Source organism: Gorilla gorilla, chromosome 10, assembly GCF_029281585.2.
Source record: "Gorilla gorilla gorilla isolate KB3781 chromosome 10, NHGRI_mGorGor1-v2.1_pri, whole genome shotgun sequence".
Classification (NCBI taxonomy): Eukaryota; Metazoa; Chordata; class Mammalia; order Primates; family Hominidae; genus Gorilla; species Gorilla gorilla.
In genome coordinates, this window is record NC_073234.2 from 44909466 (window position 1) to 44979601 (window position 70136).

Sequence of the window (70136 nt, forward strand, 5' to 3'; positions counted from 1 at the left end):
GTAGGGAACCCGGGCTCAGAGAAAGCCAGACGCAGCAGAACTATTTTGTCCCAGAGCTGCAGGGTCCACAGATTCCAGCCCAAACTAGCCAATGGGAGAAAGGCTTCTAATCCCTGGGAACTAAAGAATTCTCTTTAGTTATCCAACTTCCCTGCTGAACCCCACTCCTTACCACCCCCCCCAACCCTTACCCCTGGCAGACTCAGAGGAGGCTGAGGCCCCCAGGAGCTCAGCCCCAAATGCCATGAAGTGAGCTCAGCTTGATGGACCTTCCAGAGAGAGCTGAAGAGTATTCTAATGTTGATGTCAATCAGGACAATGAACCCCAATTTTGACACACACAGAAGGGCAGACTCTTCCAGTCCTGCTGTTCTTCACCCCCACTTCTCGTAGTCTCTCTTGCTGTGACCCCAATCCCACCCTCACTGCCATGGCTCTCTCGGCTCATCTCCCAGTTGAGAAAGGTGGGAAAATCCAGCATCTTTACCATGTAGGGGAGGGGACTTAGCCCTCCACAGCTGTGAAGGGGTTAAGAGGCTGGGCCTGCTACCTCAGCCTGCCCCTCCCAGGGATTAAGAGTCCTCTATAAAGGGGACTGTCCACCCAGACAAGGCCATGGGGGTAGCAGGGACCCAGGCACTGTGACCATCCCCCCTGCCATGTGGGAACTGCGATCAGCCTCCTTTTGGAGGGCCATATTCGCTGAGTTCTTTGCCACCCTCTTCTATGTCTTCTTTGGGCTGGGGTCCTCACTGCGCTGGGCTCCTGGACCCCTGCATGTTCTGCAGGTGGCTATGGCATTTGGCTTGGCCCTGGCTACACTGGTGCAGTCTGTGGGCCACATCAGTGGAGCCCATGTCAATCCTGCAGTCACTTTTGCTTTCCTTGTGGGCTCCCAGATGTCCCTGCTCCGTGCCTTCTGCTATATGGCAGCCCAGCTCCTGGGAGCTGTGGCTGGGGCCGCTGTGCTGTATAGCGTTACCCCACCTGCCGTCCGAGGAAACCTAGCACTCAACACGGTAATGGTTGGCTGAGAGGGGATGGGGAACCTGGTGTCCTGACTCTCTGTTGCCCTGACTCCCTGACTGGTGCAGGTGAATCAGCTCCCCTGGGGTCTGGGACAATATGTGCATGTGTGAGCATGTGTGTGTTGAAGTGGTGAGGATTGACAGGTGGTTTAGAGCTTTAAGGAAGGCATAGGGCCCTGGACTGAAATTAAGAAAACTGAGTTTGAGTTTCAGCTTTCCTTCCAACTCCTTGCAGGTTCTTAAGGAAACTTATTTTACCTTTCAAGGCCTCAGTTTCCTCATACATGTAAGTGGCTGCAATCATTTCCATTATGAAGGAGCACTGTTAGGAGATGCTAAGATGCAAATACAATGATTATGAAGGGGGTTGTATTATCCTTCCTCTCCAGGGACCTGATGCTATAACGAGATCCTTGCCGGGGAAGTCTTGAGGAGGTAACACTGTGGCAGCCCTCATGAGCTGCCTCTCTTCTTCTTCCTTTGCACAGTTGCACCCTGCAGTGAGCGTGGGCCAGGCAACCACAGTGGAGATCTTCCTGACGCTCCAGTTCGTGCTCTGCATCTTTGCCACATACGACGAGAGGCGGAATGGCCAACTGGGCTCCGTGGCCCTGGCCGTTGGCTTCTCCCTTGCCCTGGGGCACCTCTTTGGGGTAAGCAGGAAGGAGAGCAACTTCTCATTCAAGGATTCCGGGGCCCCTAAACCTTTCCCAGCTTTTAAGGGTTCTTCCTGCCTACTTCACTGTCAAACATGAACATTGTCCATTGCACTCTGTACTGGCACAAAGGAATCAACTCTGCCCTATCCCTCTCTTGTGACTGCTATATCTAGTCCTTCTTGACCCCAAGGTAGAAATGAACGCATCATGGCTAGACATGGGCTTTGCCTATGGATCCATAGTCTGTTCCCAGACAGGGCATCAGTTGCCCTCACCCCATTGCAGGAACCCCTGGAGAGTCATGCAGGCTGTCCCTCTCCACTTGCTGCTGGCTGGAGAAAAGATGGCAGCTCTCAGGGGCAATGTGGGTTGTGGGGAGAGAAGCTGGGGTGCAGTAGGGGGGTGTCTCAGTTACAACTGTCTCTTTTGCAGATGTATTATACTGGTGCAGGCATGAATCCTGCCCGCTCCTTTGCTCCTGCCATTCTCACTGGGAACTTCACTAACCACTGGGTGAGTGAAGGGAGAGGGGCAAGATCCTGGAGCCCTTCTGGATGGTTGTGGACTGCAGGTTCCAGGCTGGATTCCTGCTTTCCTTCTGCGTGTGTTGGCTGCTCTACCAGCACTCAGCTAAGGGGGCTGTCAGAGAGTTTGGCATGCCTGTGTGAGCAGGATTCATGATTTTGCTAGAAGGAGAGGCTCTTGCTCATATTTTTCCTTCTCTGGTTAGTCAGGGAGTATGCACTGAGTATTCACTGGTTGCTGAACTAGGGGGTATGAAGAGAGACAACTAAATATGAGCAGAATAAATTCTGCTCTCAGAGATCAAGATGTGTTGTGAGCACAAATAGGCCTCAGCCCCATTCCAGTTCTAATACGTTATCGGCTTTGTGTGTGACCATGGGCAAATAATCACTCTGTGCTTCAGTTTGTTTTACTATAAAGTGGGACATTACGAGAAATGTGTGAAAGTTATATGTGAGAAACATTTAGCACAGAATCTGATATAAAGTAAGCACTCAATAAATATTGGTTATGTTGATGTTGTGCAAGCCAAACATATGGAAATAATTTAAAAATTTTTCAAAGCTGTACACCCATTTTCATAACAGCATTATTCACAATAGCCAAGAGGTAAAAGCAACCCAAGTGTTCCTCAGTGGATGAATGGATAAACAAAATGTGGTATATACATAAATGGAATATTATCTGTCAAAAGGAAGGAAATTGTGACACATACCACAACATGGATGAATCTTGAGGACATTATGCTAAGTGAATAAGCCAGTCACAAAAAGACAAATACTGTATGATTACATTTATATGGGGTATTTAGAGTACTCAAATTCACAGACGCAAAGTAGAAGGATAGTTACCAGGGGCTGATGGGGGTGGGGTGGAATAGGCAGTTGTTTAATGGGTATAGAGTTACAGCTTTGCAAGATGAAAAAGTTCTAGACATAGGTTGCACAACAATGTGAATATACTTAACACTACTAAACTGGACACTTAAAAACATATATATATTTTTTTGAGACGGAGTCTCCCTCTGTCACCCAGGCTGGAGTGCAGTGGAGCTTGATCTCAGGATCTCAGCTCACTGCAACCTCCGCCTCCTGGGTTCAAGCAATTCTCCTGCCTCAGCCTCCCGAGTAGCTGGGATTTCAGGCGCCTGCCACCACGCCCAGCTAATTTTTGTATTTTTAGTAGAGATGGGGTTTCTCCCTGCTGGTCAGGCTGTTCTCAAATGGCTGACCTTGTGATCCGCCCGTCTTGTGATCCGCCCGTCTCAGCCTCCCAAAGTGCTGGGATTACAGGCGTAAGCCACTGCACCTGTCCAAAAATATTTAATATGGTAAATTTTATATGTGTTTTACCACAATTTATAAAATTTTTTTGAAAGCAACATACAAACTAGTGCAAATTGATAACAAATAGAATATACACATGCTAAGGTGTGGGATAAAGGAGTAATTTGATGAATCAGAAAATAAATGGTGAGTTTATTGTAGATATCAAGTGTACAATATCTTGTTTTCCACTAAGGTGGCTGGAAAAAGAGCAGCGTTGCTGCTCTGTCCCCTCCCCAAGCCTGAGTATTTCTTTTCTCTTTCTACAGGTGTACTGGGTAGGCCCAATCATTGGAGGGGGTCTGGGCAGCCTCCTGTATGACTTTCTTCTCTTCCCCCGGCTCAAGAGTATTTCTGAGAGACTGTCTGTCCTCAAGGGTGCCAAACCCGATGTCTCCAATGGACAACCAGAGGTCACAGGGGAACCTGTTGAACTGAACACCCAGGCCCTGTAGAAGCTCCAGCTGAATAGAGGGAGTAGAAAGCTTCTGAGTTTACGTGGAGGGGTTTAGCCAGCCCCTAGATGAAGAAAGAGACTGTGGGGAGGGGCATGTACTTCTTTATTTTTTAACTTATGTATGTGGTTGTTTTTTTTTTTTTCCTTTTGCTGTGTGAAATCTTTCAAGTTGCATTCATGAGCTGGTTGGTGCAAACTTCCCTTCCTCCCCATCCCACCACCCTTCGCCATGTGTGCTGATTGTGCATATGAATGTGAGTGTGGCTGTGTCTGAGTTTTGGGGCATGAGAGCTAAGGAAGCAAAAAGAGGTGCCATCCTATACCCCCCTTCCTCGACCCAGTATGGTGAGTACTGGGTAACCGACACCTTAAGTTTCTGGCCTTTACCCTGCTGCCAGTCAAGTGTGTAGCTCTTGATTTCTGAGGGAACAGAGAAGCAGGGAGTTACTCCTCACACGAGGCAGATGGAGAGAAGTGGAGGAGACAAGGCTTCCAAGGGTTAGGAGAAGGGACTCAAGGGAGGTGGGTGGTGAAAATGGAGTATTAGCCCCAGATCAGGATGTAGGTGTACCGAAGAATTGGGGGGAAGTTAATGGGAATATATAGCCTACTTATCTTAGGGATGCTTGCCCCAGGGACTTGGGTGGGGAAGTAGCTCTGAGAAAAGTGAACACTAGGATTTAGCTGTTCTGTAAAGCCACGTAAACCTGTCTACATCCGCTGGCTGGTTGTGTTCATTCTGACATAATGGATCTCTTCAGAGGTCCTGGGCCAAGGAGCTTCCAACCTAAATAGAGCTTGGGCAAGCCTAGAATCTAGAAAAATTAAGCAGCTTAACTGGTCAGCCTGACATCCACTGTTGTGGCTGCCTGGCAGATGGTATTTAAGCCCCACAATTGTTCCCTAAGGCCAACACAGGAAATCTGATTCCTGGAGCAAATAAATGAACGGGTGGTAGTAGGGGGCATGAGGGGAGAGGCTTTGACTCTGTTCTAATTTATTTAGAGCAAATCAAAACACTCCTCAAATGGCATCTTTCTGCTTTTACCACTAGTTCCGTGTTTTTTTTCTTGTTTTGTGTCTGTGTATTTTCATTTCTCTGTCATCTGTCCTTTCATCTTGAAGCAAATCTCTTCTAACTCCCTCATACCCCGGAAATTGATTCCTTCTATTCAAATGCTTAATAATTCAGGAGATTATTATTTGTTTGAGCCCTATCTTCTTTTTTTTTTTTGAGAGGGGGTCTTACTATGTTGACCAGGTTGGAGTGCAATGGATATTCACAGGCACGATCATCACACACTACAGTCTAGAAATCCTGGGCTCAAGCGATCTTCCTGCTTCAGCCTCCCCAGTAGCTGGGATTACAGGGGGCCAGAGCACAGCCCTATTTTCTTTTCCTTTTGGCAAGATCATCTCAGCAGAGGCCAGAAGAGACCCTCAACTGTTCAATGAATATTTACGGTTGCTTTCTTCCTTTTATGGGCCTCTTGCATACTTTGAAAGCTTTAAATTTATACCTATAATACAACGGACATCCCCTATCCCAGAAGACCATTCCTCCCTGTACTTCAGCTCTTTACTTCCTCCCAAATAAAACCTAACTTTTCTAACTAACTATTTAAGACTTGGAATAGTCCGCTTGACTAGAAGAAGGGGAAGAATGTTTGTAAATTCACTTCTAATCGGACTTTGATTCTACTATAATTCAGCAGAAAATTCATAGCTCTGTGATTTTTAGATCGACCTCACATAAAACAGTCCCTGCACTCGCTTCCCTTTTCCTTCCTCCTTCACCAATCTCCGCCCCAGCTCGCTCGGAGTCACGTGGACCAGCCCGGCTCGCCCCGCCTCGCTCTCCGCGCAGGCGGGGACCTGCCCAGCTGAGCCTGGTGGCGGAAAGGCTGCGGCCCCGCGCCAGAGGGCCGGTGGCTCCTCCGGGCTTCTGAGGACCCGCAGGGAGCGGGTGAGTGAGTGTGTGGCGAGAGGGCGCTAAGCGGACACGGGGATCCTTTCGAAGCTATGGGGGCATTCTCGGGAAACGCTGAGTCCCTTTTCCCGCCACCCGGTTTAGAGCCAGGGGGCGGGGCTCGTGCTGCAGGCGCGCACGCGCAATTCTGTACTCTGCTCCTTAGTCTCCCGCGCCGCGTTCCCGGGTCTCACCGGACGCGGGCTTAGCCCTGCGCTGCTCCGCACAGCTTGGGTCTCCCGCGGGATGGGGTTGTGATGGAAAGGGGCTTGGAATTCCTGAATTAGAACAGAAAGTGCCTGGGGGAGTTCCACTTCGGAGCTTAGCATCTAGTTGAGACCTCCTGAAAAAAACCGGTGTGTGGCCTGGCGGTCAGCAGTGGTCGGAATTCACAGGCCGCTTTACTTATATCGTGGGTTTTATGGAATGGATTTCTCACTCCCTCCCTTCGTTGCCTTGTTTGGGTTTGTCACCTGGACCTCAGCCGCTAATGAAGCTTTTTTCCTTGAGCCTCTCAATTCTTTGCCATTCGTGCTTCGACTAGTACTTTAAATTTTTTATTTATTTTATTTTATTTTGAGACGGAGTCTCGTTCTGTCGCCCATGATGGAGTGCAGTGGCGCCATCTCGGCTCACTGCAACCTCCGCCTCCCGGGTTCAAGCGATTCTCTTGCCTCAGCTTCCTGAGTAGCTGGGATTACAGGCGCGCGCCACCATGCCCGGCTAATTTTTGTATTTTTTTTAGTAGAGATGGGGGTTTCACCTTATTGGTCAGGATGATCTCAAACTCCTGACCTCGTGATCCGCTCGCCTCGGCCTCCCAAAGTGCTGGGATTATAGGCGTGAGCCACCGCGCCTGGCCTGTTTGTTTTTTTTGGTTGTTTTGTTTTGTTTTTGAGATGGAGTCTGGCTCTGTCGCCCAGGCTGGAGTGCAGTGGTCCGATCTCGGCTCACTGCAACCTCCGCCTCCCCGGTTCAAGCGATTCTCCTGCCTCAGCCTCCCCAGGAGCTGGGATTACAGGTGCCCGCCACCACGCCCGGCTAATTTTTGTATTTTTAGTAGAGATGGGGTTTCACCATGTTGGCCAGGCCGGTCTCGAACTCCTGACCTCAAATGATCCGCCCGCCTCGGCCTCCCACAGTGCTGGGATTACAGGTGTGAGCCACCGCACCCGGCCCTACTAGTACTTTGTACAAAGTAAAGGTAGATCATCTGATGTTAAATTTAAAACTCCTCTTTGACCACCCACAGTTAGCCTTAAATCCGTAGGTGGGTGTCTGTGGCCCTTATTCTGGCCCTGACCCTCTCAATCTCATTTTGTAAATCTCTTACTCACCTGACTCCTGGCCACGTGGAAAGATTGTGGCTGCCCTCTTTCATAGCTCAGTACTTAGTTCCTGCTGTTCCTTCTGCTTGAAGTTCTTGACACTGCTCTGCCAAGCGAACTTCTCTTTGAAGACTGAGCTTAATTGTCCCTCTGAAAATCAATGTATCCAGCTTCCTGTGCCAAGTTAGTCACTTCTTCCTGTGTGTCCCTGAAGTTTTTTACCCCCCTCTATTACCAGGGGCACTGATACAGCTCAATAAAAGATCAATAAAAGGTTACTGAGCTCCTAACATGTACCATGCACTGTGCTTAGCGCCAGGCTTACAGAGATGAGTAGGACGGAGAGTTCCCGACCCTTAAGGAACTCAAGCCCTAAGGAAAACACATGTAATTGAGTCTTCTGTGGTTACAGTGAAAGGGTCATCAAGAAGTCCTTCCTGGCTTCCTTCCTCCTCTCACTGCACTCACACCATCTTACATCCTGATGCCTCCAAATCTTTAGCTCCAAACTCTTCTCCCTCATCTTCCAGACTTCTCTGTTTCAGTTCAATTTAGTAAAGCATTTATTGAGCACTTACATTGTGCTGCGTAATGATGATTCCTGATGTGAAAGAGTTTACGTTTTCGTGCAGTTAACATAGGATAGTTAGAATCACCTGAGGAACATTGTCAAAACACTTGCCTAAGCCCCATCTCTGGAAATTCTGATCCTGTAGCAAGGCTCTGAAAGTTCAAGGGTGAATAAGAATTCCTATCTCTACTAAAAAAAAAAAAAAATACAAAAATTAGCTGGGTATGGTGGCATGTTCCTGTAATCCCAGCTACTTGGGAGGCTGAGGCAGGAGAATCACTTGAACCTGGGGGGCAGAGGTTGCAGTGAGCCGAGATTGCACCATTGCATTCCAGCCTGAGTGACAGAGTGAGACTCGTCTCCAAAAAAAAAAAAAAAAAATTCCTGTCTTCAGGGAATCTAAGGCTAATGAAGGGAGATAGACTTTGATTTTAACTATTATATACAACATGAATTGTAAGTACCATGTTGGAAGTCTGAATATGGTACACAGTAGACATTAAGGAAAAGGAGGTCACTTCTGTATGGAGAAGTCAGGAGGAAGTCCCTTTTGGGCAGAGTCTTTTTTTTTTTTTTTGAGATGGAGTTTTGCTCTTATTGTCCAGGCTGGAGTGCAGTGGTGCGGTCTCCCAGGTTCAAGTGATTCTCCTGGCTCAGCCTCCCAGTAGCTGGAATTACAGGCACCCACCACCACACCTGGCTAATTTTTTTAATTTTTAGTAGAGACAGGGTTTCACCATGTTGGCCAGGCTGGTCTTGAAGTCCTGACCTCAGGCGATCCACCCGCCTCGGCCACCCAAAGTGCTGGGATTACAGACGTGAGCCACTGCGCCTGGCCTGCACAGAGTCTTCAGAGCTAAGTTGATATTTGGATGGGAGGCCATTCTAGATAGAATAGTGGCTTGAGAGAGAAGCGTGAGAGGTAAACAGGAGAGAGATTCATGAAAGACTTTGTATTGTAGGCACTGGAGGTCACTGAAACTTTAGTTTTGTATAGTAATGCATGCTAATAGTAAAGAATTCAAATAGTACCACAGGGAAAGACAAATATTTCTCCTATCCTAGATCCCCTAGTTCTCAGAGACCATCACTATGAAGTTTCTTATGTATCCATTGAAGTGTTTTAAGCAGGATTGTTATATGCCTAAATCAGGTAACCATATTGAGGCTAGATTGAACAAGACTGGAGGCAGCTGCATTCATGCCTGTAATCCCAGCACTTTGGGAGCCCAGGTGGGTGGATCGCTTGAGCCCAGGAGTTAAAGACCAGCCCGGGCAACATGGCAAAACCGTGTCTCTACAAAAAATACAAAAATTAGCAGGGTGTGATGATGTACCCTATAGTCCCAGCTATTTGGGAGGCTGAGGTGGGAAAGTCGCTTGAGCCTGGGAGGTTGAGGCTGCCGGGAGCTGTGATTGCACCACTGCACTCCAGTCTGGGTGACAAAGCGAGACCCTCTTTCAAAAAAGAAAAAAAGTCTGGAGGCAGAGAAAGAGGATAGGAAGAGGTTGAGTAACCTAAGCAAGAGCTACTCAGGAACTGAACTAAGGCAGTAGCAATTGGGATAGAAGGATAGACAGCAACTGATAGAAGAACTTAAGGAAGTTAATTGAGATGGAGCTAAGGTGACTCCTAGGTTTCTTTTTTTTTTTGAGACAGAGTTTCGCTCTTGTTGCCCAGGCTGGAGTGCAGTGGTGCGATCTCAGCTCACTGCAACCTCCGCCTCAAGCGATTCTCCTGCCTCAGCTTCCTGAGTAGCTGGGATTACAGGCATGCACCACTACACCCAGCTAATTTTGGATTTTTAGTAGAGACAGGGTTTCTCCATGTTGGTCAGGCTAGTCTTGAACTCCCGACCTCAGGTGATCCACCCGCCTCGGCCTCCCAAAGTGCTGGGATTACAGGCATGAGCCACCACATCCAGCCTCTTTTTTTTTTTTTTTTTTTTTTTGACGTGGAGTTTCACTCTTGTTTCCCAGGCTGGAGTGCAATGGTGCGATCTCGGCTCACCGCAACCTCCGCCTCCTGGGTTCAAACAATTCTGCCTCAGCCTCCCAAGTAGCTGGGATTACAGGCATGCACCACCACACCCAGCTAATTTTGTATTTTTAGTAGAGATGGGGTTTCTCCATGTTGGTCATGCTGGTCTCGAACTCCCAACCTCAGGTGATCCGCCCACCTCGGCCTCCCCAAGTGCTGGGATTACAGGCATGAGCCACTGCGCCTGGCCCTAGGTTTCTTTTAATAAGGTGAAACTCTTAGCTTTCTTCACTGAGGAGATAGTATCAGTCCTTGAGAGAGCCAAAGTGGAGACAGACTTGGGAAGATGAGTTCAGCTTTAGACCTATTGAGTGTAAGGTATCTTTGAGACATAAAGGTAGAGAATGCTATTCAGTTAGTCAGTTTAACATATGAGATTGTCAACTCAATAGCTCAGAGGGGCCAGAAATACAGATTTGCTGGCTTCTGGCTTGGATGGTAGTTGCAGTGCATGGGAGAGGGTGAGTTTGCCCAATCAGGCCGTGTACAGTGAGAAGGGAAGAAGGCTAAAGATGCAGGCCTAAGGAAAATCAGCACTTAAGTAGGAGGACGAACAGCCAATAAGAGGTCAAAGGGGAAAGTTTTATTTTATGTTGGATTTTTTCCCCCCTTAAGATGAGCTAGGACAGGTGTGGGGGCACATGCCTGTAATCCCAGCACTTTGGGAGGCTGCGGTCGGAGGATAGCTTGAGCCTGGGGGCTTGAGGCTGCAGTGAGCCGAGATCGCACCACTGCACATCACTACACTTTTGAGATACTGCCTCAAAAGAAAAAAACAGATGGAATAGCCTTGAGCAACTCATATGGGGATGGGGCTAGTATAAAGGGAAGGTTGGAAATAAGGAATAACCAACTAAGGGACAGGAAGTGATTAATGAGGATCACAGAGTACTTAGATTAGAAGCAAAGAACTAAGGGTGGGTGTTTGAAATATGTATGTTTTTAGGCTTGGGTGGAGAGAGTTGAGAGAGTTCATGTCTGATAACCTCAATTGTTCCTAACAGGAAGGAAGCAGATAAACCAGGTGGGAGGCAAGGAAGCAGTAGAGTGAAGGGGCTTGAGGATAATGATGAAAGTTAGGAATAGTGGTTCTTCGGGAAGAGACAACGAAGGGGACCAAGAATACAGAAATGAGGCTGGGCACGGTGGCTCATGCCTGTAATCCCAGCATTTTGGGAGGCTGAGGCAGGCGGATCACGAGGTCAGGTGTTCCAGACCAGCCTGGCCAACATGGTGAAACCATGTCTCTACTAAAAATACAAAAATTAGCCAAGCGTGGTGGCGGGCACCTGTAATCCCAGCTACTTGGGAGGCTGAGGCAAGAGAATCGCTTGAACCCAGGAGGCGGAGATGCAGTGAGCTGAGATCACGCCACTGCACTCCAGCCTGGATGACAGAGCAAGACTCTGTCTCAAAAAAAAAAAAAAGAAAGAATACCGAAATGATTTGCTGGACCAGGCTGAAGGCCCTGCTCAGGTTGCAGGCTATACATGTTAATGGGGGAACCAGCCCCCAATATTTCAATGTAGGTTCTTTTCTATTTTCCCTAAGTGTCAGCTGGTCTCATAAATAAAGAGAAAGACTACAAAGAGAAGAATTTTACAGCTGGGCCTCTGTGGGTGCCATCACATATTGGTAGGACCATGATGGGGACTTGAGCCACAAAACCAGCAAGTTTTTATTAGGGATTTTAGAAGGGGAGGGGGGTACCAATAGGGAGTGGATCACAGAGATCACATGCTTCAAAGGGCAATAGAAGATCACAAGGCAAAAGGGCAGAGCAGGATCACAAGGCAAGGGCAAAATTAGAATTACTGATGAGGGTCCATGTCCCGCTGGGCACACATTATCTTGATAAACATCTTAACAGGAAACAGGGTTTGAGAGCAGAAAACCAGTCTGACTAGAATTCACCAGGCTGGAATTTCCCAATCCTAGTAAGCCTGAGGGCACTGCAGGAGACCAGGGCATATTTCATCCCTTATCTCAACCGCATAAGACAGATACTCCCAGAGCAGTCGTCTATAGGCCTACCCCTGGGAATGCATTCCTTCCCCAGGGTTATCAATTATTAATATTCCTTGCTGGGAAAAGAATTCAGTGATATTTCTCCTACTCACATGTCTGTTTATAGGCTCCCTGCAAGAAGAAAACTATGGCTCTATTCTGCCTGACCCCCCAGGCAGTCAGACCTTATGGTATCTTTCCTTGTTCCCTGAAAATCGCTGTTGTTCTGTTCTTTTTCAGGGTGCCCTGATTTCATATTGTTCAAACACACATGTTTTACAAACAATTTGTACAGTTAATGCAGTGATCACAGGGTCCTGAGATGACATACATCGTCAGTTTATGAAGATGACGGGATTAAGAGATTAAAGACAGGCATAGGAAATTATAAGAGTATTGATTGGGGAAGTGATAAATGTCCATGAAATCTTCATAATTTATGTTCACAGATTGCAGTAAAGACAGGCGTAATGAATTATAAAAGTATTAATTTGGGGAACTAATAAATGTCCATGAAATCTTCACAATTTATGTTCTTCTGCTGTGGCTTCAGCCGGTCTCTCCATTCGGGGTCCCTGACTTCCCGCAACATCATCTATCTTATATCACTATACAGGGTCGTTTGGTTTTCTCCAGCACATCTGGGCCTAGATTTGAATTGAAGTCTAGGAAGCAGATGGTTGCATTGATCTGAGGTTACGTATGGTCTTTTGCAGGGTGAGAGCACTGAAAGGAAAAGAGATAGAGGCCACACGGGAAAATGGCCAAACTGATGTATATAGTGATACAGTAGTAGGATATGTGTGACCCTGGTTTGATCATTTTGTTTTCTAGCTCAGAAATCTTCAGTGGCTCCCTGGCTTAGGTTCTAAATCTTTGAACTGATGGACAAAGATGAGGTTTTTCCCATAAAGCTGGTTCCAGCTGCTTTTCCATTACTTTCCTGTTGGACTCATCTATTCATAATGGCTCCCTCTTTGGTTTTGCACTGGCAGTTCTCTGCTTAAATGCCCATCCTATTCCCAGCTGCCTTAATCCTATGCAGCTTTCAAAGGCCCAGTTCTAATCATGCTTCCTCAGACAAAACCTCCTTGACCACTTTAACCTGAAAAGAGTACTAGTTTTTTAGTTTTTTTCAGTATCACGTATTTAGAGCTTGTACTGCCTTATCTTTTACATTGTTTGTTCTATATTTGTGGATTTACTTCTGCAACTACATTTCTTTTTTTTTTTTTTTTTTTTTGAGACGGAGTCTCACTCTGTCGCCCAGGCTGGAGTGCAGTGGCACGATCTCAACTCACTGTAACCTCCACCTCCCTGGTTCAAGTAATTCTCCTGCCTCAGCCTCCCGAGGAGCTGGGATTACAGGCACCCGCCACCACACCTGACTAATTTTTTGTTAGTTTTAGTAGAGACGGGGTTTCATCATGTTGGCCAGACTAGTCATGAACTCCTGACTTTGTGATCCACCCGCCTTGGCCTCCCAAAGTGCTGGGATTACAGGCGTGAGCCACTGCGCCTGGCCTCTGCAACTATATTTCTTAAATTTCTTTAGCACTACCATTGCACCTGCACGCTATCTTTTGCCAGGAAGGTTCTCCCTAAGCATTTAGTAACTGACTATAGAGTCTGACAGATGGAGAGGAAATTAATATTTGGGGCGGGGGAGGGGTTCTGTTTGTTTTGTTTGTTTGTCTTTTGAGACAGGGTCTCACTCTGTTACCCAGGCTGGAGTGCAGTGGCACAATTTCAGCTCGTTGCAACTTCAACCTCCTGGGCTCAAGTGATCCTCCTGCCTTAGCCTCCTGGGTAGCTGGGACTAAAGGTGTACATCAGCATGCCCGGCTGATTTTTGTATTTTATTTTTTGTAGAGACTGGGCTTCGCTATGTTGCCCAGGCTGGTCTCAAACTCCTGGACTCAAGTGATCCTCCCACCTCAACCTCCCAAAGTATTAGTATTACAGGCGTGAGCCACCATGTCCAGCCAGGGATTCTTACTTTGTGCTCAGCACTGGGTAGAGTGCTTAATATCACTGCTTCTCAAACTGTCTTGGTAAAGGACCAGGTAGATTTTTCCCTCAAGCTGTTGCAGATCAGTAGTGTTCTAAAAGCACTTCTGTAAAATAAAATTACTAGAAAAATAACATTTAAAAAGACATAGAGAATACAGGCTTTTTATTATTATCATCATTAGATTCAACAAACATTGGCTGGGTGCAGTGGCTCATGCCTGTAATCCCAGCACTTTGGGAGGCCGAGGTGGGTGGATCACTTGAGGCCAGGAGTTCAGCAGCCTAGGCAACATGGCGAAACCCCATCTCAACTACAAAACACAAAAAAATTAGCCCGGCATGGTGGCACAGGCCTGTAATCCCAGCTATTTGGGAGGCTGAGGCACGATAATAGTTTGAACCCGGGAGGCAGAGGTTACAGTGAGCCAAGATCATGCCACTGCAGTCCAGCCTGGGTGACAGAGGGAGACCCTGTCTCAAAACAAAACTGTAAACTGCCTGTCAAATTGCCCTAAGATGTTCTAAGTGCTAATGCTTTCTTTCTGTACTTACCCTGATGCAGACTGCTAATAGTTTGTGGATTGGCAGTGGTCTGAAGACCAAGGTTTGAGTAGCATTGCTTTACATGATCTCATTTACACTTCCCTAATATCTTGTGAGGGTGGGTATTATTATTATTTCCTCAGTATACTGATAAGGAAAGAGATTTAGTTAAGCCACCTGCTCAAGTTCACCAGTTTAGTACCAGACAGAATTGGAATTCAAGTGCTAGATGCCATTTTGTTCATACTACTGGGTCTCAAAGAGAATCCTTGGAGCAGAGTTGGTTTGGGGCAGGTAGAGTGTTTTGTTTCGTCTTCAAAAAGTAAGTTTATTTGGTCGGGCGCAGTGGCTCATGCCTGTTATCCCAGCACTTTGGGAGGCCCAGGTGGGCAGATCATGAGGTCAGGAGTTTGAGACCAGCCTGGCCAATATGGTGAAACCCCATCTCTACTAAAAATACAAAAATTAGCTGGGCATGGTGGCACGCGCCTGTAGTCCCAGCTACTTGGGAGGCTGAGGCAGAAGAGTTGCTTGAATCCAGGAGGTGGCGGTTGCAGTGAGCTAAGATCGTGCCACTGCACTCCAGCCTGGGCGACAGAGCAAGACTCTGCTCAAAAAAAAAAAAGGTTAATTTGAATTGCAAATACATTTAATATTTTATCTGTTGTTTTCTTTTGGTTCTTGCATTTTAATGCCTCCAAGTATTGATTTCAGATGCATATTGCTTCATCTGAACTGCTTGATACTTAGTTGAGTAGGAAAAGTAACTAACATCCCTTTTAAATGTCCAGATCCACTGGCTCTGTGGTGTTTGACAAAGTTCTCACCTGGTCTATGATGAAATGTGAAAATAAAGTCAATGTAATGAATTTTTTCATGAAGTCATATTTATTAAATTTAAAGGACAGTATTTTATCCTGAGATTTTTGTCTATAGTTTTTTTGGTGTTAAAATGGTAGAAACAGAATGCGTATAGTAATTGTGTGGAGTGTTGTTTATAACGGCTGTTTGAGATATAATTCATATACTGTAAAATTCACCCTTTTAAAGTGTACAATTCAGGCTAGGTGTGGTGGTTCACACCTGTAATCTCAGCACTTTGGGAGGCCAAGGCAGGAGGATTGCTTGAGGCCAGTCAGGAGTTTGAGACCAGTGTGGGCAACATAGGGAGGTACCAGCTCTACACAAATTTAAAAAATTAGCCAGGTGTGGTATTGAATGCCTGTGGTCCCAGCTACTTGGGAGGCTGAGGTGGGAGGATTGCTTGGGCCAAGGAGTTGAGGCTATAGCGAGTCATGATTGATCTGTACTCCAGCCTGGGCTGGTCAACAGAGTGAGACCCTGTCTCAAAAGAAAAAAAAAAAAAAAGAAAACCCCTGTACAATTCTGTGATTTTTAGTATATTCAGAGAGTTGTACAACCATTTCTGCCCACCTCAGCCTCCTAAAGTGCTGGGATTACAGGCGTGAGCCACTGTGCCCATACCAGCCTATTGCATTTGCCTATTCTGGACATTTCATATAAATTCCATCATACAATATATGACCTTTTGTGTTTGGCCTCTTTTTTTTTTTTTTTTTTTTTTTTGAGATGGAATTTTCACTCTTGTTGCCCAAGCTGGAGTGCAGTGGCGCGATTTGGGCTCACTGCTACCTCCACCTCCAGGGCTCAAGCGATTCTCCTGCCTCAGCCTCCCGAGTAGCTGGGATTACAGGCGCCCGCCACCATGCCCAGCTAATTTTTTTGTATTTTTGGTAGAGACGGGGTTTCACCATGTTGGCCAGGCTGGTCTCAACTCCTGACCTCAGGGTGATCTGCCCACCTTGGCCTCCAAAAGTGCTGGGATTACAGGTGTGAGCCACTGCACCCGGCTGTGTTTGGCTTCTTTCACTGAACATGTTTTCAAGTTTCATCTACTTCATGGCATGTATCAGTCAGTATTCCATTCCTTTTTTTTTTTTTTTTTTGAGACAGAGCCTTGCTCTGTCATCTAGGCTGGAGTGCGGTGGCGCAATATCAGCCCATTGCAGCCTCCACCTCCCAGGCTCAAGTAATTCTCCCACCTCAGCTTCTCTAGTAGCTGGGACCACAAGCACACACCACCACACTCGGATAATTTTATTTTTTAAATTTTTTGTAGAGACGAGGTCTCACTATATTGCCCAAACTGGTCTTAAACTCCTGGGCTCAAGTGATCCTCCCGCCTTGGCCTCCCAAAGTACTGGGATTTCAGGCGTGAGCCACTGAGCCTGGCTGTGCCCTTTTTAAATATAGACTTTCAAATTTGAGTTAGCATAGTTAGAAGGCAGGAGGATTACTTGAAGTCAGGAGTTCCAGAGCAGCCTGGGCAACATGGTGAAACCCTGTCTCTACCAGAAATACCAAAAAATTAGCTGGGCAAGCCAGGCACGGTGGCTTACGCCTGTAATCCCTGCACTTTGTGAGGCCAAGATGGGCAGATCACCAGAGGTCGGGAGTTTGAGACCAGCCTGACCAACATGGAGAAACCTCGTTTCTACTAAAAATACAAAATTAGCTGGGTGTGGTGGTGCATGCCTGTAATCCCAGCTACTTGGGACGCTGAGGCAGGAGAATTGCTTGAACCCGGGAGGGAGGCAGAGGTTGCAGTGAGCCGAGATCGTGCCACTGCACCCCAGGCTGGGTGACAGAGCGAAACTCCGTCTCAGAAAAAAAAAAAATGTTTATCAAGCCCAGTATTAACACTCTCGGAGCGAGAGAGCAGACTGACCTCTGCAAAATGAGATCAGCGTTAGTTTGGTGTAGTTTGGGTCTTTTTATGTGTTTTTTTGGCTGCCTAATCTCTAGTCAGTGTCTGCCTTTTTGATTGATGGGTGTGTTGCTTAGTGCTTGCCTGCTGCCTCCATCCCATAATTTTAAGTACATGCATGATATGCAGTCCATATGCATGAGCGTTGATGAGTTGATTATCATACGGGGTCACGATAAGGACACTTTTTCTCTTTGATGCATATGACTTGCCCTGAAGAGCTGCCCCTTGCTGGTTTGGTCTTGATCCTGCGGGCCATGGGGTCCTTGCTTGCTTCTCTTAGCTTACTTTTTGTTTTGGCCTGCTTAACTTCTGCCTTTTATCTTGCTTCTTGCTCACCTACCCCTTCACCTTGCTTCTGCTCTCATGTTCTTACTCATTCTGCCCTTTATCCAACTTTAAATTCCCTTTACTATTATCCTGCCTCATTTTCCGTATTCTGCTTCCTCAGTTACAGTGAGCCGTGATTGTACCACTGCACTCCTGGGTGCCAGCCTGGGTGCCTGAGTGAGACCCTGTCTCAAAAAAAAAAAAGCTATAAAATCATTTTGCAAACTCGAGTGTACTAGGAAAAGGTATTACTATTTTTGGTTTTGTACAAATGATTTCCTTTCTTTTATGAATTATTTTCTTCGGTTATATTTTCTGAAATGAGTTTACTGTTTCAAAGGGTATGACCCAGGATAATCTGTTGATTCAAAATTCGGCAAATATTTATTGCATGCTCGGCTGGGCGCGGTGGCTCAAGCATGTAATCCCAGCACTTTGGGAGGCCGAGGTGTGTGGATCACCTGAGGTCAGGAGTTCAAGACCCATCTGGCCAATATGGTAAAACCCCGTCTCTACTAAAAATACAAAATTAGCCTGGTATGGTGGCGTGAGCCTGTAATTCTAGCTACTTGGGAGGCTGAGGCAAAGAATCACTTAAACCTGGGAGGCACAGGTTGCAGTGAGCCAAGATCACGCCACTACACTCCAGCATGGGCAACAGAGCGTGAGACTCTGTCTCAAAAAAAAAAAAATTGCATGCTCGCTATATGCCAAGCTCTATTCTAGGCACTGGAGAATGCAGCAATGAGCAAAACAAAATGAAGCCCTGCAGCATGGAGCTTTCCTTTTGTTGGACTGGTTTATGATTTTTACTATATAAATCAATGATTTCTAAATGCTAGAAGAACACTAATATATGATGACATTTCCATCTGTCTGAAGCGAAATGAGAAAAATAAGGATAATGTATTCTTACTGAATTCTGACCACTGTTCGGTGTTCTAAATTCCTTTCTGAGGAGCCTGGAGAGAGCCATGTCTGCAGCCCATCCATCTTGCTAAACAGGTCACTTGGACCCAGTATGTTATGGCTTGCTCTCATAACTTGACTCTGGCATAGCATCAATCACACGATGGTTAGCAGACTTCCTTAACTAACTTACACTAATATTAAACATTCCTTTCTACTGACTCCAACTTTTTATTTTTATTTATTTCTATTTATTTTTTGAGATGGAGTCTTGCTCTGTGGCCCAGGCTGGAGTGTGGTGGCGTGATCTCGGCCTACTGCAACCTCTGCCTCCCGGGTTAAAGCGATTCTCCTGCCTCAGCCTCCCAAGTAGCTGGGACTACAGGTGCACACCACCACACCTAGCTAATTTTTGTATTTTTAGTAGAGACAGTGTTTCACCATGTTGGTCAGGCTGGTCTTGAACTCCTGACCTAAGGTGATCCACACACCTCGGCCTCCCAAAGTGCTGAGATAACAGGCATGAGCTACTACACCCAGCCAAGACTTCTTAAATTAGTGTTTTCTTGGACTGCAGTTACTCATTGGCTAAGTCTCTTTAAATATTTGTCAGAGTTTGGCTTTTCCATAGACAGTATGGAGTTTTTCATAGTGATTATGGATTTTAAAGGACATAGCTGAGATTATATCATATACTGTATACTTTTTCGGAGTGTTAAACAAGCTGTTTCTTTTTTTTTTTTTTTTTTTTTTTTTAGACGGAGTCTCGCTCTGTTGCCCAGGCTGGAGTGCAGTGGCGCAATCTCTGCTCACTGCAAGCTCCACCTCTCGGGTTCACTCCATTCTCCTGCCTCAGCCTCCTGAGTAGCTGGGATTACAGGCGCCCGCCATCGCGCCTGGCTAATTTTTTGTATTTTTGGTAGAGAAGGGGTTTCACTGTGTTAGCCAGGATGGTCTCGATCTCCTGACCTCATGATCCGCCCGCCTCAGCCTCCCAAAGTGCTGGGATTACAGGCGTGAGCCACCGTGCCCGGCCAACGCCCAGCTAATGTTTGTATTTTTAGTAGAAGATGGGGTTTCACCACGTTGGCCAAGTTGGTCTCGAACTCCTGACCTTAGGCGATCTGCCTGCCTTGGCCTTCCAAAGTGCTGGGATGCCACCGCACCTGGCCTACAAAAATTTTTTAAAAGGCCAGGCATGATGGCACATGCCCAGAGTCACAGCTACTCAGGAGGCTGAGGCAGGAGGACTGCTTGAGCCCGGGAATTTGAGGTTACAATGAGCTGTGATCATGCCACTGTACTCCAGCCTGGGCAACAGAGTGAAACCCTGTTTCTCTTTTTTCTTTTTTTTAAAGGAAGATGATTCTTTGGGAGATAGTGATAGGGAATGTACCAGTTTCTATTCACTCCATTTCCTCACCTGTTCTGTTAGATGCTGATTTCTACTGAAATTACCAAGGTTTAAGAGTAACTTTGGAGAGGAGAGTGAAGGACCTTTCTCTACACATTCGCAGTGTCTCAGAAGCCTCAGGGCTCTTGAGATGTATTAGATCCTTGGTGGAATCACTGTATGGCCAGAGCTCGGTTTTTTAAATTCCTGTGGTACATCAGAGGTGTGTCTGCATGGAAGAGCCACAGAAAGTGGAGGGTGACAGGGTTGAGCAATTTATTTTTTCCAGAGACTCTGTAGACCAGGCTGGAGTGTAGTGGTGCAATCACAGCTCACTGCAACCTTGAACACCTAGGCGCAAGTAGTCCTCTCGTCTCAGCCAGCCTCCCGAGTAGGTAGGACTACAGGTGTGTGCCACAACGCTTGGCTTTTTATACAGATGGGGTCTCACAATGTTGCCCAGGCTAATCTTGAACACTGGGGCAAATGATCATCATGTCTTGGCCTCCTAAAATGCTGAGATGATAGGCATGAGCCACTGTGCCCAGCCAGGGTCTAACAATTTTATTTATTTATTTATTTTGAGACAGAGTCTCGCTCTGTTGCCCAGGCCAGAGTGCAGCGGCATGATCTTGGCTCACCACAACCTCTGCCTCCTGGGTTCAAGCCACTCTCCTGCCTCAGCCTTCCGAGTAGCTGGGATTATAGGCATGCGCCACCACGCCCGGCTAATTTTGTATTTTTAGTAGAGACAGGGTTTCTCCATATTGGTCAGGCTGGTCTCGAACTCCCAACCTCAGGTGATCTGCCCGCCTTGGCCTCCCAGAGTGCTGGGATTACAGACGTGAGCCACCGCGCCTGGCCAGGGCAGGTGCTTAATTCATAGGCTGGAGCCTCTTTGGTTTTGATCAGGTAGAAGCCATTATTTAAAACTTTCTCTGGGACTGAGAGCAGAACTTTTGGTTGTGACAAAAGTCAAACATTTGAGGATCTTGTTCAGAATATTCTGAGCATTAGGGCCTCGTCCTGTTCCTTTCTTCTTTTCATGGAGAGGAACTTACATTTTTTATCTTTCTCTATCTCTCCAGGCCTCATCATTTCTGTCTCCTGTTTCTCCACTTCCTTCTCTATTGGTTGGTCCACTGATATATGGACTTGCACATGATGAACTGTGAACTTCTAGCCACATGTAGTGCCCTTGGGTACTTGGAGGGAGACACTTACCATAAGGAACCAGATTGCTTAGGTGAGTACCTTTTTGATGAAACAGGAAAAAAATTTGCTTGAATTAAGGAGGTCTGTTGAATTTCTCAAACCATGGGTGTGAAAAGATGTGGGTCTGGATGGAGCTTCTTCCAAGGTTCCACATGCATGTTTTGTTCTGTCTCTGAAGAGAGCGTGAAGGATCTGATCCGCTATTTGAGGCATGAGGATGAGACACGAGATGTGCGGCAGCAGCTGGGGGCAGCCCAGATCCTACAGAGCGACCTTCTGCCCATCCTCACCCAGCACCACCAGGACAAGCCTCTCTTTGATGCTGTTATCAGGTTGCCTCCCTAGCTTTTAAACTTTTGCCACCTGCCAGGCTTTGGTGTTTGAGCTGATAGGTTTGGCGTTTGAGCTGGTAAGGAAACTTAACAACTTCTCCCTCCTTCATTGTCTCCCAGACTGATGGTGAACTTGACACAACCAGCCTTGCTCTGTTTTGGCAATCTGCCTAAGGAGCCCAGCTTTCGGCACCATTTTTTGCAGGTGCTAACTTATTTGCAGGCCTACAAAGAGGTGAGGCTTTCCTTTGGAGTCCCTGGGGCGGAATATGGGGCAGTGGTGAAGAAGTGGATGACTGCTACTTAAGATCAGGTTCCCTATTTCACAGGCCTTTGCCAGTGAGAAGGCTTTTGGAGTCCTCAGTGAAACCTTGTATGAGCTGCTGCAGCTGGTGAGTGAGTCTTCACCTTACAGGATACCATGGGACAGCATTTTGCACCTTCTCCGGGCAGAGGAGGAGATGCTGAGATATGGTCCCAGTCCTTGGGGATGTGGTAGTCCGATCCATAGTCTCTGGCTGCCTCAGTACTGTTTGAACTCTTTCTTTTTAATCCTGCTTCTCTTCTATGCCTGGGTCTTCCAGCCAGAGTACATACTGCCTGCCTTCCACAGGGAGTCTCTTCCTCTTACTCTCTTCTGGTTAGGGCTGGGAGGAGCGGCAGGAGGAAGACAACTTGCTGATTGAACGGATCCTACTGCTGGTCAGAAATATTCTCCATGTCCCAGCTGACCTTGATCAGGAGAAGGTGAGGGTCTTGGGTGTTCTGTGTTCTTGTGCATGGTTAGGTTGAGCTGCCTTTTTTTTTTTTTTTTTTTTTTTTTTGAGACGGAGTCTCTCTCTGTCGCCAGGCTGGAGTGCAGTGGTGCAATCTCAGCTCACTGCAAGCTCTGTCTCCTGGGTTCACGCCATTCTCCTGCCTCAGCCTCTGCCTCCTGAGTAGCTGGGACTACAGGTGCCCGCCACCATTCCTGGCTAATTTTTTTTTTTTTTTTGTATTTTTAGTACAGACAGGGTTTCACCATGTTAGCCAGGATGGCCTCGATCTCCTGACCTTGTGATCCACCCGCTTTGGCCTCCCAAAGTGCTGGGATTACAGGCGTGAGCCACCGCGCCCGGCCAAGCTGCCCTTTTCGGGCTGTTCTGTCCTCTGACAAGTCTGGGAGAGGAGGCTTGGTCAAAGAATGAGTTGGAGAGCTTCAAGGCAGGGCAGTGGGATTGAATGAGCTCCCTTTCTACCCTCACCACTCACTGCTCAGAAGATTGATGATGACGCCAGTGCCCATGACCAGCTCCTCTGGGCGATTCACCTCAGCGGCCTGGATGACCTGCTCCTCTTTCTGGCCAGCTCGTCTGCTGAGCAGCAATGGAGCCTACATGTGCTAGAGATTGTCTCCCTTATGTTTCGTGACCAGGTGAGACCCTGGCCTATTGCCCGAGTCCCCTCCGCCCATGTACTTTTCTGCTGTACAGCCAGAATTGCTCTTGTGATAACGGCTGCATTATTTGGGGAAGGCAGGCGACAGCAGGAGTAGCCATGTCTTGAGTACAGTAGTACCCCCTTATTCATGGTTTTCTTTCCTTGATTTCAGTTACTCACTGTCAACCATGGTCTGAAAATATTAAGTGGAAAATTTCAGAAATAAACATTTTAGAAGTTTTAAACTTGTACATTGTTCTGAGTAGTGTGATGAAATCTTTTGTCCCTGTTTGTCCTAAACAAGATGTGAATCATCCCTCTGCCCAGCATATCCACACTGTATACCCGCCTATTAGTCACGCACTAGCCATCTTGGTTATCAAATTGAAAAAACATAATAGAATGTGTGTGTGTGTGTGTATATATATATGTATACGTGTTCTGTTTTCTGATAACGTATATATATAGCACATATATACATTCTATAAAACAGACCGTACATGTTCTATGTATATGTGTATACACATACAAATATATATATATATGAATATATACATATATATATTTCAGTAGTGTCTGCAGTTTCAGGCATCCAGTGGGTGTCTTAGAACATTTCCCCCTCAGATAAGGGAGAACGACAGCACAACGCCCCATTAATGGGGTTCTATTTTGTTCACTCTTTGCATCCCCAGTAGGCGTGAACTCAGGATAAGGAATGACTGTCCTCCTGATTCTTCCCTCTTTGTTCCAATCTAGAACCCCGAGCAGCTGGCGGGAGTAGGGCAGGGACGCTTAGCTCAGGAGCGGAGTGCAGATTTTGCAGAACTGGAGGTGTTGCGCCAGCGAGAGATGGCAGAAAAGAAGACTCGAGCCCTCCAGCGAGGCAACAGGTGAGTGACAGAGAGGCAGGTTCTTTTTCCTACATCGTGGAATGCTGAGGGCATAGAAGGCAAATTCTAAGGTGGGGTGATTGAATAACATTTTAGTGTTTTTTGTTTTTTTTTTTCGAGACAGAATTTTGCTCTTGTCGCCCAGGTTGGAGTGCACTGGCACGATCTCTGCTCACTGCAACCTCCATCTCCTGGGTTCAAGCGATTCTCCTGCCTCAGCCTCCCCAGTAGCTGGGACTACAGGTGCATGCCACCATGCCAGGCTAATTTTTGTATTTTTAGTAGAGACGGGGTTTCACCATGTTGGCCAGGCTGGTCTCAAACTCCTGACCTCAGGTGATCCGCCTGCCTCAGCCTCCCAAAGTGCTGGGATTATAGGCGTGAGCCACCGTGCCCGACCAACATTTTGTAGTTTTAACTTGCTCCAGTGTGCCGATGGTAGAGAATGGAGATAAAGTTTCCAGAGAACTGAAAAATCACCTTGAACCTTTTTGTTTCTGCAGGCATTCTCGATTTGGGGGCTCCTATATTGTCCAGGGGTTGAAATCCATTGGGGAGAGGGACCTCATCTTTCACAAAGGCCTTCACAACGTGAGTATTCTTACATCTGGAGTGGGAATATAGTGGAGTTGCATAGCTTAAGCAGGGTAATCATCTTAAGAGTTCTTGGCTGGGCCTGGTGGCTCACACTTGTGGTCCCAGCACTTTGGGAGGCTGAGGCAGGAGGATTGCTTGAGCCCAGAAGTTCAAGATCAGACTGGGCAACATGGCAAGACCCTGTCTCTAAAAAAAAAATTAAATTAAAGGTTGGGTACAATGGCTCATGCCTGTAATCTTAACACTTTGAGAAGCTAAGGAAGGAGGATTGCTTGAGCCCAGGAGTTCGAGACCAGCCTGGGCAACATGGCAAAACCCTGTCCCTACAACAAGTGAAAAATACTAACTGAGCATGGTGGCACCTGCCTGTGGTCCTGACTACTCGGGAGGCTGAGGTGGGAGGATTGCTTGAGCCCAGGAGTTCAAGGCTCCAGTGTGCTATGATTGCATCATTACACTCCAGCCTTGGTGACAGGGCAAGTTCTTGTCTCAAAACAAAAACAAAAATTAGTTTCTTCTGAGAAAATTGACGAGAGCTGCAAGGGGAAGGTGGTAGTTAGGAGTAATTCTAATCCCCCAACCAACACACCCAGCTACGAAACTACAGTTCAGATTTGGGAAAGCAGCCGAAAAAGGTGCCTAAACGTCGCCAGGCCGCCCGAGAGCTGTCCATTCAGCGCCGTTCTGCCCTCAATGTGAGGCTCTTCCTCAGAGACTTCTGCTCTGAGTTCCTGGAGAACTGTTACAACCGACTCATGGGATCAGTAAAGGTGAGAACCTGTGAAGGATATGGAGATAATCAGGAATGGAATAGACAGGTGATGATGCAGCTGTTGGTGGGTAAGAAGTGGGGAGGAGCTCGGGGAGGCTGCCCCTGGAATGTGGACTCGTAGGTGGGACGGATATACAGTTAGGATGTCCCTGAGAGATAGTGAAAATGCCAGGAGTGAGTGGGCTCCTGGCATGACAAAAGAGGCTCTGGAAAAATTGCCTCAGAGGGAGAGGAAAGGGAGAACAGGAGAGAGCTGGAAATTGTGGATCCTAGAGTATTATAGCGGTGTCCCGGCATGGTGGCTCACACCTATAATCCCAGCGCTTTGAGAGGCCGAGGCAGTGGATCACTTGAGGTCAGGAGTTCAAGACCAACCTGGCCAATATGGTGAAACCGTATCTCTACTAAAAAAAAAATACAAAAAAAAAAATTAGCCGGCATGGTGGTGTGCATTTGTAGTCCCAGTTACTCGGGAGCCTGAGGCAGGATAATCACTTGAACCTGGGAGGCAGAGGTTGCAGTGAGTCGAGATCACACCAGTGCACTCCAGCCTCATCATGACAGCGCCAGACTGTCAAAAAAAAAAGACCAGGCGCAGTGGCTCACGCCTGTAATACCAGTACTTTGGGAGTCCAAGGCAGGTGGATCACCTGAGATCGGGAGTTTGAGACCAGCCTACAACATGGTGAAACCCCATCTCTACTGAAAATACAAAAAATTAACTGGGCGTGGTGGTGGGCACCTATAATCCCAGCTACCCAGGAGGCTGAGGCAGGAGAATCGCTTGAACCCAGGAGGTGGAAGTTGTGGTGAGCCGAGACCATGCCATTGTACTCCAGCCTGGGCAATAGAGTGAGACTCCGCCTCAAAAAAAAAAATTATGACAGTGGTGTCCAGCATCCATTCCATCATCATAGGACAGGAAGGAAGAAGTTGGAAGCCCTGAAGTCACAGTGATCTTTTTTTTCTTTTTTAAATGTTAGGATCACCTGCTTCGGGAGAAAGCTCAGCAACATGATGAGACCTATTATATGTGGGCCTTGGCTTTCTTCATGGCCTTCAACCGAGCTGCCTCCTTCCGGCCAGGCCTGGTTTCTGAGACCCTCAGTGTCCGTACCTTCCACTTCATTGAGCAGAACCTCACCAACTACTATGAGATGATGCTGACTGACCGCAAGGAAGCTGCCTCCTGGGCACGTCGGTGAGTGGGATGGTTACTGGAGATAGAGTGAGCTAGGGATCTGAATGCTTGAATTCTGGCTGGTGCTTTTTTCCTGATTCAGGGTTCAGGTGATCAGTCTGGGGAGCAAGGACTGGCTGGGAAATTGGGTTTGGGTGGCACATTTTTTTTTTTGGCTGTGGGAGGTTGCTGTTTCCATGGGCCATTGCCCTAAGTTGTCCTCCATTTCACTGTTTCCCGTCAACCCTCAGGATGCACTTGGCTCTGAAGGCCTATCAGGAGCTGCTGGCAACAGTGAATGAGATGGACATATCTCCAGATGAGGCTGTGAGGGAGAGCAGCCGCATCATCAAGAGTGAGGCCCTGGCCTGGTCCCCGATCCCAGCCTGTCCCGTCTCGTGATGAGAATCTCATTCTTCCCAGTCCCAGCTTCATCCATCTCTCCTTTTCCAAGCTTTCCAGAATAGCCCTTCCATCCCTTTCTCTTCCCCATTCCTAGACAATATTTTCTATGTGATGGAGTACCGAGAACTATTCCTGGCACTTTTTCGAAAGTTTGATGAGAGATGCCAGCCCCGCTCTTTCCTTCGTGACCTGGTGGAGACCACCCACCTCTTCCTCAAAATGTTGGAGCGATTCTGTCGAAGCCGTGGGAACCTGGTGGTGCAGGTACTGGGCAGCCCCACAATGTAGAAAGAGCTGTAAGGGAGAGTCAAGGAAGGGGGGCTCTTTCTTCTCACAGTTTGTACAGCTTAAGTTCATCTGTTAAACCTGCTCTGAACTACGACAGCAAGAGGTTTGTGGGTGTTGGCCAGTGTGAGTCTACTACAGTTTCCTTCTCCCATTAGAATAATCTCTGATCTGCCATAAATATTTTAGTTCAGTCAGGAAACATTTATTGAACACCTACCACATGCCAAGTACAAAAACCCTGGGGATTCGTAATTTTAGAGTCTAATAATTATGCTATAGCATTTTCTGGTTATACCTTGAAAGCATTGTGGTGAGGTGGAAAGAGCCTTAAATTGCAGCCAGGCATGGTGGCACACACCTGTAATCCCCGCGCTTGAGGAGGCCAAGGTGGGCAGATTACTTGAGGTCAGGGGTTCAAGACCAGCCTGGCCAACGTGGTGAAACTCCGTCTCTACTAAAAATACAAAAATTAGCCAGGCGTGTTGATGCACACCTGTAATCCCAGCTACTCAGAAGGCTGAGACAGAATCGCTTGAATCCAGGAGGTGGAGATTGCAGTGAGCCAAGATCATGTCACTGCACTCCAGCCTGGGTGACACAGTGAGACTCTGTCTCAACAGCAACACAAAAAGAGCCTTAAATTGAACTTTAGAAAGTCTGGAATCTAGTCCTGTATTGGTTATTATTGGAATAAGCTCAAGCTGGTCGTGTCGGTCTCCAGATCCATAAAGTTGGGATTGTGACAGTTGTCCATGAACCCAAAGTGGAATCAGTGAAAAGCCTAGGACAGGCTGGGCACAGTGGCTCATGCCTGTAATCCCAGCACTTTGGGAGGCCACAGTGGGTGGATCATTGGAGGCCAGGAGTTTGAGACCAGCCTGGGCAACATGACAAAACTCCTTCTCTACTAAAAATACAAAAATTAGCTGGGTGTGATGGCACGCACCTGTAGTCCCAGCTATTTGGGAAGCTGAGGCATAAGAATTGCTTGAACCCATGAGGCAGAGGTTGCAGTAGGCCAAGATCATGCCACTGCACTCCAGTCTGGGCCACGGAGCCAGACTCTGTCTCAAAAAAAACCAAAAAGCAAAAACAATTCACCAGCATGGTGGCACATACCTGTAGTCCCAGCTGCTCAGGAGTCTGAGGCACGAGGATCACTGGAGCTTAGGAGTTTGAGGGTGCAGTGAGCTGTGATTGAGACATTGCACTCCAGTCTGGGCAAGACCAAGACCCTATCTCTGAAAAATAAAATTATTGGTTCACATTAAAATAAAAAAAACCCTGGGACAAAATGCAAACTCCAAGGAATTTGTATCCTGGAAACACAGAGACTTTGCTTTGTATAAACAGATTTTGGTCCAGGCGTGGTGGCTCATGCCTGTAATCCTGGCACTTTGGGAGGCTGAGGCGGGCAGATCACTTGAGGTCAGGAGTTCGAGACCAGCCTAGCCAACATGGTGAAACCCTGTCTCTACTAAAAATACAAAAATTAGCCAGGCATGGTCGTGCGCACCTGTAATCCCAGCCTCTTGGGAGGCTGAAGTGGGAGAATCACTTGAACCCAGGAGGCGGAGGTTGCAGTGAGCCAAGATCATGCCATTGCACTCCATCCTGGGCAACAGAGCAAGACTCCGTCTCAAAAACAACAACAACAAAAAAAAAATTAGCCTGGCATGGTGGCACACACCTGTAATCCCAGCTACTTGGGAGGCTGAGGCAGGAGAATCGCTTGAACCCAGGAGGCAGAGGTTGCAGTGAGCCGAGATCACGCCATTGCACTCCAGCCTGGGCAACAAGAGTGAAACTCTGTCTTAAAAAAAAAAAAAAAAAAAAAAGATTTTGTACCAGAACCTTCCTATAACTCTAGTTGCTACAGCTTAAAATTCTGTCATAACTGGACTTGAAAGATGCAGTAGTACCAATGAGACTTTGCTAAAGGGTATTTTTGCACTCAGGGCTCTGTGGTATTATCTGTAATACTAGGTACTATCATTTATTGAGCATTTACTGTGTGTCAGACACTGTGCTGATGTTTTCATGTAATCCACAGTAGCACATGTGCCCAAAGCGGTTAAGCAACTTGTCCAAAGTCTTGTTAGTAATACTAATTCAAGACTCAAATCCATATCTGCTGGACTCCATGCTCCTAAGATTTGGTGTGTTTGATTGTAAGTTCTTTAATGGAGCATGACCTTCAGGGGCCTCTCAGTTCATCCTATTTGACTTTTGAGTACCCACACCGAAGACTGGTTCACAGCCCTGACTTGGGAGAAGCAGGATTTGGGTATTGACTCACTCTCCTGCTTTTCTTTTTTTTATTATTTTTTATTTATTTATTTATTTTAAGCAGGGTCTCGCTCTGTTACCTAAGCTGGAGTGCAGTGGCTCAGTCTCAGCTCACTGCAACCTCTCCTTCCCATGCCCAAGCGATTCTTCTGCCTCAGCCTCCCAAGTAGCTGGGACTACGGGCACACACCACCATAACTGGCTAATTTTTGTATTTTTTGTAGACACAGGGTCTCGCTATGTTGCCCAGGCTGGTCTTGAACTCCTGACCTCAAGTGATCCACCTGCCTAGGCTTCCCAAAGTGTTGGGACTATAAGTGTGAGCCACTGCGTCTGGCTGTCCTACTTTTCAGGAGAAAAAATTAGAGGCTTTATTTACATAGTGCTTTGCATTTTATGAAGCTTTTCCATGTGTCTTATTTGATCCTCATAGCATCTGCTTATTCTATAGACCTCTTGAGATAGCACTGCTTTTGGCAAACCTCTGAACTCAGGAAATGGGTCAGGAGTTTTGCCATGGCATCTTATGCTCACTCACATTATAGCTCTTATCCACACTCTAGTGTAATTACCTTTCTACTTCCTGTCTCCACCACTAGAGTAAAAGCTCCTCAAAGGGAACGAAATATGCTGTTCACTATTGCTTTCTATTACCAATGGATAGCAGATAATGGGCACTCTGTGGATGTCCAGTTAATTAGTTTTGTAATAGAAAAGACACTGATGGGGAAAAGGCCTCTTTAGCTCTCTTGACATCCTAATACAATTCTTTCCCCACAGAACAAACAAAAGAAGAGAAGGAAGAAGAAGAAGAAGGTCCTAGACCAGGCCATTGTTTCTGGTAATGTCCCATCTAGCCCAGAAGAAGTGGAGGCTGTGTGGCCAGCCCTGGCTGAGCAGCTACAGTGCTGTGCCCAGGTAGGTGGTTACAGAAACCCTGTCTTTTTTGAGAATAGTGCTCAGGGTATACAATCTGGGTTTTCCACTCCCTCCACTCCCATAGCTTTATCCATCTCTAGAATTCCGAGCTCAGCATGGACTCTGTGGTTCCCTTTGATGCGGCCTCAGAGGTGCCAGTGGAGGAGCAGCGGGCAGAAGCTATGGTACGGATCCAAGACTGTCTCCTGGCTGGCCAGGCCCCACAGGCCCTGACTCTCCTGAGGTCTGCCCGGTAAGAACCCTGCCTGCTCATCCTCTTGGGCTTTAGGGGAAGGAGGAGGCCATCACTGCGGTACAGGGTTCTCAGTCTTCAAAAGAGAGTCATCTCATCAAGGCTCTGGGACCGTATACCAACTGACTCCTGGGGCGTTTTGATTGGTTTGTTGGGTTTTTTTGTTTCTGAAAAACATTAAAAAAGCATAGTTAATTGAGAAAAAAATAAAGAAAGCAAATCCTCACTTGACATCATCAATAAGTCCTTGGTAATTGCAGCTTTGAGTAAAATGACCTACAGCATGTTTCTTATAACGTTAAGAGAAAAAAAACTGGTTTTGTTATACATTGTTTCACTTAAAGTGGCAGTATCCAAGAACCTTTTGAAGATATTAAGGGTGGACTTAACTTTAATTCTAGTAGCCAAAGATATGCATCATTAACATTTTGATGAGTAACCCTCCAGAGGTTTTTTTGCTCTGTTACATGTAAAAATATCGTATATACCTTGTTTTACAAAAATGAAATACTGTACATGCTGATTTATAGTAATTTTTCACTTCTCAGTATATTATGAGCATGATTTCTCATCAGATATATTTCTGTAATTGTTAATGGCTTTAAAACACCATTGTGTGAATATGTACATTTGTTCAACCAGGTGTCAAACATTTAGATTGTTTGCATTTTGTTCTTACCTGGTTTTTTTTGAATAGTGGCTTATGAGGAAAATTTTCCCTGGAGTCTTTGTTTCATTTGAGGTAACAGTTTGCATTCTGTTTCTGGCCAACAAAAGAAATAAGTCTAAATTCCTTCTTCTACTTCGAATTATAAATTTAAAGCCAGATTTCCCCTGGGTAAAGCCTTTTTTCTATCTGTGCTCCAGGGAGGTGTGGCCTGAAGGAGATGTGTTTGGCTCTCAAGACATTTCTCCAGAGGAAGAGATCCAGTTGCTGAAACAAATCCTCTCTGCTCCACTTCCCCGTGAGTCTCCACCCTTCACATCTGTCTCCTTCCAGCTCTTTTCTAGCACCAACATAACAGAGACTCAGTAATCCTCCCTCTGTTTATAGGGCAGCAGGGCCCAGAGGAACGTGGGGCAGAGGAAGAAGAAGAGGAGGAGGAGGAGGAAGAGGAGGAGTTGCAAGTGGTCCAGGTGTCGGAGAAAGAATTTAATTTTCTGGACTACCTGAAACGGTGCGGGCTGAGAGGCCTGAGTTGGTCCTAGAGTGGCGATTGTGCGGCTGTGAGGATGAGCTATGTCTTCCTTATGCTGACATCCTCTCCCTCCTTGTTTTGGTGCAGCTTTGCATGTTCAACTGTCGTTCGAGCCTATGTGCTGCTACTGAGGAGCTACCAGCAGAATAGTGCTCACACTAACCATTGCATTGTGAAGATGCTGCACCGGCTGGCCCATGACCTCAAAATGGAAGCCCTACTTTTTCAGCTGTCAGTCTTCTGCCTCTTCAATCGTCTGCTTAGTGACCCTGCTGCTGGAGCCTACAAAGTGAGGGGATAACAAGGAGTGGGGTTCTGGAAGGGTATGGGAACCCTCAGGTAAATAAATAATCTTCAGGAGATAGAAGGTGCTGAGAGGTGTCAAGGGCTGGGAGATGGGAAAACAATGAGAAAGTAGACAGGCAGGTTGAGGGAGCTGCGTGGAGAAGGACAAAAGAGAGTGAGTGAGGAGGGGGCAGCTGGGAACAGCTATAGAGAAAATACCTAGAGGGCCAGGTTCGGGTCTGCATTGGACCAGAGAGGCCTCATAGTAACCTCCTTCTCCTACAGGAGCTAGTGACTTTTGCCAAATACATCCTGGGCAAATTCTTTGCACTGGCTGCAGTCAACCAAAAAGCCTTTGTGGAGCTGTTGTTCTGGAAGAACACAGCTGTGGTTCGAGAGATGACTGAGGGCTATGGCTCCCTGGATGACAGGTGAGCTTGAAGTTGGCAAAAGATGGGTGGAGGTAGGGGAAGTTTGATGCAGAGTCACAGAATGTCAAAGCTGTTAAGAGCTTGCATGTCATTTAGCCCACTGTTTCTTTCCCTATCATGGGTGAGAAAACAGGCTCAGGAGGTGAAATGCTTTACCTAAAGTTATCCAAGAGAGGAGCAGGGACTGGAGCCTAAGTCTACTGTGTATCTAGTTTCCTTCTCCATCACCAGCTTCCATAGAGGTAGTCACTGTTGGGAGCTGGGTGGTTGCCCAGAGAGAGTCTGTGTGCGACCTCTCCCAAAATGTGCTGGGAAACCATGAGGATTTGTAGAAATGTTTGTCCTTTCCCTTAGTATCTCAGCCCCTCTCCTTTCACACTTAGTCTCTTTTTCCCATAATATTCTCAGTCCCTAGAGTCAGAATGGTCAGGGTTCCATTGGCCCAACCTGGAAAATCTCTTAGTTTGACTTTTAGATTCTTACGTGGAAGGAAAGTGAGGGGAAGGAGGCACACTGTAGGCCTCTGCCGGCTGGCCTCTTTCAGTTACCTGCCTCGTCCTTCCTGTTCTTTTCAGAACTGATCAGAGAAGGCCTTTGGTCTCCTCTTTTTGGGCCAAGAACCTATATGCTCCCTTTCTCCTTTCACCATTCAGGTCTTCCAGTCGCAGAGCACCTACATGGAGCCCCAAAGAAGAGGCTCATCTTCGGGAGCTGTACCTCGCCAATAAGGACGTGGAAGGTGAGAGGCCTTGGGATCTGGAGAGTTTATGAGGAGGGCAGCTTGAGCTGTGGGACCTTCTTTACTGCCTTAGTCCTTCCCCATGCCAGGGCAGGATGTGGTGGAAGCCATCTTGGCCCACCTGAATACTGTTCCTCGAACACGCAAGCAGATCATCCACCATCTGGTACAGATGGGACTGGCTGACAGTGTCAAGGACTTCCAAAGGTAGAGAGGCACATGCTCTGGAGGCTATTGGGATGGGGACTCATGATCACTTCCTGGGCTTCCTCTTCCACTGACACCTTCCTAATCAGGAAAGGAACCCATATTGTACTGTGGACGGGGGATCAGGAGTTGGAGCTGCAGCGGCTTTTTGAGGAATTCCGGGACTCAGATGGTGAGTAAGGTGGAAACTCAGGGGACCTTTGAGATGAAAGCCAAGCTATCCATTTATTTTGGGGCTGCCTTTTATTCCCAAGGAAAGATTCTCCCATCCCTTCTGTTCACTTACTATGTTTGTAAGTGTCATTTTTAGATGAATTGAGGTACCCTCTTTCCAGAGACCTCTGATTTATTTTACTCATCTCTTTCCCTGTTGCCCTTGGGTATTCACATGCTTGCTTTTTATAGATGTCCTGGGTCATATCATGAAGAATATCACAGCCAAACGCTCACGGGCCCGAATAGTGGATAAACTCTTGGCTCTGGGGCTGGTGGCTGAGCGGCGGGAGCTGTACAAGAAACGGCGGAAAAAGTTGGCATCCTCCATCTTGGTAACAATCTGACCCTAGCTCTGCTGGCATGGGCTCGCTTCCCTTGAAGTGCTCCTTAGGAGCAGTCCACCCGGATTCTTCCTGCCTGAGGCTGTTCTGACCAGGTCCTTCCGAGAGAGCAGGCGCGGGGGGGTGCGGCGGTCAGGAACGAGGAGACTCCACTAAGTTCCTTGTGTTGCCTTCATTTTCATTCCCCCAACCCCCAATGAATTTTAGCCAAATGGAGCGGAGTCCCTGAAAGATTTTTGCCAGGAAGATCTGGAAGAAGAGGAAAACCTGCCTGAGGAAGACAGCGAAGAGGAAGAAGAAGGGGGCTCAGAAGCAGAACAAGTCCAGGGTAGCTTAGTCCTTTCAAATGAAAACCTTGGTCAAAGCCTGCATCAGGAAGGTGAGGACTTTGGCTGGGAGAGATGTCTCAGGTGGAGGGCTTGGGAGTAGAGTCAAATGTAAGTTTCCCTCATTTCCTTAGGCTTTTCTATCCCGCTCCTATGGCTCCAGAACTGCCTGATCCGAGCAGCTGATGATCGGGAAGAGGATGGTGAGTGGACAGGTGACACTTTTAGGAGGAGAGCCCTGGAGGCTATTGGAGACCTACCTGGTCATGGGATGGAGGACCAGTTCTTCCCTTATATCTTCACCATATGACTATTGACCCTGTCTTAGGCTGCTCCCAGGCCGTTCCATTGGTGCCACTCACAGAGGAAAATGAGGAAGCCATGGAAAACGAACAGTTTCAGCAGCTGTTGCGCAAGCTAGGGGTTCGGCCCCCTGCCTCTGGGCAGGTAAATATGCCAGTTACAGTGTCAACCAAGGCGTGTTAGTCCTATTTCCAAATACATCTCCTCCTCCTCCTCACTGTCGTGGTGGTCCTCCTTATCATCCTTATCGTCATCTTGGTGCTTCTCATTGTCTTGTCATCTCTGACCAAGATTCCTGCAGCAGCCATTCTGCTAGTCTTCTTTTCCTCTCTCTAATCTCCCCTTCCCCTAGATCCATCTTCCAGACTGCCTCCAGATTTATCTTTTTAAAATATAGTCTTGATTACAGTTGTCCCTTAGTATCTGAGAGGGGATTGGTTCCAGGACCCCCCTGCCCACAGATACCAAAATCTATAGATGCTGAAGTCCCTTTTTGTAGTATTTGTAAATAACCTAGGTACAACCTCCTGTATACTTTGTCATTTCTAGATTACATATAATACCTATACAATGTAAATGTTAGGTAAATAATTGTTATACTGTATTGTAAATATATATATATATATATACATTTTATTTATATATATATATATATATATATTTTTTTTTTTTTTGAGACAGAGTCTCACTCCATCACCCACGCTGGAGTGCAGTGGCTCAGTCTCAGCTCACTGTCGCCTCAACCTCCCAGACTCAGGTGATCCTCCCACCTCAGCCTCCCGAGTAGCTGGGACTACAGGCCTATATTACCACTCCCAGCTAATTTTTTGTATTTTTTGTAGAGATGGGGTTATGCCATGTTGCCCAGGCTGTGTATTATTGTTTAATGTTGTATTGTTATTTTTTTTTTAATATTGTCGATCTACAGTGGTTTGAATCCACAGACTCAGAACTTGTGGATATGGAGGGTCAGGTCCCCCGTCCAGAGCCATTGATGGTTCCTTACTGCTTGCAGGACAGAATCCACAAACTCCAAATGGCATCCCCATCCTTGGCCAACCTTTGCAGCCTCACAGCCACACCACTCACACACCGACTTTACATCATAGTCACCCTGGTAGGCTTTTTCGTGCCTCCAAATGGTTAATCATGCCAGTCCCTATATTGGAAGGCTGCAACCATGCACACAAGGTCACACACACACACACACTCCATCTGTCTTACTGATGGACCTCTACCCAGTCTTCAAGAGTCTGCTCAATTGTCACCTTGTCAGAGAAGCAGTCCTTGTCATTCTTTCAACCCCTGAAGTAAAAATAATCACTTTTGCAGCTGTGATTTGTTCATGCCCCTGATGCAGCCTTAATCCTGTGGAATCTGCCGGGTATGGTGGCTCACGCCTGTAACCCCAGCACTTTGGGAGGCTGAGGCAGGCGGATCACCTGAGGTCAGGAGTTCAAGACCAGCCTGGCCAACATGGCAAAACCCTGTCTCTACTAAAAATACAAAAATTAGCCGGATGTGGTGGTAGGCACCTGTACTCCCACCTACTTGGGAGGCTGAGGCAGGAGAATTGCTTGAACCCAGGAGGGTGAGCCTTTATTGCTTTGCCACGGCACTCTAGCCTGGGCAACAGAGTGAGACTCTGCCTCAAAAAAAAGAAAAACTCTGTGATATTACAGTACATTTGTTCTTTTTCCCATTGGATTGTGAGTTATTTGATAGCAAGGATCATACCTGATTCACCTTTACATCCCCAGGATTTATTTATTTATTTATTTATTCAATTGACAACTATAGCCAGGTGCAGTGGCTCATGCCTGTAATCCCAGCACTTTGGGAGGCTGAGGTGGGAGGATCGTTTGAGACTGGCCTGGGCAACACAGCAAGACCCTGTCTCTACAAAAAATTTTAAGTAGTTGGGCATCATGGTGGCATGCACCCCTGTGGTCCTGGCTACTTGAGAGGCTGAGGCAGGAGGATAGCTTGATCCCAAGAGATTGAGACTACAGTGGACCATGATTGTGCCACTGCACTTCAGCCTGAGTGACAGAGGCAGACCCCTTCTCATTTAAAAAAAAAAAAAAAGAACAACCAAAAAAGCCTATAACTGGGAACCTCCTCATGTAGCAGGCACTGTGCTAGGCATTGGGTATATATTAGATAGTAAGTATTATAAGTAGAGTTCACAACCCTTGTGGATCTTCACCAATGTTGGGTCATATATATTCAATGAATATCATACTCTGGGAAACAAGAAGCTGGTCCTTTCCCTTTTCAAATTTTTGGCCCTTGTAGGAAACCTTCTGGCGAATTCCAGCCAAGCTGAGTCCTACCCAGCTCCGGAGGGTAGCAGCTTCTTTGAGTCAACCAGAGGAGGAGCAGAAGCTGCAGCCAGAGCTGCAGCCTAAAGTCCCTGGAGAGCAAGGCTCTGATGAGGAGCACTGTAAAGAGCACCGAGCACAAGCCCTGAGGGCCCTCGTGCTAGCCCACACGAAGAAAGCGGGCCTGGCGTCCCCAGAGGGTAATAGTGCGACAGCCATCTTCTGAGTATTAACGTGTCAGCCATGTTGGTCTAGAGGGCAGGAAAGGTATTCTGAGAATATGAGGACCGAGTTCCTAATTTTGTGTCATTTATGGTCATTGCAGAGGAAGACGCTATTGGTAAAGGGCCACTGAAGGCAGCACCCAAGAAACGACAATTGCTGGACAGCGACGAGGAACAGGAAGAAGATGAGGGCAGGAACAGAGGTAGGGAATTTGATGGGACCTTCTTTTTCTTCTCTAATCCTGAAGACAAACTCTACCACGTCCTTACCCCTTAACATATTTAGATATTCTCTCTCTCTCACCCCTATCATTCCCACAGCACCAGAGTTGGGAGCTCCAGGAATCCAAAAGAAGAAACGATATCAGATTGAGGATGATGAGGATGACTGAAGAGCTAAGAAGCCTAGGGGTAGAGATAGACACGTTTTTAGATGGTGCATTCGAGTCAGAGTTGGAAGGGTCATACAGGACCCGGAAGCTCCTTTTACTGGACAGAGCAGTAGAATCCCAGGCTCTTCCACGGATTTAGGCTGAGAAACTTCAGCAGCAGTATTGGACTTCTCTGCTGTCAGTCTTTGTTTCTCCCAGTTTTTATCGGTATGCCCCAGCAGCTCTCTGGAGATTTAGTTCTCTTCTTCTAGGAACCATTTCTTTTGGTTATTGGAGCTCCTTAGCAAATAAGAGGAGTGAGTGAAATAGAGAAAGCACCCTGGACCCCTTTTATTGGTCTGTTCCTTTGGCTTTCTCTTGGAGGTGGGTCACAGCACCAGATGGGGAGCTTTATGACATGACAGGCGGGAGTTTTGTACCTCTTTTAGAAGATACCAGATGCCTCTGTCCTCATTTTCTTTCCTATGATCATCCTCTAGATACCAGATAGAGGCCCATTCCTGCATTTGAGATAGGGTTGGAATATAGTACTCTAGATGATGAATGTGTTTGCTTTGTGTTTGGTATTAAACATGTAAGATTAGAAGTTCTGATCTCAGTCTGACTTGTCGATATGTCTAAGTTCCCCAGCCCTTCCCCTGCTGTGCTCTTGAAAGAAGAACTTAAAAATTTTAGGGTAATAAGAGACCAACAGACCAGCACAGTGGCTCAAACCTGTTGTCCTAGCACTTTGGGAGGCTGAGGCGGGCGGATCACCTGAGGTCAGGAGTTTGAGACCAGCCTGGACAATATGGCGAAATCCCATCTCCACTAAAAATACAAAAATTAGCCGGCCATGGTGGCACGCGCCTGTAATCCCAGCCACTCGGGTGGCTGAGGCAGGAGAATTGCCTGAACCCAGGAGGCAGAGGTTGCAGTGAGCTAAGGTCACACCAGTGCATATGCCTGGGCGACAGAGCGAGACTCTGTCTCAAAAAAAAAAGAAAAAAAAAAAAGACCAACAACCTTCCCTTTTCTTCCGCTTTCCCTACAGAAGACACAGAAAAGCATTTTTGCCTCTAGATCCTTTTGTCTAGGGTAAATTCTTAGGGTGACAAGAGTATACGGCAGGAAGAAGGAGGAGCCATAAAGGAAGAGAAGCCAGCTTGTTGGCATGGGGCATAGAAAAGGACAAAATCTAGGCATGAAAAGGATGGATAAATACTGCAAATATTATGTTCTTACCCATTCTTGGAAATGTCAGCTTTCTTGCTTCCTGCGCTTCCAGCCGAGGTAGGGCGAAGGTGAGATTGAGAAAATAGCCATTCAGCTCAGGAAGGCTTCTAAGTAAAGGATGGATTTGGATTGTCCTGTTGCTTTGACTTTTCATTTCTATTTTTCCTGAAAAGATGAGGATCCCCCATAGCCTCTAAAAGTGGGAGTGAAGCTATTTCCATGGTAATTGAAGTTTCCAAGGGCTAGACACTTTCTAGCTCTGGCCAGTCTTGGTGTCTCTTCATCCTGAGCCTTTCTCCACTTCGCAACCTGAGTACTGCTTCCTTCCAGCAGGGCTGCTCTGTTGTCCCCCCATGATCCGGGCTGTGCTGCTCCTTTGCTGTGTCCTGCTGTCCCCAGTATCTGCCTTTTTTTTTTTTTTTTTGGAGACTAAGTCTCGCTCTGTCACCCAGGCTGGAGTGTGGCAGCGTGATCTCGGCTCGCCGCAGCCTCTGCCTGCCGGGTTCAAGTGATTCTCTTGCCTCGGCCTCCCAAGTAGCTGGAATTACAGGTACGAGCCACCACGCCCAGCAGATTTTTTGTATTTTTAGTAGAGACAGGAGTTCACCACGTTGGCCAGGCTGGTCTTGAACTCCTGACCGAAGTTGATCTACCTGCCTTGGCCTCCCAAAGTGCTGGGATTACAAGCGTGAGCCACCGTGCTCGGCCTAGCAGCTGCCTTTTTTTTTTTTTTTTTTTTTTCTTTTTTGTGATGGAATCTCACTCGTCGCCCAGGCTGGAGTGCAGTGGCACAGTATCAGTTCACTGCAACCTCTGGCTCCTGGGTTCAAGCAATTCTCCTGCCTCAGCCTCCTGAGTAGCTGGGATTACCAGCATGCACCACCACACCTGGCTAATTTTTGTATTTTTAGTAAAGATGGGGGTTCATCATGTTGACCAGGCTGGTCTGGAACTCCTGACCTCAAATGATCCTCCCACCTCAGCCTCCCAAAGTGCTTGAGCCACTGCATGAGCTGGTGGCTTGATTACAGGCATGAGCCACTGCATCCGGCCGTGGCTGCCTTTCTAAGAAATGCCCAGAACTGGACCCTGACTTTCCATCCCTCTTTGAAATTTCCAGCCCCAGTTCCTTCTAGCAGTGTTTATCAGTATAGAAAATTTACTATGTATTGGCCGGGCATGGTGGCTCACACCTGTAATCCCAGCACTTTGGGAGGCCGAGACGGGAGAATGACGAGGTCAGGAGATCGAGACACTGGCTAACACGGTGAAACCCCATCTCTACTAAAAATATAAAAAATAGCCAGGCATGGTGGCGGGCACCTGTAGTCCCAGCTACTCAGGAGACTGAGGCAGGAGAATGGCGTGAACCCAAGAGGCAGAGGTTGCAGTGAGCTGAGATCGCACCACTGCACTCCAGCTTGGGTGACAGAGCGAGACTCCGTCTCAAAAGAAGAAAAAAAAAAAAGAAAATTTACTATTTATTAGGCACAAGAGGTATTTTTGTCCTTTTCCGTTTATTTACCCTTTGGAAATTTTTAAATGAGAAGAGGAGTAAAAAGCTATTTCTCACATATTTGAATCACAGCCATCTGATTTCTCCTTATTCTGGGTCTCTTGGATTAAGCTGGGAATGTGGGAGCAAAAGGTAGATACTGCTTTTGCGGCATTTCTGACACCTAAACAAGCTCTGATTAGTCAGTACATATCAATTCAGTTATAGATTGGAAGAACCTATAGATCACGATGACAGTCACACATGTATGAAAGGGAGAAAGAGAAAAATTACAGTGCTACTCAGAAAATCTAGGCCAAGTTGATACAGAGCCCCAGAGTGAAGATTACATGACTGAGGAGTCCCATGTCTGGCCGACTTGGCTGGGCTCTAGCACTGTCCACCTGTCATTGTCTCAGAGCAGCCTGTAGAGAGGGATGCTGCTGTGATCACTGCAGAACATTCTAAAGAGTGGAAGCTGTCAGCCAAATAGAATGTTCACTCTGTGTTCTCTTGAAGGGAGATCTGAGCAGAACACCACAGGGCAAATAGGCAAATGTTTGCCAAAATTGTGCCCTTACTGACCTTAGAGACAAGCAACTGTCCCCTCTCGTGAGACAGAGAACTGGGACTGGAATAACCTACCTGGGAAAGCCCACCTCTCACTGACTACCCTCTGGTAATTTGGTGCTCTCAAATATTTAAGTAGAAAGTGAAGCAGAGGAAGGCCCTGGTGACCAGGGAATAGGAGAAGTCAAATAAGATCAGTGGGGTACCATTTCCTATGTAACTGGGCTTTAACCTAAAATGAACACAAGCCTGGAGGTAATGGGTGAGTGAAACGGTCTGTTTTCTAACTCCCACTTCAGCTGATCATTTACTGCTGCATGTTGCACACACTCTGGCTGCCATTTCATATGGAACCCAAACTAAGGCCCTGATGTACCTTGCTTCGTATTTGCAGAGCCCTGGTTCTGCCAGACCTGGCTTCCAAAGTTCCTGCCTGGTGTCTTCCATATGTCCTCTCTACCCAGGATCTAGTAGGCCCGGCACTAAGGAAAGCCCTGGAGCAGGCTGACTACTAAACTTGATGCCAGGCCCTGAAGATTTGGCTATACAGGGTGGGATGTGTGAAAGCCACATAGTCCCATACACACCAGCTCCAAGGATTCTGGAATTTCAGTGGCATAAGGAGGAGCATGCCAGGTGATACCATGGCCTCTGTTCTGCAGGTGTTAAGACAGGCTTCAATCAGACCCAGGAAAAGCCAGATGTGTCTTTCCCACTGAGTACTGTGAGCAGGGGCAGGAATATCCTGAGCACAATGTGTTCCAGTTTTTGCCAGGAGTGGGAACCTACTCCTGGCAGTGGCGGCCCATCTGGAGTGGTCACTGCAAAGACGCCAGCTGCAGCCGGGGAGGTGTGGTGAGGGCTGCATGCTCCACAGAACCAGGGAGAGCCAGGAACAGGCAGGAGCCCCGCCCCCTTTCAAGTTGGCGGGTCCCCACCCTCCTGGGTGCAGCTACAGCAGCACAGCCACAGCTGTGGATCCAGGCATCCCTATGCTCTTAGGTGCCTACGAAGCCTCACTGCCCCCGCAGGCTCAGAAATGCCTGCTCCCACTGCCTAGCCTCTTCCCACTCTGTTTTTAGAGCAAAGTTGAGGCCAAGCCCAGCACTGTTGTGACCTGGCCATGTGTGCACACCCTCCTGGCAGTGCTGACACACCAGCCCCCTGCCACCTTGGCCCCCTCTAAACTTTGTACACTGACAAGCATGGGAGAGGGGCTGAGGGGGAGCCAAGGGTGACTTGGCAGGGGCCTGCAAGTGCCCCTCAGCAGGAACAGCTTGGGTCCCGTGGATGACATTATTGATGGTGGCAGAAGGCAGGCTCCTGGGTGGAAAGGTGCAGGTCCAGTGAAGTCCCACCTTCAAGCCAGGGACAGCCTGAAGCCTGGGTGCCGGACTGTCACTTCTGGGTGGAGTCCATTGCCCAGAATGAGAACTCATGATGCTTATTCTGGGCCATCCATGGCCCAATCAGCATGCACTTCCTCCCTTCTGAAGCCCATGAAAACCTTGGACTCAGCCACTCACAGAGACATTGAATCGACCTGCATGTGGAAAGGAGCTACTCCCTGCCAGTCTCCTGAGGGCTGCTGTGTCGCTCAGTGAAGCTCCTCTCTGCCCTGCCCTCCAGTTGTCTGTGTACCTCATTCTTCCTGGATATGGACAAGAACTCAGGACCCACGGAATGGTGGAACTGAAAGAGCTGTAACACAAACAGGGCTGAAACATGCCCGCCGCCCCCGCCCCCGCCGCCCAGCCCTGTCACTCCACTGCTTGCCACTATGTGGGCGACTAGAAGAAGAGAAGAGCTGTGGCTCTTTGAGAAGCCCAGACCCAGGGGCTCCCAGAGCCAGGGCTATGACACCCTCTTTGGGGCTCTGCGGTTCCTGGTGTCTCCAAGCTCCCAGGTGCCACGGCATTCCCTGGTGCCTGCAGTGGAAGCTGCTTGCAGTATGTCTGGCCCAGCCACAACCTCACGTGGAGCCGGTGCCTGGAGCTCCCTGTCTGCTGCAGCCGGCATGCCTGGCTGTGCACAGTGTGGCCAGACCCCATGCTCACACACCCCTTGCTGCTGCACATCTGGTTCACCCACGGCAGGCATGGAATCCAGGCCAGTAGCACAAGCAGAGCACAGCCTGCCAGGCCAACTGGGTGGAACAAACACAGTGAGCCCGAGCAACACTTGGGCAAAGGCACCACTGGCCACAGAGGTTTCCAGCTGGAAAAGTGACATCCCAAGAATCCCATGACACTACTATAAACTGGCACAGCTTTGTACTATGCTGCTCAGATAGAACTGGTCAGACAAGGTCAATGGGTCAGAGGTAGTTCTCTCTGCTAGAGGGGAGTCTCGCTGAAGAGCCATAGCTTAGAACCTGGGGCTGGGAGTTTTGTGCTATAGGAAAATTAGATAGGAATAGAAGGGATGAATTCTAATTTTTTGGCAAGCTGTATATGTGGTGTTCAGAATCCAAAATAAACATCACCTGATATCCACAGGATACACAATGATGAAAAATACAATGATTAAAAAACGTGCTGGCCAGATGTGGTGGCTCATGCCAATAATGCCAGTACTTTGAGGGGCTGAGGTGGGAGTATCCCTTTACCCCAGGAGTTTGAGACCAGCCTGGGCAACATAATGGGATCTTGTCTCCACAAAGAATTTCAAACATCAGCCAGACATGTTGGCTGAGGCAGGAGGATCTCTTGAGCCCTGGAGTTTTAGGTTACAGTGAGCTGTGATTGTGTCACTGCACTCCAGCCTGAGCAATAGAGCAACACCCTGTCTCTTAACCAAAAAAAAAAAAAAAAAAACCAATTATTTTAAATGTGTCGAGGTTTCTTCTATGGCCCAGATATGGTATACCTTGGTGAGTGTTCTGTAGGTACTTGAGAATGTGCATTCTGCTGTTGGAGTATTCTATAAATGTCAATTAGACGGGTTGATGATATTGTTAAGTTCTTCTATATTCTTGCTGACTTTGCACGTAGTAAGTCTATCAGTTGTTGAAAGAAGAGTGTTAAAGTCACCAACTATAATATTGGATTTATCTATTTTTTTCTTTTAGTTCTGTTATTATTATTTTTAAATAGAGACTGGGTTTCTCTTTGTCACCTAGGCTACAGTCCGGTGATGTGATCATAGCTCACTGCATCCTCAAACTCCTGGGCTCAAGCTATCCTCCCATCTCAGCCTCCCAAGTAGCAGGACTACAGGCACCCATGCCTGGCTAATTTTTAATTTTTAGGTTTTTTTTTTATGTTTGTAGAGATGGGATCTCACCATCTTGCTCAGGCTAGTCTTGTACTCCTGGGCTCAAATGATCCTCCTGCCTTAGCCTCCCAAAGTGCTGGTGGTGGCAGAGGCTGCTGCCACCATGCCAACTGTGCAGCTGGGGCTGCACACTCCATGGAGCCATTGGGAACCCTGCCCCTTCTGAGTTGGGATGGGAGCTCCTGGGGTGCCGCTGCAGCTGCCTAAACTGCAGCTGCAGATCCAGGCCTCCTGCTCTATGAAGCAGGCAGGACCCCCACCCTCCTGGGCTGGGCTACAGCCACCCAAACCGCAGCTGTAGACTGGAGCCTCTCTGTGCTGTTGCGGGAGGGCCAGGAGCAAGCAGGATCTACCTTCCTGGGTGCTGCTGCAGCTACCCTCCCAGGTGCAGGAGCCAGGTGTCTCTTCAGCTTGCACCCTTAGGGGCCCCAGGAAGGACCCTCCCTCATCCCTGCAGGCTCGGGGGTGTCTGCCTGCCCTCTCTCCACTACTGGTGCCCGCTCCAATCTTGGAGCAGGGGTTGGGGCCAAGCTTGGGGGCCATGAACGGCAGCAGGAGAGAGATTGATTCCTGGGCAGAAGGGGGTGGGTCCCCAGTAAGGCCCCCACCTTTGGGCCAGGGAAGACCTGAAGGCTGGGAGCTGGGCTGCCAGTCCCATGGACCAGAGTAGGGACTTGTGATTCCTCTTCCAGGCCTGCTCATGGGCCAATTGGCACACACTTTCTCCCCTCTGAGGTCCATGGGTTCAGCCAGAGCAGGGCACAGGATGGCCAGAGGATAAAGAAGGCAGAGATACCATGGGCCACCCTCTCCAGGGCCTTGTCTCTGCTGAGAGCTGAACACTCCACAGGATGACCTGTCTACGAAGAGGAGCTACGCACTGTGGGTCTCCTCTGAACTGTTCTTTTTTTTTTTTTTTTTGACAGTCTCTGTTGCCCAGGCTGCAGTGCAGTAGTGTGATCTCAGCTCCCTGCAACCTCTGCCTCCCAGGTTCAAGCAATTCTCATGCCTCGGCCACCCTAGTAGCTGGGATTACAGGCGTGCGCCACCACTCCCAGCTAATTTTTGTATTATTAGTAGAGTCAGGGTTTCACCATGCTGGCCAGGCTGGTCTCGAATGCCTGACCTCACACGATCCACCTGCCTCAGCCTCCCAAAGTGCTGGGGTTACAGGCATGAGCCACTGCGCCTGGCCTTCTCTGTGCTGTTCTAACACTAAATACAACTCTTCATCTTCTTCACCCTTCATTTGTCTGCGTCCCTCGTTTTTCCTGGATTAAGGACAAGAACTCAGGCACCATGGCCACAGAGGTTTTTAGCCAGAAAAAATTTACACCCCAGAGATCCCATAATATTTTGGAGGCTTGTCCAGGATTTGCAGAAGGGTGAGTAAAAGCAATTCTGTCCATTTTTTTCAGTCTCTAAACTCCACAATAGTCAAAATGAAGGAAAAATACCAGGCCTCTGTCAGCCAGTTAAAAGTAACTAGCACAGCTGCCAGACTTAAGACATGGAGGACAGGCTTGCTGGGGAGGACACTGTCAACCCCCCATCACCCTCGAGTATTGGGAATGTTGGCTTTGTTCCAACCCAGTTTCCCCTCATTGAGGTCTAGCTGTCGCATGAGACTGGAAGGAGGTCCTAGGGTAACAGGGTATCTGGCCGAGGCCATACCTTGGTGTTATCCAAAGGCCCTTGGACTAACTCCAGTCCCCAACTGCCCATTGGGGTGTTGACACTAGGACCTCCAATCTTTTTTATTGTTATTTGTTTATTTCTTGCTTTCTTTCTAGGCTGTCATGGTTCCTATCTCTTTTATATACAATGTTAAATTGTAACACCTGCCCCCACAGCTTCACCTGCTTGTGATAGGGCGGCAACATCCTTAAATGTTAAGGATGTTGTTGCAAACCAGAGAGATTTCTGGGTAAAATGAGCATTTGGCTTAGTCATCAAGTATAAAATAGAAGGTTAAGGGTACCACAAAGCAAAGTGTGCCATCATATCTGTATGTAAATTTGTGGTGAAAATGTTCTTGTAATTTACTTGATTGCCAATTTAGGGCCAAGCACCTTGAGGCACAGAAAAGAAGCATTGCCTCAGGAAAAAAGCTTTTCTGTAAACACGAAGGCAAATAGTCCAAGGTCCTTTATGTGCAGGCCTTTGCCTTGCAGGGTGACCCAGACCTTTGCCAACATTGTAGAATTGATTCAGCCCTCCTAGTGGCCATCTCAGGAGAGGCTGCAAGGGGCAATCCCAGGGAACTGGGGAAGCAAATCCCAGAGTTACCTCCAGCAGGGGAATCAACTCCCTCCGCTCCTCCCTATCCAGGTTCTTTTCCAAGCTTGCCTCATCCTAGAAATAATTTTAGACTGTTCCCAGTCTCACTCCTGCCCCTGCAACAGATGCCTGGTGAATATGGCCCCATTAAGGTGCAGGTCTCCTTTTCTCTTCAGGACTTAAGGCAAATTAAGGGGGATCTTGGCAGGTTTTGAGATGGCCCTGAAAAATATAAAAAGGATTTCCAGGCCGGGCGCGGTGGCTCATGCCTGTAATCCCAGCACTTTGGGAGGCCGAGGCGGGCAGATCACGAGGTCAGGAGATCGAGACCATCCTGGCTAACACAGTGAAACCCCGTCTCTACTAAAAATACAAAAAATTAGCCAGGTGTGGTGGCGGGTGCCTGTAGTCCCAGCTACTCGGGAGGCTGAGGCAGGAGAATGGCGTGAACCCGGGAGGCAGAGCTTGCAGTGAGCCAAGATTGCACCACTGTACTCCAGCCTGGGTGACAAAGCGAGACTCCGTCTCAAAAAAAAAAAAAAAAAAAAAAAGAAAAGGATTTCCAGAACTTAACCCAAGTATTTTAGCTCTCCTGGAAGGATGGCCATGTTACTTTTGAATCAAACCCTGAACACTGCTGAAAAGCAGGCCACTCTCGTCAAGTGGCAGAGAATTTGGGGGATGAGCTTTACATCTTGTATAGGGCCAGGGAACAGGAAGAGCCTTTTCCAGTTGGAAGAATACCAGTGCCATTAGAGGACCCTAAATGGGACCCCAGTAATGAAATGGGACAATGGAAGAAGAAATTCTTTCAGGTGTGCATATTGGAGGGCTTGTGAGGGACTGGAACTGAGCCGCTGAATTGCACTGGGCTATCTGTGGTACATCAGGGATTGGATGGGAGTCCCACTGACGTCCTGGAAAGGCTAAGAGGGGTCTTGGTAAAACACACCCCTCTATCTCCTGATTCAATAGAGTGACACCTGGTCATAGGGAATGAGTTTACTACTCAGTCAGCCCCTGATATCAAGAGGAAGCTGCGGAAGCAGGCCATAGGACCAGGTAGTATTTTAGAGGACCTCCTGAAAGCGGCCACCTCGGTCTTTTACTATAGGGATCAGGAGGCCCAAGAGAAGGAAAGGAAACACAAGAAAAAGGCAGAGGCTCTAATAGCCAGCTTGCAGGCTCACAAACCACAGAGCTCCTAAGTTGCACCTGTTGACTGCTACAAATATGGACCATTGGAGGGAGGACTGTTCCCAAGACACCAGTCCCCAGGTACAGGGCTGGTCTCCCAAATGATGCAGCAGAACTGATGGGTCCCGGGGTTCCTTTCCCTGGCTTTGGTAATTTAGACCACCTTACCATCCAGGAGCCCTGGGTGATTCTGGGGATCAAGGGAAGGAGAATGGACTTCCTCCTGGACTCAAGCGGTCCTTTCAGTTCTCCTCTCCAATCTAGGCACCCCCCTCTCTTAGCATGACTGTGAGGTACATCTCAGGAAAAGCCCAACCTTTTAGTTGTCACCTTGGGCCAGGTCCCCTATTCCCGAGACTCCCTTTCTCTCCCTTATTTGAGAGGACCTTCCCCCACAGCTTCACCTGCTTGTGATAGGGAAGCAACAGAGGAGCACCCCCTGCCAGCTGCTAGCTGCAATTTGGCAAGGGCCATCTGGGACTAATTTAAAGGGTTCATACACTCTCCTGAGGCATCTTCTTGTCCCAGGCTTTGGTTTGAATCCCTTGAATGGAACACTAGACCTGAGGCAGATGACAGCAGGAGTCAGGGCACAGCACAGGTGAGCACGGCTAATTCCTGCTGATTAGTCCCCCCCACTTCATGGGTGGAGTGCATCCTGCATCACTGGACTCCTTTGACCCTCAGACTCTGGAGAAAGAAAAAAGCTTTTTCCCCTTCACAGGACTTCAGGGCCAATAGGGCTCCATGGCTTGGGGGAAGGGAACCCAGAAGCCTGACATGCCAGTAAAAGGGTAAAAGTTGTGGGACTTCTGGCTTCTCTCTCTCTCCATGCAAATTGGTTGCAGGAATGATATAAATCACTGTATTCTCTACTCCATGGTTCAGTTGGCCCTTTTGGCATGGCTAAGGTTGGGTAGTAAGAGATTTAAAAGGGGCCGGGTGCAGTGGCTCACGCCTGTAATCCCAGCACTTTGGGAGGCCAAGGTGGGTGGATCACTTGAGGTCAGGAGTTCAAGACCAGGCTGGCCAACATGGTGAAACTCTGTCTCTACTAAATATACAAAAATTAGCTGTGTGTGGTGGCATGCACCTGTAGTCCCAGCTATCTGGGAGGCTGAGGTATGAGAAATGCTTGAACACAGGAGGCAGAGGTTGCAGTGAGCCCAGATTGCACCACTGCACCCCAGCCCGGGCGACAGAGTGAGACTCTGCCTTAAAAAAGAAAAAACAAAAAGATTTAAAAGGACTTCTTTAAAAGGAGCACTATGGTTAAAAGTTAGCTTAACTAAAAGTAGATGTTCATAGATATCCAAGCTTTAGGTATACTTAAAAGGCCTTTATGTCATTTCTCTGTTTTTCTGGTGAAGGGTCTTTTCTTCTCAGTCGACTGAATTATCTTTCTCCATTCTTGTCTTGCCACTCTTGATACGCACATGAGGGGCCCCAAGATATCCTCTGATGGCCTGGGACTCCTTGGGAAAATGAAAGAGGTGCCACTGACCCATTTTGGGAAAGACTTCTGTTTTCCTCATGGAGCCCCAGGAATTAGGAGCAGATGGATCCCTCTCAAAATGTTTTTGTCTTCCAGTTATGCATACTTATTAGGCCATAGAAACTACATGTTTTCCTGGCTCTGCTTCTTAAAGGGCTTAACCCCAGGGCCAGCAATGCAATTAGGAGATTGGCACATGAAAAATCTTAAAACTACTGGATCTCTGTCTGTTTCTGTGTGGATATATATGTGTCAGGTGTGTCATGTTTATATAAAAGAGCTCTAACTGATTGGCTTAAAGGAAAATAAGTGTTTAAATCAAATATTTTGAAAGAAAAATAAAGCTGTAATGCCTTTTAGTTCATGGCTATCGCTCTAGTGGAACAGGAAGCATGAGAAAGTATGGCCTTACACAGCTCATAGTAGGCCATTGCCTCTGGAGGGAAAACGTAAAGTGGCACTGGTGCCCACCTAAGGTCAGAGTAAGACTGGATCCCAAAGGGGGATGCTCCAGGGGATCCTCTGGACTTCCACCTCTCCAAAGAGGATGCTTTTGGCAGAGGTTCTGAGGTCTACTAATAAGCCCTCCTTAGAACTTTCTTGCAGTTGCAATACTGTTTGGCCCCAGTATTGCATGGAATCTGGAGTTACTGCTGAAAGGGAAAGTGGGATGCCATTGCCTGTATCCAGGCTTTTATGCTGTTGTTCTAAGCAGGGGGCCTGGTTAGCCTGTGATGCTCTCCTTTGGTGCTGTTTGACCCCAGTGTTCTTTGAAGTCTGGGGGAGTTTGGCCTTTAAATATCAAACTGCCATGGAAACTGCTTTACCGGAAATTTTGTTTCACAGTTGTATTAGGGATATATATATATATACAGCATTTAGGTATTGTTAACTATGCAATAATATTGGAGTTGGTGATTGGTGCATTTCTGGTTGTGGGAAAGATAGTTGTATTATGTTAGGCACAATTATTACCTTATTATTGTCTTTATTCGAAGATTATATATGATCTCAGGAGATGTGTACATATATATGTACATATATGTGTGTATATATATGTATATATATATATGCGTTTACTAATTATTAACTTACATGATCACAAGGTCCCATGATAGGCTGTCTGCAAGCTTGAGGAGCAAGGAGAGCCAGTCCGAGTCTCAAAACTGAAGAACTTGGAGTCCGATGTTTGAGGGCAGGAAGCATCCAGCACAGGAGAAAGATGTAGGCTGGGAGGCTAGGTCCATCTCACGTTTTCACATTTTTCTGCCTGCTTTATATTCACTGACAGCTGATTAGATTGTGCCCACCAAATTAAAGGTGGGTCTGCCTTCCCCAGCCCACTGACTCAAATGTTAATCTTCTTTGTCAACATCCTTGCAGACACACCCAGGATCAATGCTTTGCATCCTTCAATCCAATCAAGTTGACACTTAGTATTAACCATCACAAGTCCACCGCTTGTCAACTTGAACCCATACACATCTCCTAAGATCATACATAATCTTCGAATAAAGCCAATAATAAGGTCATAATTGTGCCTAACATAATACAACTATCCTTCGCATAACCAGAAATGCACCAAACCCCAACCCCAATATTATTACATAAAGTTAACAATACCTAAATGCTGATAGGACAACAATAAATCTTATGTCACATGATAAAGGAAAAGGAAATAAAATGAAGATATTTTCTTAGTACAAGTGTTTACATGCATAAGCATGTTTTTAACAAAAGGAGAAAATACTCATGACAATTACAGTCCTTGTTTCTGCAACTGGTCACGTGGTCATAGCTGGTATTGATGACTACCTTCTTCTACTCCCATTCTGTATTCCCTTTGCCTTCAGCAAGCACCTCAGCAGGTCGTGGTTTTTTTCCTGGTGGAATGACCCAAACCTTTATTCCTGAGGGGTCTGGACTGTTTGTCATCTGCCTGGATTGGGGTGTTGTAGTTTCCCATTGACTTTAATCACCGGGCATGGTAATACTAAGAGATGCCCTAATGGATCTCCTATATTCCATGCATACTCTTTCTTATCTATGTTGTGGAGTAGTAGACTGATTTCATCTTGATAGTGCGGGTCAATCACCGCAGCCAACACTGTAATTCCCTTCTTAGCCTGTTGACTTAAAGGTAGGAGGAGCCCAAAGTGTCCAGGTGACAATCTTAACTTCCAATTTAATGGAATCATTGTGTCTACTGGTGGCAGCATTCCTCCCTCTGGAACTAAGACATGTAGCCAGCAGAACTTAATGTTGCAGGAACAGGAAGCAAAAATTTTGCTAGTGGGTCACTGGGGGTGATGGTGAGTGGTGCCACTTCCACTTCCACCCCCTTGATTCCTGGACCTGTGAATCCTGGCTATGGGAGAAACTAACATATATTGGATGCTGATTCAGAGCGTACATGGCCTTCTGGAGAACTTTGCCCCAGCCCTGCAGAATATCGTCACCTAGTTGGTGTTGTAATTATGACTTAAAAAGGCCATTCCTCCATTCTGTCAATCCAGCTGCTTCAGGATGATGGGGAACATGGTAAGACCCATGAATTCCATGAGCATGAGCCCACTGCTGCACTTCTTTAGCTGTAAAGTGAGTGCCTTGGTCAGAGGCAATGCTGTGTGGAATACCATAATGATGGATAAGGCATTCCGTGAGTCCACGGGTGGTAGTCTTGGCAGAAGCATTGCGTGGAGGATGGGTAAACCCATATGCGGAGTAAGTGTCTATTCCAGTGAGGACAAACCTGTGCCCTTTCCATGATGGAAGAGGTCCAATATAATCAACCTGCCACCAGGTAGCTGATCACCCTGAGGAATGGTGTCACATCAAGGGCTCAGTGTTGGTCTCTGCTGCTGGCAAATTGGGCACTCAGCAGTGATCAAACGCAGGTCAGCCTTAATGAGTGGATGTCCATGTTGCTGAGCCCATGTGTAACCTCCATCCCTGCAACCATGGCCAGTTTGTTTATGGACCCATTGGGCAATGACAGGGGTGGCTGGGGAAAGAGGCTGAGTGGTGTCCACAGAACAGGTCATCCTATCCACTTGGTTATTAAAATCCTCCTCTGCTGAGGTCACCCTTTGGTGAACACTCACATGGGATACAAATATCTTCAGTTTTGACCACTCAGAGAGGTCCATCCACATACCTCTTCCAAGTCCCTGACCATCCAGCCAAACCATTGGCTACAGCCAATGAATCAGTATATAATCGCACATCTAGCCATTTCTCCTGCCATGCAAAGTGCACAACCAGATGCACTGCTCGAAGTTTTGCCCACTGGGAAGATTCCCCTTCACCGCTGTCCTTCAGGGATGTCCTAGAAAGGGGCTGTAGTACTGCAGCTGTCCACTTTCGGATGGTGCCTGCATACCATGCAGAACCATCTGTGAACCAGGCCGTAGGCTTCTCTTTCTCTGTCAGCTGATCATAGGGCACTCCCTGTGAGGCCATCAGTGCAGGCTGGGAAAGAAAAGGCAGGGTGGCAAGAGTGGAGACCGTGGGCATTTGAGCCACTTCCCCATGTAACTTACTTGTGCCTTCAGGACCTGCTCTAGCCCGATCACATATATGCAACTTCCATTTGATGACAGAATGCTTCTGTGCAAGACCCACTTTATGGCTAGATGGATCAGAAAGCACCCAGTTCATGATAGGCAGTTCAGGTCACATGGTGACTTGATGACCTGTAGTCAAACGTTCAGTTTCCATCAAAGCCCAGTAACAGGTCAAGAGCTGTCTCTCAAAAGGAGAGTAGTTATCGCCAGAAGATGGCAGGGCCTTGCTCCAAAATCCTAGAGGCCTCCACTGTGATTCATCTATGGGGGCCTCCCAAAGGCTCCAAACAGCATCCCTATCTGTGACTGACAGCTCAAGCACCATTGGATCTGCCGGGTCATATGGCCCAAGTGGCAGAGCAGCTTGCACAGCAGTCTGGACCTGTTGCAGAGCCTTCTCCTGTTCTGGACCCCACTCAAAACTGGCAGCCTTTTGAGCCACTTGATAAATGGGCCTGAGTAACATACCCAAATGAGGAATATGTTGCCTCCAAAATCCAAATAAGCCCACTTGGTGTTGTGCCTCTTTCTTGGTTGTAGGAGGGGCCAAATGCAGCAATTTATCCTTCACCTTAGAGGGAATAACCCCTGAATTTTAGTCAGATTTATTTCCCATCCTCTAGCACACAAATGTCTCATCAATAAGTCCAGTGTGTTTGCTACTTCTTGCTCACTGGATCCAATCAGCATAATGTCATCAATGTAATGGACCAGTGTGATATCTTGCAGAAGTGAAAAGTGATCAAGGTCTCTCAATAAGATTATGACACAAAGCTGGAGAGTTGATATACCCCTAAGGTAGGACAGTAAAGGTATATTGCTGGCCTTGCCAGCTGAAGGCAAAGTGCTTCTGGTAGGCCTTATGGAGAGGAATGGAGAAAAAGGCATTTGCCAAGTCAATGGCTGCATACCAGGCACCAGGCGATATGTTAATTTGCTCAAGCAATGAAACCACATCTGGTACAGCAGCTGCAATTGGAGTCACCACTTGGTTAAGCTTACAATACTCCACTGTCATTCTCCAAGATCCATCCGTCTTCTGCACAGGCCAGATGGGAGAGTCGAACAGGGATGTGGTGGGAATCATCACCGCTGTGTCTTTCAAGTCCTTGATGGTGGTACTAATCTCTGCTATTCCTCCAGGGATGTGATATTGTTTTTGATTTATGATTTTTCTAGGTAGAGGCAGCTCTAATGGCTTCCATTTGGCCTTTCCCACCATAATAGCCCTCACCCTACCAGTCAGGGAGCCATTGTGGGGGTTCTGCCAGCTGCTAAGTATGTCTGTGCCAGTTATGGATTCTGGCACCAGGGAAATGACCACAGGATGAGTTCAGGGACTCACTGGACCCACTGTAAGTCAGACCTGAGCTAAAACTCCATTAATTACCTGACCTCCATAAGTCCCTACTTTAACTGGAGGACCATAATGACGTTTTGGGTCCCCTGGAATCAACATCAACTCAGAGCCAGCATCCAGTAGTCCCCAAAATGTCTGATCATTTCCCTTTCGCCAATGCAGTTACCCTGGTAAAAGGCCGGAGATCTCCTTGGGGAAGGATGGGAGAAAGATTTACTGCATAAATTGTTGGTAATGTAGTGCGGTCCTTCCTCAAGGGCACCTGGTCTCCCCTTCGTTCAAGGGGTTCTGGGTCTGTAAACTGGTTCAAATCTAGAAATTGATTGAGGGGCCATGATTCTCTGTTTTTATCATTCAAATTAGTCTTTTGTCCATTCAACCTACAAGTTTTCTCCTTATATAAATTAAGTAGGAATGCAGTAGGCTTCCTATCAATTTCACTTCTAGGAACACTGTGATTAATTAGCCAATGCCAGAGCTCTACACAAGTCAGACTATTCTGATTGCTGCTTTGTCTCTGCTGTCCATTATGGTAGCTGTGCCCACCTTGCCTTTGACAGTTGAATGCCACCGCTTGGCCACTGCCACCTTGTGATCCAATTATTCCCATTGTATTTAAATTTTGTAGTTGAGTGACTGTGGTTCCCACCGTTAGATCTGACATACAGAGAAGAGCAATTACAGGGCTCTTCAAAGATTCAGGTGCTGCCCTCACAAATCTATTTTGCAAGGCATTGGTAAAGGGTATATCTTCTGGACCCTCCCAGCTGAGATGAGTAGGTCTAATGTGACTAATCCACTCCACCATCCCAGTCTCCCTAAGCCTTTGGATCCCTTCGTCTACATTAAACCAAGGGAGATCAGGCATTTCCAGCTTGCTCACAGTCGGCCATCTTTTAATCCATATTTCAGCTAACTAAGCAAATAAACTATTAGAACCTTTTTTAACTCCCCAACCTGCAACATTAAATGCAGAGTCCCTACTTAGTGGGCCCAAATCAATAAATTCAACCTGATCCAACTCTGTGTTCCTTCCACCATTATCCCACACCCTTAATATCTATTCCCATGCCTGTTCTCCAAATCTCTGTTTATACAAATTAAAGAACTCAAGCAGTTCTTTTTGAGTGTAGTGCACCTCCTTGTGGGTCACACTCTCAACTTCACCTCTAGGGGCCTGCTGGGACTTTAGTTATAGGTCTAGAAGAAGCAAATAGGGGTGTTGGGGTGGGATCCTGAGGCGAATCAACATTTTTTTGCCTGGCAACTGCCTCAGGGGAGGCCATTGCTGTTGCCTCAGGCAACACAGGGTTTATCTCCTCAGACAGGTGGAAAGGCTGATGGCAGCATGGGTCAGGGATGGGATGTTGCCACTACTGGGGACGGGGAAGCTGTTCCTTCTGGCAAAAAAGATTAATCAGAGTTTCAAACTCAGTGTCCCCGGCTTCATCAGGGTCCTCCCACACATCCCCATCCCAAGTTTCAGGGTCCCATTCTTTTCCAATCAATGCCCTCACTTTAACAGTAGACACCTGGCAAGTCTGTGCATGCACTTTTAGTTGCAGGTCAGCCAGTTACATGATAAGATCCTGGGTTTGTTTTTCCACAATTTCAGTTCTTCCTCTACAGGAGATGAGACTCTCACTCAGGGTGATCTTAGCAGATTTGGGGCTCAGTATCTGCTTCTGAAGCTGGAAGATAGAATCCCTGAGTTCATCATTTTCTTTCTTCACTTTGTCCACTGAACTTAGGATCAAAGGTATTATGTCACATCATAGGATTGTTGAAATAAAGTGGTGTTTGATCCTCAGGTTATATTTTAGTGAACAATGTTAATGTGTATTCCAAAGTCGCATGGGATTTCTAGAGTTCTGATATCTGAGTTTGTGTTATCAAACATAATTAAGGTTATTGTGTTAGATTATTTTAAGTCCCAGAGTTGACCAAATTTCTTTGTCAGTTGTGTTTTTTACTGTGACTACCCTAGAACATTTGGACATTCATAGACAATTGTTGTCTTGTTTTGATCCTCTTCAAAGGATGGATTATAACCCTCAAGTGCAGGTTTCTGATAACTTTGAAAATTGTGAACAGGAGTTGACTGGGTAAACTGAATGAACTATTGGAAGCCTAATCTTTTTTGACTTTTTGCTTTTTGTTTGGAATGTTGCTGATCCTTATGTTCTGTTTGTTCAGAATGAAGGAAGTTTTTCTTTTGAGCTGTTTATAGCTTTTAACAATTATAGGTTGAATGAACCAGTGATCTCTGACTGCAGCTCAGAAGAACCAAGGGATGGGCCATCAAACTTCAAATGGCCATGCAAATGGAGCCTTGGACGATGGCTGCCTTTTACTAGGGACTCTTAGATAGGCCTCTGAGACCTGACTGTTGTTTTCCCAAAACAGCACCCCTTGTCAGCATGAAGCAATTAAGAATGGTCATCATCTCTATCCTAACAGCAATTAGGTGTACTTCTTCAGAGGGAGAAATGATGACAGTGTGCCATGACGCTGGCTGCACAGGTGGGGCTGCACACTCCATGGAGCCGATGGGAGCCCTGCCCCTTCTGAATTGGGACAGGAGCTCCCTGGGTGCTGCTGCAGCCACCCAAACCGCAGCTGCAGACCCAGGCCTCCTGCTCTAGGAAGCAGGCAGGAGCCCCACCCTCTTGGACGGAGCTACAGCTACCCAAACTGCAGCTGTGGATCCGAGCTTCCCTGTGTTCTTGAGGGAGAGCCGGGAGCAGGTGAGATCTGCCTTCCCAGGTGCCACTGTGGCTGCCCTTCCAGGTATAGGAGCTGGGTGTTTCTACAGCCTGCATGCTTGGGAGCCCCAGGAAGGACCCCCGAACCCTGCAGTCATGGGGGTGTCTGGTGTCTGCCTGGCCTACCTCCAGTCCAGGCACCTGCTCTGATCTCGGAGCGGGGTTTGGGGCTGAACCCAGGGACCATGAATGGCAGTGGGAGGCAGATTGATTCCAAGGCAGAAGGGGGCAGATCCCCAGTAAGGCCCCACCTTTGGGCCAGGGAGGACCTGAAGGCTGGGGGCTGGACTGACAGTCCCACGGACCAGAGTGGGGACTTGTGGTATCTCTTCCAGGCCCATCCATGGCTTCCCATGGGCCAATTGGCACAAACTTTCTCCCCTCTGAGGTCCATAAAAGCCCTGGGGTCAGCCAGAGCAGGGCAGAGGATGGCCAGAGGACAAAGAAGGCAGAAAGACGTCAGTGCGACCAGCTGCAGAGAGGAGTATCCTCTGCTGAGAGCTGCAGAGATGACCTGTTGGCAGAGAGGAGCTACTCTCTCTGCAGAGAGCTTCAGAGACCTGCAGAGATGTCTGAATGACCTGCCTGCAGAGAGGAGCCACCCTCTCCAGGGCCTCCTCTCTGCTGAGAACTGAATACTCCATGGGACGACCTGCCTACAGAGAGGAGCTACCCACTGTGGGTCTCTTCTGAGCTGTTCTAACACTAAATAAAACTCTTCATCTTCACCCTTCACTTGCCTGTGACCCTTATTCTTCCTGGATGCAGGACAAGAACAAGAACTCAGGCACCGTGGCCACAGAGGTTTTTCTATAAGAAAAATCGATCCCATAACACTAGGATTACAGACACAAGCCACTGGGCCTGGCCTTAATTTTTGTCTAATAGACCTTTTTTTTTTTTTTTTTTTTTGAGACAGTCTCACTCTGTCGCCCAGGCTGGAGTGCAGTGGTGCGATCTCGGTTCACTGCAACCTCCGCCTCCTGGGTTCAAGCGACTCTCGTGCCTCAGCCTCCCAAGTAGCTGGGATTACAGGTGCACACCACCACGCCTGGCTAATTTTTTGTATCTTTTTTAGTAGAGATGGGCTTTCACCATGTTGCCCTGGCTGGTCTTGAGCTCCTGAGCTCAGGCAATCTGCCTACCTTGGCCTCCAAAAGTGCTGGGACTACAGCCGTGAGCTACCATGCCCGGCCTCAGCCTGATATATCTTGAAGCTCTGTTTTATTGGGGCTTTTTTGTTTTTGTTTTTTTGAGACACATTGTTGCTCTATTGCCCAAGCTGGAGTGCAGTGGTGCTATCTCGGCTCACTACAACCTTTGCCTCCTGGGTTCAACTGATTCTCATGACTCGGCCTCCTGAGTAGTTGGGATAACAGGCACATGCCACCACACCTGGCAGATTTTTGTATTTTTTAGTAGAGATGGGGTTTCACCATGTTGGCTAGGCTGGTCTTGAACCCCTGGCCTCAAGTGACCTGCCTGCCTCTACCTCCTCCCAAAGTGCTGGGATTACAGGCATGAGCCACTGCACCTGGCCTCTGTTGTTTGATATGTACACATTTAGGATTGCTGTGTCTTAGGCTGGGCACGGTGGCTCATGCCTCTAATCCCAGCACTTTGGAAGATTGAGGCAGGTGGATCACTTGATGCCAGGAGTTCAAGACCAGCCTGGGCAACATGGTGAAAGTATCTTTACAAAAAAATACAAAAATTAGGTGTGGTGGTGTGCATCTGTAGTCCCAGCTACTTAGGAGGCTGAGGTCAGAGGATCTTGTGAGCCTGCGAGGTCAAGGCTGCAGAGAGCCATGATCTGACCACTGCATTCTAGCCTGGGTGACAGAGCAAAACTATATTTTAAAAAATGGCTGTATCCTCTTGGTGGGTTAACCCTTTATTAATTAAACAATGTTCCTCTCAATCTGCAGTAATTTTCATTGCTCTTAATTCATTTTATCTGGCATTAGCATGGCCAGTCCTGATTTCTTTTGAGTGATATGTGTATGATTTATCTTTTACTTTTTTTTTTTTTTTTGAGATGGTCTTTCACTCTTGTTGCCTAGGCTGGAGTGCAATGGCATGATCTCGGCTCACTGCAGCCTCCGCCTCCTGGGTTCAAGCGATTCTCCTGCCTCAGTCTCCCGAGTAGCTGGGATTACAGGCAGGCGCCACCACGCCTGGCTAATTTTTTGTATTTTTAGTAGAGGTGGGGTTTCTCCACGTTGGCCAGGCTGGTCTCAAACTCCTGGCTTCAGATGATCCACCCACCTCAGCCTCCCAAAGTGCTGGGATTACAGGTGTGAGCCACCGCGCCTGGCCTATCCTTTTACATTCAACTTACCTATGTCATTATATTTGCATATACATGTACATGTACATATACATGTTGTTTTTTATTTTTCTACCAGTCTTTTAATTGGTATGCCTAGCTCATTTACATTTAATGTAATTTTTGATGTATTAGGGCTAAGTCTGCCATTTTATGTTTCTTTTTGTTTGTTTCATCTCTCATTTTCATTACTCTTTGACCTTTTTCCCCCTTCCTGTGGATTACTTGAACATTTCTTTAAATTCCTTTTTGATTTATCTGTTACAAATTTTTATTTATTATGAATGTTTTTAGTGGTTGGTCTAGATATTGCATTATACATATGAAACCTATCACAATTACTGGTGTCAACATTTTATCAGTTTGAGTAAAGTATAGAAATCTTACCTCCATTTAGGTCCCTTAACATTCCCTCCCCCTTGTATACTATAATTATCTTAAATATTTCCTATCTATATATTGAGAACCATATCAGATAATATAATTTTTACTTCAGCCATCCAATATAATTTAGAAACTTAAGATGAGAAGATTGACCTATTATCATGTATTTCTATTTTTATACTTCCTCTTCTTTCTTCATAATTTTTGTTTTGTTTGGTTTTTTTTGTTTTTTTTTTTTTTGAGATGGAGTCTCACTCTGTTGCCCAGTGTTGGAGTGCAGTGATGTGATCTTGGTTCACTGCAACCTCTGCCTCCCAGATTCAAGTGATTCTCCTGCCTCAGCCTCTCGAGTAGCTAAGACTATAGGCGTGCAGCACCATGCCCGGCTAATTTTTGTATTTTCAGTAGAGATGGGGTTTCGCCATGTTGGCCATGCTGGTCTTGAACTCTTGACCTCAAGTGATCTGCCTATCTCAGCCTCCCAAATTTTCTTCACAATGTTTTAAGCTTTGTTTCTTTCTTTTTTTTTTTTTAAGAGTAGGTCTGGTGGAAGCAAATTATCTTAGTTTCCCTTATCTGAGAATCTCTTGATTTCACCTTCATTCCTGAAGGATATTTTTGCTGGGTATGGGATTTAAAGTTGACGTTTGTCTGTTTGTTTGTTTCAGTACTTGGAAAATGTGCCATTCCCTGCTGGTCTCTATGGCTTCTTATAAGAAATCTACTGTCAGTGGAATAATTGTTCCTTTATAGGTACTATGTTGTTTCTATTTACTTCCAAGACTTTTTTCTTTGTCTTTATTTTAGGAAGTTTGCTTATGATGTGTCTTGCAATAGATTTCTTTGAATTTATTCTACTTAGGGTTCACTCCATTTCTTGAATCTGTATGTTCATGTGCTCTAAATTTCCTTCTAAGCACAGCTTTAGCAACATCTTACAAATTTTGACATGTTGTGTTTTTATTTTCATTCAGCTCAAAGTACTTTTTGAATTTTCTTTTTACTCTTTGAAATGAAAATTACTTAAATGTGTGTTATTTAGTTTCCAAATACTAGGCTATCATCCAGATATCAGTAATTAGTTTCTAATTTAATTCCACTGTGCTCAAGGAACATACTTTGTATGACTTGAATCATTTTAAATTTATTGGTACATTGTTTTGGATTTTTTTTTTTTTTGAAACAGAGTCTTGCTCTGTCACCCAGGCTGGAGTGCAGTGGCATGATATCAGCTCACTGCAACCTCTGCCTCCCGGCTTTAAGCAATTCTCATGCCTCAGCTTCCCAAGTAGATGGGACTACAGGTGTGCACCACTACACCTGGCTAATTTTTGTATTTTTAGTAGAGATAGGGTTTTGCCATGTTGGGCAGGCTGGTGTCAAACTCCTGACCTCAAGTGATCTACCTGTCTCAGCCTCCCAAAGTACTGGGATTAGACATGAGCCACAGTGCCCAGCCTGCTTTTTGTGTTTTGAAGTTCTGTTATCATATGTATAAATGCTTAGAATTGTTAGGTTATCTTAATAAATTGGCCCCTTTTTCACTGTCAAATGACATTATTTATCCCTATAATATTCTTTCCTTTGAAGTCTACTTTTCTTTTTTTCTTTTTTTTTTGAGATGGAGTCTCGCTCTGTCAACCAGCCTGGAGTGCAGTGACGTGATCTTGGCTCACTGCAACCTCCACCTCCCAGGTTCAAGCGATTCTCCTGCCTCAGCCTTCTGAGTAGCTGGGACTACAGGTGCACGCCACCACACCCAGCTAATTTTTATATTTTTAGTAGAGATGGAGTTTCACCATGTTGGTCAGGCTGATCTCAAACTCCTGACCTCATGATCTGCCCACCTTGGCCTCCCAAAGTGCTGGAATTACAGGCGTGAGCCACCACTGCCGGCCTACTTTTCTTTCTTTCTTAAAAAAAAAAATCTGTTTTTATAGTGACGATGTCTCACTATGTTGCCCAAGATGGTCTCAAACTTCTCAGCTCACACATTCCTCCTGCCTCGGCCTCCCAAAGTGCTGGGATTACAGGCGTGAGCCACCATTTCAAGCCCTGAAGTCTGCTTTTGTGATATTAACATAGCCACTCCAGCTTTCTCTAGGTTAGTGTTAGCATGGTATAGTTTTAAAAATCCTTTTACTTATAATTTATTTGTTTCTTTTAAAGTGGGTTTCTTGTAGAAAGCACATAGTTGGACTTTTTTCTTTTATCCAATCTGACAATCTTTGCCTTTTAATTTTGTTGTTTGGACCATTTATATTTAATATCATTATTGACATTGTCAGGTTTAAATATTACATTTTGCTACTTGTTTTCTATTTGTCTCATCTGTTCTTTGTTCTCCTTTCCTCTCTTTCTTCTTTGGTTTTTGTTTTTGTTTTTGTTTTTTTCCCTGAGACAGAGACTTGCTCTGTCGCCCAGGCTGGAGTGCAGTGGCATGATCTTGGCTCACTGCAACCTCTGCCTCCTGGGTTCACACCATTCTCCTGCCTCAGCCTCCCGAGTAGCTGGGACTACAGGCGCCCACCACCACACCCAGCTAATTTTTTATATTTTTAGTAGAGATGGGGTTTCACTGTGTTAACCAGGATGGTCTTGATCTTCTGACCTTATCATCTGCCCACCTCAGCCTCCCAAAGTGCTGGGATTATAGGCGTGAACCACTGCACCCAGCTCTTCTTTGGGTTTAACTGAGTATTTTTTTATAATTCTATCTTCTGTTTTTGTTTTGTTTTGTTTTGTTTTTCCCTTTCTGTAACAGGGTCTTGCTCTGTCACCCAGTGTGGAGTGCATTTTGCAATTATGACTCACTGCAGTCTCAACCTCCTGGGCTCAAGCAATCTTCCCACCTTGGCCTCCCAAGTAGCTGGGACTACAGGTATGTGCCGCTACACCTGGCTTTTTTTTTTTTTTTTAGACATGGTCTTGCTCTATCACCCAGGCTGGAGTGCAGTGGTGCAATCATGGCTCACTGCAGTCTCCACCTCCCACATCCAAGTGATCCTCCCACCTTCAAGTAGCTGAGACCACAGGTTTGTGCTATCACACCTGGCTAATTTTTTATTTTTTATAGAGATGGAGGCTCCGTATGTTGCCCAGGCTGGTCTTGAACTTCTGGGCTCACATAATCCTTCTGCCTCAGCTTCCCAAAGTCCTGAGATTACAGATGTGAGCCACTGCACCCAGCCCCTGAATAAAATTTTTTATTTTTTGTAGAGATGGCATCTCGCTATGTTGCTCAGGCTAATCTCAAACTCCTGGCTTCAAGTGATCCTCCTGCCTCAGCCTCAAAAGTGCTGAGATTACAGATATAAGCCACTGTGCCACACCTGCTTTGTTATTTTAGTGTTGCTTTAGGGTTTATAGTAATCATCTCTAATTTATTACAGACTACCTTCAGGTGCTATTTACAGTGTAAGAAACCATAGTATACTTCCATTTTCTCCCTCCCAGCCTTTGTGCTATTGTTACATTTTACACTTACATATGTTATAAACTACATTATTTTTGCCGTCAATAGTCAATTATCTCTTTTAAAAATGTATATTTAAGGGGCCGGGCACGGTGGCTCATGCCTGTAATCCCAGCACTTTGGGAGGCCGAGGCGGGCGGATCACCTGAGGTCAGGAGTTTGAGACCATCCTGGCCAACATGGTGAAACCTCGTCTCTACTAAAAATATTTTAAAAATTAGCCAGACGTAATGGTGGGCGCCTGTAATCCCAGCTACTCGGGAGGCTGAGGCAGAATTGCTTGAACCCAGGAGACGGAGGTTGCAGTGAGCTGATACTGTGCCACTGCACTCCAGCCTGAGCTACAGAGTGAGACTCCATCTCAAAAGAAAACACACACACACACACACACACAAATAAACAAAAATGTATATTTACCTATTTACTATTTCCTATGGTCTTCATTTCTTTATGTACATCCAGATTTTCAATGGAAGTCATTTTCCTCTGTCTACAGACTTTTATTAACATTTCTTAGGCCAGGTGCAGTGGCTCATGCTTGTAATCCCAGCACTTTGGGAGGCCAAGGTGAGTGGATCAGCTGAGCTCAAGAGTTTCAGACCAGCCTGGGCAACATGGTAAAACCCTGTCTCTACAAAAAGTACAACAATAAGCTGGGTGTGGTGGTACGTGCCTGTAGTCCCAGCTACTCAGGAGGCTGAGGCAGGAGGATGGCTTCAGCCTGGGAGGCAGAGGTTGCAGTGAGCTGAGATTGGGCCACTGCACTCCAGCCTCAGAGACAGAGCAAGACCCTCCCCCTGAAAAAAAAAAAAAAAACAAAAAAAGCATTTCTTATACTGCAGGTCTGCCAGTGATGAATCCTTTGAGATTCTGAATGTCTTCTTTTTATTTTGGGGTGGGGGGGTAGAATTCACATAACATTCACTATTTTAACCATTTTGAAGTGTACAACTCAGTATCTTTCAGTACATTTACAGTTTTGTGCAACTGTCACCAATAATTCCAGAACATTTTCTTCACCCCAAAAAGAAACCCCATACCCATTTTGTCTAAAGACCTTTCACTTACTTCCTGGGTTCTTTTTTGTCCCATTCAGCTACTGGCTCTCCATGTATGTAAAAGAGACCTCTTGGGACTAAGGTTGGGACTCCAGGAAACTAATTGGTTCCCTCCTCCTTAACTTCCACCACCCAGGGTCATAGATCAAATAAAGTTGTTTTTACTGCAGCTGCTGCTGACGGAGCTTAAGAGAATGAGACACATACTACAATACATTGGTTCAACCACCAAAATGCATCCCCTCCTCCTTTTTTTCTTTTTCTTTTTTTTTTTTTTTTTCCTTTTTTGAGATAGGATCTCCCTCTGTCACCTAGGATGAAGTGCGGTGGTGCGATTACAACTCACCGTAGCCTCGACCTCTGGAGCTCAAGTGATCCTCCCACCTCAGCTTCCCAAGGAGCTGGGACTACAGGAATGCACCACCATGCTCAGCTACTTTGAAAGTTTTTGTAGAGACAAGGTCTCACTATGCTGTCCAGGCTGGTCTCAATCCCCTGGGCCCAAGTGATCCTCCTGCCTTGGCCTCCCAAAGGCATAAGCCACTGTGCCTGGCCTGACCTAGGCTCTTAAAATAGCTGGCTCTCTAGGGTTCTAGGGTTCCTCCCTCTAATCTCTTCTTCCTTTAGTTCCTTAGTTCAAGTTCATTTTCTATTCTGTCTGCAGAAATTCTTTTTTTTTTTTTTTTTTTTTTTTTTGGAGACAGTCTTGCTCTATCACCCAGGCTGGAGTGCGGTGGCATGATCTTGGCTCACTGAAACTCCACCTCCCAGGTTCAATCAATTCTTGTGCCTCAGCGCCTCCCAAGTAGATGGGATTACACCTGGCTAATTTTTTTTTTCTTTCTTTCCTTTTTTTTTTTTTTTTTTTTTTTGAGACAGAGTTTTACTCTTGTCGCCCAGGCTGGAGTGCAATGGCATGATCTCAACTCACTGCAACCTCCACTTCCCAGGTACAAGCAATTCTCCTGCCTCAGCCTCCGGAGTAGCTGGGATTACAGGCCACCACGCCTGGCTAATTTTTATATTTTTAGTAAAGACAGGGTTTCACCGTGTTGGCAAGGCTGGTCTTGAATTCCTGACCTCAGGTGATCCACCCGCCTTAGCCTTCCAAAGTGCTGGAATTAGAGGCATGAGCCACCACGCCAGGCCTAATTTTTGTATTTTTAGTAGAGATGGAGTTTCACCATGTTGTCCAGGCTGGTCTCAAACTCCTAGCCTCAAGTGATCTGCCTGCCATGGCCTCCCAAAGTGCTAGGATTATAGGCGTGAGTCACTAAGCCCAGCCTCTGCAAAAATCCTTTTTTTTTTTTTTTTTGAGGCAGAGTCTCCATTTTTCTGTTGCCCAGGCTGGAGTACAGGGGCACAATCTCGGCTCACTGCAGCCTCCACCTCCCGGCTTCAAGCAATTTTCCTGTCTCAGCCTCCCGAGTAGCTGGGATTACAGGTGTGCGCCACCATACTCAGCTAATTTTTTATATTTTTAGTAGGGATGGGATTTCACCATGTTGGCCAGGCTGGTCTCTAACTCCTGACCTCAGGTGATCCACCCACCTTGGCCTCCCAAAGTGCTGGATTACAGGCGTGAGCCACCATTCCCAGCCCCCCTTGACTATTTTCAGTCACCCACACAGAGCAGGCCTTTTCATGCCAGCAAGCTGTGGATCATGCCAGTCTCTTTATTGGAGGGTTCTATCCAACCACTAGCCATCCTTCCAGAATCAGCTCAAGCCTGGGCAGCAAAGTGAGACCCTGTCTCTACAGAAATATTAAAAAATTAGCCAAGCATCATGGTACATGCCTGTTGTCCCACCTACATGGATGGCTAAAGCAGGAGGATCACTTGAGCCTGGGAGGTCAAGGCTGCAGTGAGCTATTATCACACCACTGCACTACTGCCTTGGTGACAGAGTGAGACCTTGTCTCAATAATAATAATACAATAATCAATTATAACAAATGTAGCACACCAATGTAAGATGTTAATAACAGGGAAAACTGAGGGGTGCGGGAAGAGGGATTATATGGGAACTCTACTTTCTGCTCAATGTTTTTGTAAACCTAAAATTGCCCTAAAAAATACTCTATTAGTTAAAAACAAACAACAACAATGAAAACCCAAGTGCGCAAGAAGTGACAACTGCTGGGCATTGATGAGGAACACGTGGCAGACAAGGGCAGGAGGTCTGGTTGGGGGACCTGCCTTTGTCTTCATGTCCTCTGTCATTCTACTCCTCAGTCCTGAAGATAAACTCACCCCCATTTTCCCTGTCCCCTCCCATGTTTATGCATTCAATTTCCCCTGTCATTCCCAAAGCGCCAGAGTTAGAAATTCAAAGAATTTCTGAGAAAAGGCAGTTTCATACTGAAATAGTTTGGATATTTGTCCCCTCGAAGTCTCATGCTGAAATTTGATCCCCAGTGTTGGAGCTGGGGCCTGGTGGGAGTTGTTTGGATTGTCGGGTGGATCCCTCGTGAATTGCTTGGTGCCATTCTCGAGGGAATGAGTAAGTTGTCTTAGTTCCTGCAAGAACTGATTATTAAGAAGAGCCTGACACTTCCCTCCCCTGTTGTTCCCTTCCACTCTTGCTGTGTGCTGCCTGCTCCTTTTTGCCTTCTACCATGAGTGGAAGCTTCTGAGGCCCAGAAGCAGATGCTGGCACCATACTTTTTTTTTTTTGAGATGGAGTTTCACTCTTTCACCCAGGCTGAAGTGAAGTGGCATGATCTCAGCTCACTGCAACCTCTGCCGCCTGGGTTCAAACAATTCTTCTGCCCCAGCCTCCTGAGTAGCTGGGATTATAGGCGCCTGCCACCACACCTGGCTAATTTTTGTATTTTTAGTAGAGATGGTGTTTTGCCATGTTGGCCAGGCTAGTCTCAAACTCTTGACCTCAGCCTGACTCACCCACCTTCACCTCCCAAAATGCTAAGATTACAGGCATGAGCCACCACACCCAGCCACACCATGCTTCTTGTACAGTCTGCAGAATCATGAGCAAAATAAACCTCTTTTCTTTATAAATTACCCAGCCTCAGGTATTTCCTTTATAGCAGCACAAATAAACTAAGATACATACTGAGGATGAGGATGCCAGCTGAAGAACCAGAAGGCTAGAGGAGGAGATGGGTCCAGTTATGGATGGTGAACTCAGGTCAGAAATGGGAGACTTAGACAAGATCCAAAAATCTCCCCAAGCTGTGCAGCAGCAGTAGAGGCTTGAGATTCGGGTGACAGGTTTGGATATCTCCACATCTAGTTCTGTCAGTTTTAGGTGTGTGTCCCAGTAGCTCCCTGTTTTAAAAGGTTTTTTTCTGATTTCTTCATTGTTAGGTGCCTTTTCTGGGGACTAAGAGAAGTGAGTGAACTGGACCTCTTTTTTTTTTTTTGGACGGAGTTTTGCTCTTGTCGCCTAGGCTGAAGTGCAATGGTGTGATCTTGGCTCACTGCAACCTCCACCTCCCGGCTCCAAGTGATTCTCTTACCTCAGCCTCCCATGTAGCTGGGGCTACAGGCACTGCCGCCATGCCTAGCTAATTTTTGTATTTTTTTGTAAAGACAGGGTTTCACCATGTTGTCCAGGCTGGTCTCAAACTCTTGACCTCACGTAATACACCCACCTCAGCCTCCCAAAGTGCTGGGATTACAGGCGTGAGCCATTGCACCTGGCCTGGCCTGGACTTCTTCACTGGCCTGTTTCCTTTGGCTGTCTGCCAGAGGTTGGTCATAGCTCCAGGGAGGAACCATTAGGTGCCTCCCATTAGGGTACAATTATGTGGGCCCTTTTACCAGTTGTAGGAGGAACTATATGCCATCTTTCCCTATTTTCCAAACTGTAGATACCCCTAGAAGAGAGATGAAGCCCAATTCATGTTGTTTTGATATAAGCTTAGAAAGTGGTACTAGCATGGTAATGAATGTGTTCAATTTGGGTATTGCATTGGAATTAAATAGGTAAAGACTAAAAAGTTACTCTGATTTGGTCTGACTTGCTAATAGATTCTATTCTCCCAGTCATCTACCTGATAAGTCCATAGAGTAATAACTCTTTTTTTTTTTTTTTTTTTGAGACAGAGTTTCCCTCTTGTTGCCCAGGCTGGAGTGCAATGGTGCCATCTCGGCTCACCGCAACCTCTGCCTCCCGGGTCCAAGTGATTCTCCTGCCTCAGCCTCCCAAGTAGTTGGGATTACAGGTGTGTGCCACCACGCCCGGCTAATTTTATATTTCTAGTAGAGACAGGGTTTCTCCATGTTGGCCAGGCTGTTCTCGAACTCCTGACCTCAGGTGATCTGCCCACCTTGGCCTCCCAAAGTGCTGGGATTACAGGCATAAGCCACCGTGCCCGGCCTGTAATAACTCTTTTAGAGTCTTTTCTTAGTTTGTTTTCTGTTGCTTAGAACACCTGAAACTGGGTAATTTATAAAGAAATTTATCTCTTACAATTCTGGTAGCTGGAAGGTCCAAGGCTATGGCTCAGCATCCAGTGAGGGCCTTCTTCATGGTGGGGACTCTAGAGTCCTGATGTGGCCTGGGCTGTGAGCTTTACACAGCAAAGGGGTTCAGCATGCTAGCTCCAGTATTTCTCTTCTTATAAAGCCACAAGTAACACTCCCTTGATAATCTGTTAATCCATGAATTAATCATTCTGAAACGCATTTTAATCCATTCATGAAGGCAGACCCCTCATGACCAAATCACCTCTTTTTTTTTTTTTTTTTTTTGAGACGGAGTCTTGCTCTGTCACCCAGGTTGGAGTGCAGTGGCACTATCTCGGCTCACTGCAACATCCGCCTCCTGGGTTCAAGAGATTCTCCTGCCTCAGCCTCCTGAGTAGCTGGGACTACAGGCGCATGCCACCACACCCGGCTAATTTTTGTATTTTTAGTAGAGACAAGGTTTCACCATGTTGGCCAGGATGGTCTCAATCTCCTGACCTCGTGATCCACCTGCCTTGGCCTCCCAAAGTGCTGGGATGACAGGTGTGAGTCACCCTGCCCAGCCGACTCAATCATCTCTTAAAGACAGTACCTTTCTTTTCAATTTTTTTTTTTTTTTTTTTTTGGAGACGGAGTCTCGCTCTGTCACCCAGACTGCAATGCAATGGCGTGATCTCGCCTCACTGCAACCTCCGCCTCCCGGGTTCAAGTAATTCTCCTACATCAGCCTCCCCAGTAGCTGGGATTACAGGCACAGGCCATCATGCCCGGCTAATTTTTTTTGTATTTTTGTAGAGACGGGATTTCACCATGTTGATCAGGCTGGTCTCAAACTCCTGACCTCAGGTGATCCGCCCACCTTGGCCTCCCAAAGTGCTGGGATTACAGGCATAAGACTGTATCTTTCAATACTCCCATATTGAGGATTAAGTTCTAACAGGATTTTTGGAGGGTACAAACATTCAGGCCAGAGCAGTTCTCCTACCCAGAGGTGAAAGGCACCCCTGCCTTTCTCTCCTCCCTGTTTCCTCAGAAGGTACAGAGGAAACTTTTTAAATCTAAGTTTAGGTCTAGGGTAAATCCTTAGGATGACAAGGATATGGGGCAGCAGAAGCAGAAGCCATGAAGGGAAAAATGTTTGTCGGCGTGGGACAAAGGTGAGAGGGACAAAGGTGAAAAGGACAAAGTCTGGGCCAGGAAAAGGTAGATAAATATTTGTGAATGTTACATTCTTCACTGTTCTTAGAAGGCATCAGCTTTTTTTGGCTGGGGTAAAGACGTCAGGTCTAAAAAGTAGTCATTCAGATTAGGGAAACACTGAAGCAAAGAATGTGTCTTGGGCCAACTTCTGGCTTGTTTTTCTGGAGCAGGTGAGGATCACCTACATCCTTTAAGAGTGAGGGTGAGGTGTGTTCAGGGCAATTGAAATTTCCAAGAGCTAAGACACTTTCTAGCTCTGGCCAGTCTTGGTGTCTCTTTGTCCTGAGCCTTTCTCCACTTCCCAACCTGAGCACTGCTTCCTTCCAGCAGGGCTGCTCTGCTGTCCCCCCATGGTCCAGGCTGTGCTGCTCCTCTGCTGTGTCTTGCCGCCCCTGGTAGCTGCCTTTCCAAGAAATGCCCAAAGTGGGGCCCTAACCTTCCAGCTGTCTTTTCCAGAGACTGGGTATCCATCTCCCATTTCTGGGAGAGCCAGATTCCTCTCCCAGATCCCAGCACCAGCCAGGATCTCTTACACACAGCCCCCTCCCTAGCCCCTCTGCCTGAGTACCTGTCCAAATTAGCTCTGAGGGTGGCCTTGGAGGAGGT

The 70136-nt window shown here is 46.9% G+C and overlaps 2 protein-coding genes across 4 annotated transcripts; both read left to right on the top strand.

Moving 5' to 3' along the window:
• Positions 1–659: 659 nt before the first annotated feature.
• MIP (major intrinsic protein of lens fiber) lies at positions 660–5194 on the top strand. The gene is made up of 4 exons (XM_004053382.5): positions 660–1019; positions 1517–1681; positions 2120–2200; positions 3807–5194. The coding sequence occupies exons 1-4, from the start codon at positions 660–662 to the stop codon at positions 3990–3992; spliced, it is 792 nt and encodes a 263-aa protein (XP_004053430.1). The 3' UTR covers positions 3993–5194.
• A 610-nt stretch (positions 5195–5804) lies between these two features.
• On the top strand, positions 5805–38024 carry TIMELESS (timeless circadian regulator). 3 transcript variants are annotated; one of them, XM_031001050.3, is made up of 29 exons: positions 5805–5960; positions 20975–21132; positions 21280–21433; positions 21554–21668; positions 21763–21825; positions 22079–22180; positions 22692–22847; positions 23609–23742; positions 24246–24333; positions 24933–25109; positions 26095–26312; positions 26543–26646; positions 26791–26960; positions 30054–30191; positions 30293–30444; positions 31312–31409; positions 31499–31622; positions 31731–31932; positions 32214–32359; positions 33013–33098; positions 33188–33305; positions 33395–33477; positions 33711–33853; positions 34070–34241; positions 34323–34391; positions 34517–34635; positions 36790–37015; positions 37141–37242; positions 37361–38024. In XM_031001050.3, the coding sequence occupies exons 2-29, from the start codon at positions 21036–21038 to the stop codon at positions 37429–37431; spliced, it is 3627 nt and encodes a 1208-aa protein (XP_030856910.2). In that variant the 5' UTR covers positions 5805–5960; positions 20975–21035; the 3' UTR covers positions 37432–38024. The 3 variants fall into 3 exon arrangements, with proteins under 3 accessions (XP_030856910.2, XP_030856911.2, XP_063549959.1); XM_031001051.3 differs by having other exon boundaries at positions 5810–5960; positions 22695–22847; XM_063693889.1 differs by lacking the exons at positions 5805–5960; positions 20975–21132; positions 21280–21433 and having other exon boundaries at positions 21600–21668; positions 21747–21825.
• Positions 38025–70136: the final 32112 nt, after the last annotated feature.

What these genes read in the sequence shown, in the direction of transcription:
- MIP (XM_004053382.5), top strand. Translation starts at nt 660, where the DNA reads ATGTGGGAACTGCGATCAGCCTCCTTTTGGAGGGCCATATTCGCTGAG. An exon ending in CCCTGGGGCACCTCTTTGGG is followed by an intron (nt 1,682 to 2,119) that starts GTAAGCAGGAAG and finishes TCTCTTTTGCAG; the next exon opens with ATGTATTATACTGGTGCAGG. An exon ending in GGAACTTCACTAACCACTGG is followed by an intron (nt 2,201 to 3,806) that starts GTGAGTGAAGGG and finishes CTCTTTCTACAG; the next exon opens with GTGTACTGGGTAGGCCCAAT.
- TIMELESS (XM_031001050.3), top strand. Translation starts at nt 21,036, where the DNA reads ATGGACTTGCACATGATGAACTGTGAACTTCTAGCCACATGTAGTGCC. An exon ending in CCTCTCTGCTCCACTTCCCC is followed by an intron (nt 31,410 to 31,498) that starts GTGAGTCTCCAC and finishes CTCTGTTTATAG; the next exon opens with GGCAGCAGGGCCCAGAGGAA. An exon ending in GGGCCTGGCGTCCCCAGAGG is followed by an intron (nt 37,016 to 37,140) that starts GTAATAGTGCGA and finishes TGGTCATTGCAG; the next exon opens with AGGAAGACGCTATTGGTAAA.